Source organism: Parus major, chromosome 10 (assembly GCF_001522545.3).
Source record: "Parus major isolate Abel chromosome 10, Parus_major1.1, whole genome shotgun sequence".
NCBI lineage: Eukaryota > Metazoa > Chordata > Aves > Passeriformes > Paridae > Parus > Parus major.
This window is the reverse complement of record NC_031779.1, coordinates 17,408,579-17,476,906: the sequence shown is the minus strand read 5'-3', so window position 1 is coordinate 17,476,906 and position 68,328 is coordinate 17,408,579. Positions and strand designations below refer to the sequence as shown.

Genomic DNA, 68,328 nt, shown 5'->3' with positions numbered 1-68,328 from the left:
CGGCAGCAGCAGCAGCAGCACCGCCGGGTTTCCGGCGGCTCCGGCGCTGCCAGCGAGGAGGCGGGGATGCCCCCGCCGCCGGCCCCGGCCCCGCCGCCGCCTGGCCCGGCCCCCCCGCCTGGCCCGGCCCCGGCCCCGGCCCCGGCCCCCGCACCCGCCGTGGGGCTGGGAGCCCCCGGGATGGGGCTGAGCCCCGGGGAGGGGGATGAACGGGGTCCCTGCGGTCCGACGGCGGCTACGGGCTGGGATATGGGGTGGGCCAGGATATCCAGGGATGACAGGATAGCCGAAGAGGGACATGGATCTTGGGGTGGGAGAGATCCACCGGGGTCAGATAAGGTCACCAGGGATCAGGCAAAACCCCTGTGGTAGGACACTGTGAATTTGGAGGATCACTGAAATCAGAAAGTCCCTGGTGTCTGTCAAGGTCCCCAGGGTCCAATAGGATTCCCAGGGTCCCTGGGGTCAGATACAGTTCCTGGGGCCAGGCAGTGTCCCAGGGATCAGGCTAGACCCCGTGGTAGGAAGTCCCTGAAATCAGCAGGTCCCAAAGGTCGGGGGCTTCCTGGTGTCTCACATGGTCCCCTGGGACTAGGGAGGATCCCATTAAATCGGGCCAGACCCCTGTAATAAAACAGTGCCTGAAATCATAGATTTCTCAGGGTCAGGCTGGGTTCTGGGGGTGAGGCAGGGTCCAGGGTGGCACAGTGTCCCTGTGCTGGGGCCAGGTCAGGCCCCAGGAGCAGCAGGACAGGGCACAGGGTGTAGGGAGGCAAGGGATGCTCCATGAAGCCTGCAAGGAGCTATGCCCCGGGCTCAGGTCCATGTAGCCATGTGCCTCCCTCAGCCACAACAGTGACTTCTGGCCATGGGGTGGTCTCTGGACAGTGGATTTTGGCAGAGGGGTGATGCCACTTGTTCACCCAAGGTAAACAGCTGGGGAATGGTCTTTGGTAGCAGAACTGGTTAACACTAGTCATGCTCAGAGCTATTGTTCTCCACTGGTATTCAGCTTTACAGACTTCTGCAGCTATTTCAGGCCTGCTGGAGGGCTCGTGTACCCAACAGCCTGCCTGGTTTTTCTTCTAATTATTTCAGTCAGTCTAAAAAAAGACATTACCTCCCTCTGCAAACCTTGCCTCCATTGTTCTCAGCACAGAAAATAAGAAGGAAAGGAGAATAAAAGTCTGACACCCTCTACCTCCAGGTTAAATCCTCTTCTGCATAGGTATGGCAAGTGCTAAGAGGAAAAACAAGAGGCAGCTTCTGCTAACCAGAGGCAGAAGGGATAGTAGTGTATCCATCAGGGCAGGCTACCCCCATCCTGCAGGGCCAGGGGTTAATGGAGGAGCTGGGAATCACCCTGGGACACACCAGGACTTGAAATGAGAAATCCTGGTACTGTCAAGGCACGTTGGCAGAAGAATGATTGCCGTGTCAGCAAAAAGACATCTCACATGGGAGGGAGCAGCTAATAGCTGTGCTGTGATGAATCTGGGTTTTGACAAGAGGCTGAGGCACCAAACACACTCGGAAAAGCCAGGGGAGGACAGATGGGGTCTGACTGCTTATAACTGGTGTGAGCAGGGAGAGAACATCAAGAGGGAGGATGCATTGTGCTGACAACCATGGTCAGGGCATTGTCCAAGCACTGCACTTGCCCTCCCTCTCCTCTCACCTGCAGGATTTTGGGGTAAGACCCTCCCATTTGCTCCAGCTGCACAGGGCTGCAAGAGCAGCAGGGGCTGAGCCAGAACTGGAGCTCCTAAGAGAAACTACACACAAATAATTATTAGTGATAATTAGCAAAAACACACTGATGACATCTCCTTCCTATCAGCTTAGCTCAGTTTGGCAAAGGCTCTGGTCTCGCTGAGACAATCCCCATGTTGTATAAACACCTTCTGTGGCCTCCCCTGCTCCTCCTCCATGGCCAAGAGCCAAATCAGGCAAAGAAAATGCTGCCACAAGCATCAGTGGTGGCACAGAAGGGCCTGGCCAGTGGCCAGGGGTTTGACAACATCCTTCAGGTTCCTTCTTTACCTGGCACAACAGGCACCTCCGAAAAATATGACAAGAAAATCATGACTGGCCATCAGCATTCAGAGCTGTCACCAAGCTAGCATTAGCTCTCTGCTGCCTAACACCAGGTGGGAGCTGGTTTTAAAACGTATTTTCTTTGTTTAATTTCCTGAGCCATCAAAATGGGATTTTGGGTGGGAAGTAGGATCATCCCAGCTCACCCACAGCCTTCTCTGTGGGAGTGTGAGAGCAAGACAGGGTGCCAAGTTTGGCTCCAGAATGGTGCCAGACATCACAAAATAAACTATTGAAAAAAGATTATATTTTAGCCAGGCTTTTAAAAGAGCCAACCCCCCCCAAATTACCAGAACTGTTGTTCAGTATTGTCTGTTTTCCTGGCAGGGCTGGGGGAGGTGAGGGGAAGCCTCTGGCTGTACAGATAGGGTGGGGGCTGTGGTTCCAACTCTCCTGGAAAATTTTAATCGGTCAAAAAGTGAAGAATATTTTTAGCATGCCGTCAACGTGCATGTGAGGACGTGTGTGCTGTGAGAGCATGTGGTGCAGAGGCCACATCCCTGTGATTTATCAGCTATCCTCACCCTTGCAGGTGGACCTGGAGAGACCCACTCTGACCTGCTCCAGCACTGCAGGGAAACCTGTCGTTTGCAAGAGGATGTTCAGTTCACAACCACGGGGAGGTTGGTCTGAAAATGCTGCAGGGCGAGGTGTTTGGCACATGTCTGCAGCTGGGACAGGCTGCCCTGTTGTCTTCTGCATTGATAAGAGATGGTGAAATGCTGCTGCAGCAAAGTGAAATGGAGTCACGAGGGACACCAAGGAGGGGTGGGATGCTGAGTCATGAACTGAGGAAGCTTTTGCAAGGGGACCCATGAGTCCTCCTGCTCTGTGCCTCAATGGCCGCATCTGGGGTCTTGCAAAACTTGGGGTGCAGGATGTAGAGGAGTTTCACTGAGGCGGGTGTCAGGAGTTCTGGCTGCAGAGACATGGCTTCCCCAAAGCCACTCAGGGATGAGACAGGACTGGGATGGGTGGAGAGTCCCTCCTGCCCTCCCAAACGTGGACAAACCAGTCTCTCCAGCCACAGACACCACATTAGAGAGCTGTGGTCGCCCTCGTGTCTACCTGCCATCCTTTCCCTGCTCCAGGCAGGGAGCTCTGTCTTCTGCACCCAACCCGAGGTGCCTCGTGACCAGGGTCAGCCACTCCACCTGCTCTTGCCTTGGTTCTCCTCCACTTCAAATGGCAATAACCCATCTCCGGGGCGCTCTGAAGCCAAGTTCATTAGTGCCTAGCTTTGTTAATTGCTTTGAGCAGGGCTGGACAGACAGAGACTCATTATAGCAGTTGCCCTGTTATCTGCGCAGCATTGGGGAGGGAGGAGGTGAATATGCCTGTGAGACTGGAAGGCAGCGCTGGGCTCAGTGAGGCCACAGGGCTCCTGAGCTGGAGGAGAAATCCTCAACCTCTTCATATGCATGGCAAATTAATGGGGATGTTCTAATTTCAGCTGTTTGCTTGGGGATAAAACAAAGAGGCCCAGAGAAAGTGCTGGATCTGAATGGATGAGCAAAGGTAGGGCTCAATTCAGGCTCTTGATGCCAAGTAGAGTCTGTGGCACCTTCTCAAACTGCAGCATTGTGGGACTAAATCAGTTCTCAGGAGGACTTCAGTCCTCCAAACTACCTGTGCTAGACAAGAAATGTGGGGGTGGCCAAATCCTCAGGCAATGCACAGGGAATTAGCAGCAGAGATGGGAGACCACACATCTGGAGCTGGCATGGAAGGTTTCTCTTAACCTATCTACCAGCTTTCTGGGCTTAAATCTTGTGTTTTATGGACAAGCCATGTGAAAGGATGGTGCTTCCAGCCACATTCCCTGCTGCAGTGGGGCAGTCGAGGTTATCATACCCAGACTGAGGCTTGGCCAGTAACTCCTGACCTGCCAAAATCCTGGTTTTACCTGTTTTCCTCTTGGATGATACCAGTCCAAGCTTTTGCCCTAACCAAACCTGGGCTTTTCAGCTACTCATGCTCCCTATTTTAGATACATGTCTGGAAGAGAAGAGCCAGCTATCTGCCAAAGCCATCAGCCTGCAAGCGCTCGCAGGAACTCGTGTGCTCTCCCTGCTGATCTTGCTGGTTTAGTAAGGAAAAGCAGTCCTGGCTGCAGAGGATGTCTGGTGCTCACAGGAGGGACAAAGCAGATCCAAAACTGTAGGTAAGGAGGTCACTTGCTGGGGAAAAATGGGGGGAGGTGAGTGGTTTAAATGATCTTAAAACCAGCAGTGAGTGGAAGGAATGTGGCCAAGCCCTGTGGCACAATGGCAAGTGGGCAGAGAGGGATACTGCTTTGTGCTCTCTTCTTCCTTTCTGTTTTAACTCATCATGAGCAGTAAGCCCAGATCAAAAACAGCAAGGCTGGAAGGGGTGACTGATGATGCCAGAACATCACTGTTGGTGTCCAGGTGATGGTCATGGTTCATGCACAGACAGGAAAGGTGGGAAGGAATGAAGCACCTGGTGGGTGAGGGCTCAGATTGACACCCCTGCTCTTTTGCTACTTGAGGTGAATGGGAGCAATGTGGGGCTGGAATAGGGCTGGAATAGGTCAGTTCATGCTGCTCTTAGTCCCCAGGTGTTTTGAAGCCAGGGCTGTGCCCCACATCCTGCAGGCAAAACCCTGTCCCTATCTAAATGGCTTGGAGCAGCTTCCCACATCCCTCACCTCATCATCCTGTGCCTGGGGCAGTTGCCTCTGGGCTTTCCCAACAGCTCTGCACTGTTCCTGGCCTTCACTGACATCTCCACAAATGACAAAATATGCCAAAAATAACCCCTGCTCTCCAGCAGGAAGGTGGGATATAAACACACTGACTGTTTGTTAGTGTTAGTGCTTGCCAGGCTTTCAAACCGGACTGAGTTTGGGGGAGATCACTTCCTGCTCCACAGCCCTCACCTCCCACTGCCTCCCTACTCTGTCTAAGCTCAGGAGCTCCCAAAAACACCTCTGCTCTGTGCATGCCACTTTGAGAAGGTGAAGCTGCAGCCCCAGAGGTGCTGGGTGGATTTTTCTGGGTGAGTTTAAGGTAAGGCAGCATCTCTGGGTGCATTGCAGCCATCAGCTTTCCTGTATGCAATGCAGCATTGAGGTCCTCCTGGAGCTGCCAGGATATATAGATATATATATGATAATATCCTCAGAATATCCTGATTTTGTTTGCTGTGTTTAGAAATAACCCCTCAGAGCAGTGTTATCTGGTACCTGTAGCACTCATGACCTCTGGTAATACAATCCTGCTTCCTGTACTCTTGCTTTCAAGGGCTATCCTGATTCTGTTCCCTACCTGCCACCCTGCCTGGTTCCTGAGCACAAAGGAGTTTTGGGGACTGATGGCTTGCACAGCAAGCAACCATGGAGTTTGTCTGAAATTATGTCCTCTCTGATTTGGATGAGCATGTGAGGAACACAGAGAGGCAACAGAAGGGGTTAAATCAATAGTTACATTTAAATCAATACCCTGATTTATGCTCCTGTCCCAGTGTTGCTGACTTTCTTTGCCCCCTGATTTGAGGGTGCAGACCTCAGTGGCTCATTCTGAGCCACCATTTCTGTGGTGAACATGGATTTTGACAGACATGCTGCAGGATTGGGCTGATTTGTTGGTTTTTTTGTTGAGAAGAAGGGAAGCAAAAATTAAATAAATAAATGACCATGGCTATGGTCTATGCACCTAACCTGCTGGTGAGACCAGCTCCTCAAAACTTGGTGTAAAACTGTCTATCAAGTTGTTTCTCACCTCTGTCTTTCCCTGTGGATGCTGATAGCCAAATTCCTGCTGCTGGCGCTTGGGTCCCTGCAGGAAGAGGCTGGAAAAATCCTGTGTCCTGGATCAGGACTTCAGGGTGATGCTTTTCCTGAAGATGCCTTGAACAGTGTCTGTGGAAATGAGCTGAGTCTTAGTGTGAGCAGGGGGGGTGAGATTTACAGCTGTGCCCTGGTTTGCTGGTGACTCATGAGGTAGGATTGGATCAAGTAAATTCTGCAAAGATTTACAGCAAGTAAACCCTTTCACATGCAGGGCTTATTGCATGGGCCTGCTGTGTCTGAGACAGGTTCTGGAGCTACTGCCCATGGCCAAGCAGCCGGTGTGAAACACTTCCCTGCGATGGAGTTTTCCTCCTGACATGGATTCATTCCTCCTTAGCCTGTAGTGAGGTGGCACTGAGAGCACAAGCACTTTGCATTCCTCTCCCAGCACTGTGGCCACCTCCCAGCCTTTCCAGTGAGGCCAGGAGCTTGGTGACCGACTGCCCAGCTCTCAGCTGTGCCAGTGTCCTGCCTTAGCACAGACCCGTGGATGGAGCAAGCTGCGGGATGCAGAAGGTCTGGCTGAGAACATGCGGGAAACACTTCCTTTGTAAAATTTCAAAATGTAATGTATTTCAGTAATAACGAGCCTGTGTGGGGTGAGGAGAGAGGCTCAGATGGTCTGACAGCCACAGCCTTTGCTGTGCTTAATAACGCCCGATTCGGCAGCCTGATGCGCTCCCGGCTCCTTGCTGCCTCCAACATCCCTGCCACTCTGCCATACCGCCCGCATCCCTGCCCCATCTCTCCCCTCAGCTTTCCATCTCAGCCCATCCCGCCAGTCCCCCGCAGCCCGAGTCCCCGCTGCTCCCCGGGCAGCAGCAGCCCAGCCCAGCCCAGCCCAGCCCAGCCCAGCGCTGCCCTTCCTCCCGCGGCGTGGTGCCATCCCCACCTAGTGCCGGCCCGGCGCACCGGCCGCGGCCAGCCCTGGGGCTCCCCGGGCTCCCCGGGACCCTGGCATCTCCTGCACGCCCCCGGCTGCACCCGCACACCCGTGGCACGGCCCTGCGGGGGATTTTTGTGCCCCAGCCCGGAGGGATGCTCCGGGGTAAAGGAACGGTGGGAGGAAATGAGCTGCTGCAGCCTTTGCGCTGCTCTAGAGGATGGGGACAGGTACAGGCTACAACGGATCCCACGTCTGCTGGGGCTGTTGGCTTCCTCATGCCCCATCCTGTGGCCCGGAAAAAAGGCACTCCCCCCTTTCCAGGAGGGGAAACCCAGCTGGGGACGAGGGAAAGGGCTACATCCCATCCCCAGTCACTAAGCTTGTCCCATCCCTCTGGTAATCACTTTGGGGATGCTCCTGCACGTCACAGGTTTGGAGTTCTTAGTGTCATTTCTCAAGGACACATCACCACGGACCCCACAAATCTCAATGCCTGGAGAGCATCACCTCCCTCTCCCCCCTCCAGGCCCTGTAAGCACCAGCTGTAGATATGTAGGTCCTTGAGCAGTTCCCCCTGTACCAGGTCTGCTCTTGTTCTCCTGCCCATCACAGACTCCCAAAGCCACAATGTAGTTAGATTTTCCTTCACCCTGTTGCACCTCAGATCCACAAACAGCAGCCCTGTCCCTGTGGCCAAGGGCTGTTCTCTCTGCCCAGGTGCTGTCCAAGCCAGCCAGGGCATCCAGAAGTATCTTATCACCTGGAACAAGGAGGTGAGCAGTCATCCTCTGCTCAACCACACCAGCTTCCCTGGGCTCGCAACATCCTCCATCCAGTTTAATTTTGCTTAGATTGACCCTCTACATGTTGCTGCACTCAGTCCCTGGAAGGAATTGGTCTTTGCACTGACATTTTCTGAAGTTTTGCTCTTTTTTTTTTTGTGCTTTCCTATCCTTTGTCTGGCTCCACCCTCCCTGGCTGTTGCATAGACACTTTCCTCAGCTCTCTCTGGTGCTATGGCCTTGCTTTCCCAGCCCCACGGGAGACACCAAGGTGTCCTGGAGTTTCCCCATGGCTCAGGGGTATTCAGAGGGAGGATGCTCTGCAGGGGGATGCTCCTGCTTGCCCATGGAATCCTATGGAAATCTAGGAATATGCTCAGAAATTTCTGAAAACCACAGGAAAGCACAGGAAAGACAGACTGCAGGAGAGGAGGCAGGAAGAAATGAAGATTAAAGGGTGATGTGGCCTCCTTATTTCCTGATGAAACAAGGAAAAAGCCCAACACTGCCACTATTTTTTCTTGGAAAACCCCTTGCAGCTCAGCCCTGAAAGCAGGATTCAGCAGCTTGGCGCAACTCAAACGTTTCCTCTGCTGCTTTAAAGAAAATGTTGGAACAGAGCAGGCTTAAATCCTGCTGAAGAGGCCCATTTATCTGGGAACTGAAAGAAAATATTGGGATAATATTTAGAAAAGCCTGTGAATGGGCATGGCTCAGCATGTGCTGGGCAGCAGCAACCTGCAAGCTGCAGGGGGAGAAGTCACCCTCTGCGTGTGGTTAATTTTCCCCTTTTCCCTCATTTCCTTCCCATTTCCTTCCCAGCTCTGAAAGGTTTTGCCATGCCTAGGTGGGTCATTGACATGTGTTTCCCCCAGGAGAGTGGTAGTGCTGGAAGGAAAAGGGATTTTTCATGATCATGGTGGGCACAAACCCTGCCCAGTCTGAGTATCTTGGAGGGCTGATGGGGAGAAGGTATTTCTTTCCCCTGGTTAACAACTGAGGCTGATCTGCAGGACACACTTAATCAGATATCACTAAAAACAGGGTTGGTTCCTGACTAATTGGTCAGTAATAACCATTTAATTGACGAAGCTGCAGTGAAGCTCCAGCCCTCCCTTCCCAGAGCCATTAGCAGCATCTATTTTAACATTTGGAGCCTGGCTTGGATTCAATAAATGGGGTTTTGTTGTTTTTTTTCACATTTAAAAACATTAATGTGTGTTCAGAATTCAGCTGGACATCTCATTTAGCTTTGAAGCATAATTATGCTTGATGAGAACTAATAAGCAGCTTTCAAATCGAGACCAGGTTAGCATCTCTCCTGCTGTCTCCTGCAGGGAGGCCAATATTCCACAACAGCTGATTTTTATGGGACTAATCCAGATATGTCCAGGGCTCCATAGAACTTGTCTTTGACTGTCTTAAAAAAAAAAAAAAAAAAAAAAGAAGTTATTTATCCACTTAGGATGAGTTTATGAATTTTTATTGTTGTGGAGTTTTGCTCCATGTAGGATTTCCACCTTTTGTGGGTCTCAGGATGCAAAGGGCGATTTGCTGAAAACAGCCTTTTTTACTCCCCAGCCTCATTAGGAAAGAAAATAAATATTGGAGTGGATTTTTTTCAATATGACTAAGGGAAATTAAATTCTCAGCCCCAAATTCTGGTCCCAAGCTTTGAGACCTTGATGTTGGCTTGAAGTCTGGCTGTGGGCTGAAGTAGATGTTGCCAGTCCCTGGCTGATGGTTGAATTGGTGTCGAGGTCGGCCCTGCTCCAGCACCAGCGCCTGCCCTAAGGTGGAGCTGCTTCTCTTTCAGCATCGTGGCCACCCAGAGAACACTGGATCCAGTCTGGTCACCCAAATACCGCCTGCCTGCAGCTTCTGAGCAAGGCTCAGACAAAAGAAAACCCATCCAAACTGTGGGTTTATGTTTGTTTTCCACGCTCCCTTGTTGAAATTCCATGTCAAAGGTAAGCTCGCTTGGAGATTAGGCTTTGGAAAGTCTTGCTATGCTTCTGAAACCTTCAAAAATGCCCTTGGTGAGCCCAAGCATGCTCTGCCCCTGGGATAGGGCGTGAGTCCTGGTCCCAGCTTGCCAGGGGATGAGGGCACACAAACCCATGGGACACTCCCTTCTCCACCAAAAATTGTCCCTTCCCAATGGAAGGAACATGTCCCAAAGGACAGGGGGCCCTCCTGTCCTTTGCCAGCTGAGCCCCTCCACTGTCCCACAGGATCACTCCCACAGCTGTATCTCTGGCAAACCCCAAAGTTGCTGCTCTAAGGCCCCCCACATTCCCAGCTGAGTCAAAATACTATCAAAATCTAAAGGAGGCAAAGGAGAAAACTCCTCCTGTCCTGTTCTGTCACAGCTCTGGGGGCTGGTAGGGGGGTTAATGGCCACCAGCCAAAAGCTGTTGAGGAAAGACCTTCAGTTGTAAGCACTTGGTGCTTGGGCAGCCCTCCTGCATTTTTTTCTAAGACATTATGCAGCAATTAAAAAGCTGCAGGTAAATGCCAAACCCCAAATCCTGGCAAAGGTGCCAGCTGCTCTGCAGTCAGGACAGACCCAGCCACTGACTCCAGGCTGACCATGTTCCAGCCTTAAATAGCTGCTTTTCAGGGACAGGTGTGTCATGGCAAACTTTATTTTTCTGGAAACAGCAAGCACATTGTGCAGGGCAGGCTTTCCAAGGATGCTACCCACACCCTTTTCAGGAAATACCATGCAGCTCTCCTTCGTGCCATGCCAGTTTGGTTTTTTTTTTTTAATTGGCATAAATGATAGCCTCAGCAAGAACACACCGTGTTTTCCCTGGGCTGTCGGATTTTATTTTGAAATCACTGCTGGTTTGATCTTTGCATCTCTCCACCCCCAGGCTCATCGCTCTCCTCTTGTGTTTCTGCTCCTGGTGTTTGCTCCAGAGCAGTGGAGGTTGCTGGGAAGTGAAAATGCAGTGGGGAGGCTCATCCTGTGCCTGTCACAGCTGGGTCCTTGGCATATCACCCCACCTGGGGGTGAAATAGGAAAGTTGTGTTTGATCTGACAAAGCCACCATAGAGAGCAGACAGCAGCTGTCCCTTCCTGGTGATCCCCAGCCCCTTCTAGGAGCCCAGCTTTTGATACCAAGTCCAGCCCTGGAGCCATCATTCCAACAGCAACAGCCATGCTTCCTTTGGGGGAACCTGAAATAGCCTCCCCCTGTGTGGTGACAACACGTCTGCCACGTGGCACCGGTGTAACCGGCTCTTCCAAGACCTGCTCTTCCACGGGTGCGGTTGGGTTGGCTTGGTTTATTACCAGCACCCTCTTGGCTCTGATGCTTCTCCCTGGTACAGTGCTCTCAGATGAATTGGGATGGTGGGAACAACCAGGAGAGGTGGAAGAAGGATTCCTATTTCACATGTGGGATGGGTGCCACCAGGACACATCCCTGTGGTCCCCTCTCTGTACCAGCACCCTCTCCAGGTGAAGCATCTCCCCATTCTACCACCCTTCACTTGGACATTTCCTTCCTTGTCCTAATTTCCAACATAACAATAAACCCCAAACCTATTTGAGATGGGTGAAAAGGTTTGGGTTTCCTCCCTTTTAGTTCAAGTCCAGAACACAGTCAATTATCTTTGATTGATTTCCCCACCCTAAGATTGTGTGTGCTGGGCCCAGCAGTCCCCAGAGCAGCCTTCAGCCACCGAGCTTCAATTGATTCTAAACTTCAGGATCCACCTTTTGGATATTTTTTTCAGGCCTGAGTCCATAATGGGCCCTTTCTCTTTTATTTTTTATTACTAGCATTTTTACTAGGATGACATTTGGACTAGGCAGGGAAATCTTCTTGCCTGCTACACCGGTACCTGACAATCAAGATTTAATCTTTCTGGAGAGGAAGAACGCATCAGATGGAAAAAAAAATTCTTATATCTGTGAAATTGCAGTAAAGCACAGCAGGAGAAGCCTGTGGGAAATCTCCAGCCCAGCCTGGAGCAACACAGTGACTGCACAAGCCTTGACCATTGCTGGACAGATGTTGGTCTAATTACAGCTAAAACCTTTGGTGCTGGGGATGCTCTGCTCCCTGTACCCCGAGTGTATCATTGCAGCCAGGCAGCCTCTCTAATCCCAAATTTAAATCCCTTTGGCTGCTGACTTCAGTGCTTGGAAGAGGTGCTGGATGGTAGAAAAGCACTGGCACATCCTCCTTGGTGATCCCTGTGGTTCTGAACTCTTCCACCCTGGCAGGAGTGCTTCCTTCCCTGTAATTTTCCCCATTTCTCCCTGAGAGCTGCCAGGGATCAGAGATTTATAAAGTGGGTGTTTCAAGAATTTGGAAATTACTTTCCCTGTATCTGCAGCGTTGTGACCAGGGCTGGGCACCAACACAGAGCTGCTTGTCCACACCTCCTTGGGCCTTGCTCCACCTCATCCCCTCCTTCCTCTCCATCACATTTGATGTCACCTCTTCAGACTGAAAGCTTAATCCAGATTTAGAAAGGGAAGGAAAAAGGCAGGGACAGGATTTTTCCAGTGAGCACGGATCTCCTGGGAATTCACCCAGGGCTTTCCCAGCTGCAAAGCTGGTGGCTGCTGCACGCTGACAGCAGCAGCAGCATTGCCAGAGCCCAAGTGCTGCTGCGACACATCAGCCGTGGGGATGAAGCTCCACGGAGGCTCCAAATCTTATTTTCCACTGGCAAGTTTCACTGGCAACTCACTTGTGTGCAGGATTTTACCATTGATATCCCCAAAACCATCTGGCCACTAGTTAGTCTGGGGTTATATTAACACCTAAAAGGGAAAGCAGAGAAAAAAAAAAAAAAATAGATTGAGATGAGTGAATATAAATGTGTCGTGGTTTAACACAGTTAAAATGGAAGAACACTGATTTCTCTTGCAGATTTACAAGTCCCTGGAGGGGAGCAGGGACTGCAGCCGAGAGCCCGCTGCTTTGCCATCGCTTCTGTGTGCTGGAGTGAGCCGGGGCAGCTGCCGGAGGACGCTGGAGGCATTGTGCTGCCGGACAGGTTTGAAGGCTGGTGTTAATAAGCTGGTGTTAATGGGCTGGTGTTAATGGGCACCCTGATGGTGAGAAGTCAGCACTGGAGCCGAGCCGTGCTGGGGCTGGAGCTGGGGGTTCTTCCACGTGTCTGTCACCGGAGAGGGAAGAGTCAAGCTGCAGTAACTCCCCGGTGCAGACAAGATGCTGAACTGCATCGCTTTAATTATGCCAGCGCAAATTTCATTCATTTGGTTAAGCCTGGGAGCTACAGAAAGAGCTATTTCCAGGTGTGCTGGTTTAATTATTGGATGTCCTGGATTGCCCACCGTGCACAGCTGCATGGTCGGGGTTTGTCGGGCTCTCCTGCAGACCGGGACAAGTTCGCAGCCATCAGCACGGCGGTGGCCCCGCTCACGCCTCTGTGCAGCCCAGCGCACGGGCTCTGCTTGGGTCAGATAAATGGGTTTTAACCTGATTTGTACTGTAATCTCCATGTCGACAGGCTGTCATCACGCACAGGATAAAACCCCAGCTCCTGTGGCCGGGGGCCCGTGGGGTTTCACCGGGCAGCTCCTGCCAGCAAGGCTGGCCGATGATTCCAAGCCAAGTGCCTTTCCTGTCCTGGCATCCCAGGGACACCTCTGGACCGTGGGCGCTTGCAAAACGGCTTTTGTTTGCTTAACTCCTTGCACTGGAGCAGACAGGGGCACAGCTCCCACTGTCCTGTCCCTCCTCCACAAGCAGGAACAGGGTGACAATCCTGCTGCCCATGGTAGGCAGCTCAGTGCCAGCCCTGCCATCCCACCCCTGGCAAAAAATAGCACCTTCTGTGTGCGTTATTTGTACTTTCCTTTTCTGAACGTGCCTTAAAAAAGAAGGGTTTTGTTTTCAAAGAAACAGCATTTCAATTACATTCTTCTCTGCTCGTCCAGCTCTTCTCTGTAACCCCATTGCTGTACAGAGCATTGAGCGTGCGTGGGACGTGGTGGGATTTTAACTGTAATTCACGGACAGATATAAAATGCCAGGGTTATTATGAATTTTATTCAGGAGAGATTAAATGTTACTGGTTCAGCAGTGCCTCTTTCCATGCTTCCTGTGCAGCAGCTTCTGTTTAACCTCTCAGCTCACAAAATTTATTGTATTGTTTGTGGCTCACTGTAATTCTCCAGGTTTTCAAATAATCCCAGGAAAAGAGTTAACTGGAGCCTCTGCCTTAGTCTACATCCACTGCAAAGCATGTGGAGCCAAAAGCTGTCTTTCCTGACACCCTTGGTAAGTTCCTTGAGTTCATCTGGGAAAACTGGCATTGTGGATTACAAAATCATGTCAGTGGGAGATGGGTCAGGAGCACTGCAAGGACCAGGGAGCACCAAAACCTGTGTCCCAACATTGCAGTCAGTGCTTGGGCAAGGCTCTTACCCAGCTCTCATGGTGTTGCAGGCTAAGCTGGTGCCACTGGACTCACAGCAGGTCACAGGGCTTTACTGCTACCAGTAACTATTCCCCAGGCAGATACATGGGGTGTTGTGGTGAATGGCCTTGGGAAGGAGGGTCTGTGATGTAGCTCCTAGCTAGGTTTTGATGGCCATGATGATCACTGATGACCATTGCAGTGGAATGAAGAGCACTCCCAGACATGGATTCAGACTGATTCTCCTGGGATTTGTCCATTTTTCATCACTTAACACAGACACAATGAGGTTTTGCACACACACTCCCACAGAGGCAACCCCTTTCCTAACTTCACTCTCTTCTGAAAAGCTTCAGAAAGCTTTTCCCACTGCCATAGCCGAAACCCTCCCTGCTGCTGCCAGAGCTTATTCGCCCTTCTCTGCTCCCTGTGGAGAGACTTCACCCCTCCTTTGCATCCCCTGCCTACATCCCACAGACCTTCCCCAGCAGAGAGAGGTGGATGTTTTGAAACCAAAGGGTTTTCTTTCATCTATTCCCATTTCTCCTCTGGCTCTGCCCTGCTGCATCTCTCTGGACGTGCATTGCACATGTAGCACACCCAGCACCCGCCAGCCCTGCTCATCCATCTCACACACCTTAATCAATGGGAAACTTGAGGAAAAGCCCATAAACCAGATGGGAAGTGAGGATTGGATTTGCAATGTGCTGGTGCTAATGGAAACCATCCTTCACTGCATAATCAGAAGGAATGGCCACCCACAACCCATCATTTCTGCCCAGGGTGCTCACAGGGTAGCCCTGTGAGGACATGTGGGGTGATGAGCCCTGGAGGCTCCAGTGTCTCCGCAGTGATAACCCACAGTGATTTCCATGAGCAACATTTTATGGTGAGCTCAGAGTCACCAAACTCCCCATTGTCTGCAAACTGGGGCAGCAAATTGTCACATCCCTAATTCCAGCACGACACTGCACAGAGAAACCCTCCAAATCCCCATTTTGCTGATAATTGTAATTTCCCAGGATAAGCCTGCCTGTGGCACAGGGACTCACCTCTGTCTGGCCCCTCCATGTATTTGCTGCCTGCAAATGGGTCAAAGCCAGCCCAGTGCAGGAGCTGCCCGAGGATTTTGGCCCTGTCTGATGCAGAACACGCTCTCTATAAATTTCCCTTGGATTAATCTTGTGGCTGAGCTGGGAGTACTTCCCTATTTCCTCAGGCTGTCACGAGCTCACCTGCCCAGTGGCAGGGCTGGTACAAGTGGGTGGCACCAGACTATGATTTTCCTCTCCAGCTCCAGGTTGTACTTATTGTTCCTTGGACACCCCCTTGCACTCCTACACCCAGGTGGATTTTGCAAATCTGTTTGGGGTTCGGGAAGATGTTTGTATTCAGATGGATGTGGTGTGGGTCTTGCACCCCAAATACCAGTCAAATCTGGTCAGGGTCTGGAAAACAGATGACACCCACTCTGGGACTCACAGCCACCCTGAGACCATCTCTGCTGGAGCCTGTGGATGCAGCTGCTCATTGTCAGGGCCCTGGGAGCCCCGGGCACATTTCTGAAGCTCGGATATGATTCAGGCAAAGCTCTGGTGTGATGTGAGTGGATGCAATGCCACTGAAACATCCTTTCATTTTGGGCAGTCATCAGCTCCCTGCTGGCCTTGGCCCACAATGGCAGAGACGGCTGTGGAACAGAGCATCCCTGGCCCGCTCCTGAGCCCGGCCTTCATATGCACCACCACCTTCTCCAAACAAAGCCCAATTTCTGATATCCCACGAGGTCTCTGCTGTTCCCTGAATGGCATCCGTGGGAGGCAGACTCAGCACTCCAGCCTGTCTGCCCCAGCCTGTGGCTTATGGTGCTGTCCCTCGGGTGTCCACGGCCAGGTTTATCCCCAGAGTCCTGTCCCAAACCCCTCCCCACTGGCCAATTCCTCCTTGGCTTTCCCAAGTCCACGAGGAGCTGGCTGGGGTTTGCCTGGGGGTGCAGGGAGGATGCCAGGGGGTGCTGGGGGTGGAGTGGAGATGCCCAGGGCATGTGGGGGCAGTGCTGGAGGGATGCAGGGGGGAGGTGCAGTGGGATGTGCTTGGTGGGGCAGTACAGGGGGATGGGGGGTGAGGGAGATGCCTGGGGGGATGCAGGGGGAATGGGGTGGGGGAGATGCCGGCAGTGCCAACGCATTCCATGTAGGGAGAGGGGGAGGGGGGTTCAGACCAGCTGCCCAGGGAGATCAGGGGCTACATGGGGAGTGGAGCCGGGGAATGCATGACAGGCTGGCTGAGGGAACGCAGGGGGAACGTGGGGAGTCCCTCCGGGGGTTCAGGGGGTTCCTGGAGAGCAGATCCGGGAGGATGCATGGAGGGCTGCCCGGGGGGAATGCAGATGCACAGAAGATGCAGTGCCGGGGCATGCGGAGGGGGTTGCGGGGGCGATGCGGGGGCTCTCTCTGAAGGGTGCCATGGGTTACCTGAGGAGCAGAGCTGGGAGGATGCATGGAGGCTGTCTACGGAGGAAGGAGGGGAGGTGCCCCGGGGAAATGGGAGCACAAAGAACGATGAAGTGGGGCGCAGGGGGAAACCCGGAGAGCAGCGCTGGGGTATGCAGAGGGATGCGGAGGGATGCAGGTGGTTGTTCACGGAGCAGCACCGGGGCGCGCAGGAGAGGATGCAGTGGGTACAGGGGATTGTCCGGTCACACGCAGGGGGAGGCAGGAGAGGTTCCGAGGAGCAGCACCGCGGCACGGAAGGGGAATGTAGGAGATCTGTCCGGGGACGAGCGCCGGGACGCGTAGGGGGGATGCCGGGGGGCACAGGGAGTTGTCCGGAGATGCGCGGGGAAGAGACACAGAGCCATGCACGGAGAGGTCCGGGGAGCTGCAGAGGTGTGCGGGGGGGTTTCCGGGGAGCAGCGCCGGGCACGCAGCGGGGCTGCCCGGCGGGGGGACGCGGGGGGGCAGTGCCGGGGGCCGCCCCGTCCGCCCGCTCTCCCGGGCCCTCCCCGCCCCCCCCGAGCATCCCCCCGCCCCCGCGGGCTGCGGGGCCGGTTAAAAGGCGCAGCGCCCCGCTCCGCCCAGCCCGGCCCGGCCCCGCACCATGCCCGCCGCCGGCCCCGGCGCGGGGAGCGCGGCCGCCCCGCCGCCCGCCCGCCTCTGCCTGCTGGCCCTGGCGCTGCCGCTGGCGCTGCCCGGGCGCGGGGCCGCCGCCGAGCCCGCCCGCACCGTCTACACCAACCACTGGGCCGTGCGGGTGCGGGGGGGCCCCGCCGAGGCCGCCCGCCTCGCCGCCGCCTACGGGTACATCAGCCTGGGGCAGGTAAGGGGCGGCGGGGGGCTCCGGGAGCGGGCAGGTGCTGGGGCACCGGGGAACGCGGGGCTGGGGGGTGGCACTGGGGACCGGCGGGTGCACCGCGGAGCTGCCGGGGGTTCTGGCACTGCCAGCCTGCGGGAGATCGGGGAGCTGCCGGGGGTCTCACGCCGGGGGTCCCGCAACCGGAGAGGAGCCGAGGGCTCCGGAAAGCTACCGAGGGTCCCGGGATCGGAAAGGCGGAGCGGTCTCGGGAAACTGCCGGGGATTCCGGCGCTGGGAGCCTGCGGCAGATCCCTGGAGCGGGGAGCTCGGCGCTGGGGAGCTGCCCGGAGTCTCGCACTGGGACTCCCGGTACCGAGAAGATGACGATGGCCCCGGGACCGGGGAGGCGCGGGGGTCCCGCGGAACTGCCGGCCCTCCCGAGACCGGGGCAGGATCCCAGGAGCGGGAGAGGGACCCCGAGGTCTCCCCGCTGGCGGGGGTATCGCAGAGCTACCCGGTCTCCCGGGACCGAGGCGGTGCCGGGGGTCCCAGGAGCGGGAGATGAGTCCCCCGGGGCGGTCGGGATGGGAATGGGGATGATGCGGGGATGCTGTCGGAGCGCTTTGGCCCGGGGGCGGGCTCCCCCCGGGTGAATGCCCCTTCTCGGGGTGCCCTCGCCCCGCACCGCTGGGGGGTTGCACAAGTTCCTCCCACCCCGGAAAGTTGTATTTGTGGGTTTAACAAACTTTGGACTCTCTGGCCCGGGTTTATCGGAGATCTTGGGAACACAGAGAACTTTTGCTTTCAAACCCCCGCAGAACACTGGTGTCTTAAAAGCGATTTTCCGCACAGCAGCTCGTTTGCCTCCTCTGCAATCCCAGATGCAGGCTGGTGTCCTCGGAGTTTGTTCCAGAGTTTATTACCATGGCGCTGCCCGGCGCTTTTTTGGCTGGGTGACACTTCAGGTTGTCCTCCTGCCCAAGGTGTCTCCCGGACTACAAATTATAACCTTGCTTTATATCGCAACCCTGCTTTTAACTATAATTAAAGTCACGGGGTGCTGCATAAACAATTTTTTTGGGGGGCGGCTGAATTGGGCACATTGTGTCCTGCACCCGTGTCTGTGACCTCCCGTGGGGGATAACCCCTGACATCCCACCCTCAGTCTCCTACCAGCGTGCTCAGCTCCTGTCCCACCAAGGAGAAAATCACACGTATTGTTCAATTGCCTCTATCACAGGGCTGGGCAAAGGTGGTTGTGCAACCCAAAAGGCTTTTCAGTGTTTATCCCTCTTCAGCCAGAGAATATCTTGATTGAACTTCCCACTCTCCCAAGTTGCATCAGCCTAACGTCAGCTCCTGGTTTGGGGTTTTGCTGTGTCCCTTCCCTGCTGGAGCATCTATCACCCCTCCCTCCTTCCCCAGCATCTCGGTTATGTGAGCTCATCCCTGTGATGCTGGAGGCATTTGGCCCATGGGCACAATGTGGCTCCACTGGAGCATCCATCCTTCCCCCCTGAGCCCTTTCCCTGGGGCAGCCCTGTCCAGGCTGGAGAGCAAGAGAAATATTTCTGTGGTTGCATCAGGGTGTTCCTGGCTCCCGCCTTTCCCGTGGATACCGCGAGCTCGTGCACCACTGGGGCTTTCCCAGCTGCTCTCAACACCCTGCCTTCAGCTCTCCATCTCTCCAAGCTTTTCCCACTGGGTTTTGGGCTTTTTCCACTGGGTCCTGTCCAGGGTCAAACCTCGAGGAATAGCTTTCCCTGCACGTGTGCTCATGTGTGACATTTGCAGTGTTGTGCCCAAGGTTCACGGTGTGTTGAGCCTCACCTGGGTGTCCCCCTCTTTTCCTCCTGCACCATCAGCTTTTGGAGCTGCTGGTGATGGCAGTGTGCCCGGTGAAATGTGCTCTCCTAGGGGGCCTTATTCTGGACAAAACCTGCTGGAAAACCCTGCCAGGGATGTTATCACCCTTGGAAGACGTTTGAGTGGAGTCCAAGGTGGTGAGGGAGGAGGAGAGGTGATGGTTGCTGGAAGACCCAGCTGGATGCAAGGAGGCTCAGCCCTGCCTTGGTGTCTGGAGACCTCTTTTCCTCTGAGATGCAATCCTGGAGGCTTCTGAAATGGTTCCGCCTGGGAAAGGCACTGCTGGGGTTGGCACACACAGCTCTGAGCTTTCCCCACTCTTTCCCGTGCCCAAACCAAGAGCCAGGACACTCTAAACCCTTCTGGGTCACGACAGAGTGACATTTCCCTTGGGGAATCACTTGCGTCAACTTCTATTTAAGTGAAGCAAACAACTAAACAAAAGAAACGGCTTTTACACCCTCGAACGCCTGCTCATTCCTCGCCTGCTCATTTTTCCCCGCCGGGCTTTGTTCCCCGGCGAGCCGGGACAGGCCCTGGCCGAGGGCGTTGGGTGCCGGAGCCCCGGGCAGCGCCGCTGGCTCGGGGGTGATGGGGAGCTCCCTCCTATCCTGGTTGCAGGGTTTATATGAATTTTTCTATTTGTGGTGTCCAACACTTAAGTTCTGAAAGGGCTGGCACATCCTCGTTGGTCTCACCTGCAGTGCAGGAGAGGAATGGGATTAATTTTGGGCTGTATTTGGAGCTTTCCTGGATTCCTGTCATCTCACAGCTTTTGGCTTGATCTTACTGAGCTGAACGCATCTGCGATCCTATGAGAATTACATTCCTGAAGGCAGGAGCTCAGCGACTGGACCTCTTGTCCTTGATGGGAAAGGGTGGTGTCCCCAGGAGGGGAGTGCTCGCTGCCTTCCCAGTTGGACCCACCCTTCTGGAAGGCACCAGTGCTGGTGTAGCTGTACTTTGCCCAGATGAAATGGTTTGGGTGAGATGGGGTTGCGTTGTAGAGCCCTTACAGAGCTGACTGACCACAAGGAAGACAATAAATCCTTTTTCATTTAAAAGAAAAATGGCATTTACAAGTTTTTCTCCTTAGAATATCTTAGATGGAACAGAACATTTGGGGGTCTACCAGACTGGTCCACTGGGACCAACCTCTGCTCAGACTTTCAAGGTATTCCCAGTATGGGAAAGTTTTTCTTATTTTTCTGCCCATAAATCCCAGGAGGATAAAGAAGTGAGGCACAGAGTTCTTTTCCTGATGCTCTGGCTATGTATCCTCAGAGCCTGAGATGAGGTCATTACCTTCCCTGTGCTCTTGCTGCTTTGCATAGTGTGGTAATTTTGCATTTATTTGTGAAACTAATGGAAAAAATTCCTTACTTAGGAAGGAATTGTTTACTGTGGGCATGGTGAGGCACTGGCACAAGTTTCCCAGAGAAGCTGGGGATGCCCCATCCCTATTTCAGGCCAGGCTGGATGAAGCTTGGAGCAAGCTGATCCAGTGGAAGGTGGCCCTGCCCACGGCAGGGGGTTGGAACTGGATGTCTTTAAATCACTTCCAACCCAAACCAAATTGCAGGATTTTATGGTAAGCCCTCCAGTTTCCAGGCAAAGTGAGCAAGAGGCAAGGTGGCCTTGTCAAGGTTTCCCTTGAAAAATATGGAGAGGCTGAAGCACCCTTCTTCTCTTTTTTAAGTGCAAATGGATTTGAAGAATGGGTTTAAAAGGCAAATGCAGATTGCAATGAGCATCCTCTTTACGTGGATATTAAAGAAAATGCCCAGCTATGCTGTAATGTGAAGGGGGAAGAGGGAGGGTTTAAATGAATTTGAGTGGAAATAAATTACAAAAATCACACTAACAGCAGTAAAGTTGGTGAAATGACATCCTGGCATAAAAAGCAGAGCAAGACTAATTAAATATTTAATGCTCGTAAGAGACACTGGCAGATCTCAAGGTATCAAGTGTGATAAAGATGTAAGTAGTTGTCATCTGCTTTAGCATCTGATCCAGACAAACCTGTTTGTTCCCTGCTGTTCCACTGCAACCAGCCCTGGTCTGGCCTCAGGAATGTCATGCTGGCCCCTGGGTCACACATGGTCTTAAAGATGTTGCTGTGGGTTGGAGATGGGTGCTTGTAGGATGGCTGTTTCTGGTCCTGTGAGCAAGACACAGGGAATGTCACTGGCTCCCAACATCCAGCTCCTGACATGGGATCTATGGTTTTTTTTGGCAGGGGGGAAAAAAAGAAAACCAAACTTGGGCAAAAATGAATTTATAACAAAAATAAATCCCAATTTGCACCCAAATTATGTGATCTGGAAGCCACATACCAAGGAGTGAAGCTTTTGGGTCATTCCTGTCCCTCTGGCTGTGAATCCCTGTGGGATGTTTCACATGCGGTGTCTGGCTGAGATCCCTCGATTCATTGCATAGCCCCAGGACTTTATCCATGCTTTTGGGATGAAAAAAGAGGAGTTGTGGTGTCTCCAGATGCCAGGATGAGAGGGCCGGAGGCAGCGCAGCCACCCCGGGGCTTGGCAGGGTGGTGTGGCTGGCACCGCGTGTTTTCTTGCAAATGCTGCCATCCCTCACTCCAGGCTATGCACATTTATATCCCACGCTTCCCAGGAGCATCCCAGGGCGAGCAGGGATCACATCACCTCTCCTTATGTGCGAGACCGGAGCGTCGGGCGGAGAAGGCAGGAGGATGAGGCACAGCTCCCCTGGCTGCGCCGCAGCTGCTGAGCTCATTTTTAGCTCATTATTTCTGCTTGGGAGCTGATGAAAGGCAGTTTTCAAAGATGCATTTAATGGGTGAAAATTCATAAAAATGTTTTCCGGGCTCTGTTGTGCCAGTGTAGCGTCCGACCACCAACGCTGTTTGTCACAGCGGTGGCACCGGGGCTCGTGCCAGCATCCTGCATCCTCCCGAGCCCCGGGAGCTCTGGGAGTGAGGGATTTGGGGTGCAGGGCACGGCTGCACTGATGCTGCCAGTACAAAATGGGGGGGAAGCCATGGGAAAACAGACTTTTTAAAAAAAAAGCCAAACAACCTCTCATTTTTTGCAGATTGGAAGCTTGGAAAACTACTACCACTTTCACCACAGCAAGACATTTAAGCGCTCCACACTGAGCAGCCGGGGACCGCACAACTTCCTCCGCATGGACCCCAAGGTATGGGGTTGGGCACCCCAGCCTCTGCGGGGTGGTGGGATGGGGGTCCCCACCTGTACCTGGAGAAGGCTGTTCTGGGTGAAGCATGAGCTGGAGCATCTTGAGATGACATGTTACCCTTGAGCCACAGCCCTGCGCACACACGAGTGACTCATTGGACATGGGTACGGAGAGTGGTGGTGAAAAATACGTAAAAGTGACTAAACACTAACATCTGCTTGAAAGCCGGGAGGAAGAAAAGGGGGAAAAGCTTTCCAGGACAGAAAGGCTGTTGCATGCTCAGGGTGTTGATCCAGTTGCCACAACACTTGCTGCCTCAATGGTTGCTATGTGTGAAATCCTTGGCAATAGCTCTACATTGCTTTTTTCCTAGAGCAAGCATCCAAAGGGATTTTTGGAGCAGCTGAATTGACAAAAGTAATTGGGGGGGTGGGGGTGTGGGGAAGGAGGCAAGGAGGGACCTGGGTGAGCTGGGTTTGGGGTGGTGGGGAAAGGTTGGGGTTCTGCTTTGGCTGTCCTCCTCCCCCAGCTCCCTCTGAGCACTGTGAGATGTGACCTGTGCAGAGCAGGGGAAGGGTTAATGGTGAGGAGGTTTTTTTTGGGGGGGGGAGAATGACATAAAAGCAGTAAAAGCCAGTTTGGTGAAGGTACCTGTGCTGTAGCCAGCTGCTGGTACCTGCAGTGATGCCTGGTCATCCTTGCATGTATTTTACCCGTCCCAGAGCTCAGACATCCTTGGGATGCTCTTTCCCAAGACATCTCCAACCCACACGGCACCACATGTCCCATCCACATCTCTCCAGACACGAACAGCAGCCCTGCCCTCCACAAGCTTTCCGGAGAGATTTGCTGTTAAATATTTGGACAAGGTCTGTAGCACATTTTTGAGGAGGAGGCGTACGCGTGGCTGCGTTGCCAGCGGGGGAAACCTCTGCAAGGAGAGCCTGGTGCCCTGGAAGTGTGCTGGGCTTTAATTAAAGCTGTTTGCCCTCAGGGGGGTGCATAGGCATCCCAGCAAATTCTCTGCATTTGAAATACCCCCATTTAAATGAGTCTGGTTATAATGCAAACTAAATCAACTGGCTTTTAGTCATATTAACCTTTACCTTACCTTGCTCCATGGGCTTCAAGCTGGAACAATTAACTCCTGTTCTCTTAATCCTTCCTTATCAGTTCAAAACCTGTTGGCATGTCTTGTCTCTCCCCCTCTCCCATCTACATTTACAAATCGTTTAAGTGATGCATTTGGATGGCACCAGCTTAGAATGCATGCAGGAAAACATCACCTGGAGGCACGAGGACAGGAGCTGGAATAGGGAAGATGGAAACAAATCCTGCAGAAATCCTGCCGAACCAGCCAATCCGGTTGTTTGCAGATGTTGGGTGGTTCATGCCTTCCAGGGGCTATTGTTTCCAGTGCTGTTATTTGTTTGCTGTGGGGGTCGGTGCCATGAGCTGGGCAGGAGGACCAAAGCCAAGCTCTTCACCCTCAGGAGAAGTCTGGGAGAGGGGAGACTCCAGGACACACAGGAAAGCAGCCGGGGTCCTGATCCTTGTGTGACCATGCTGCTGCTGAGCTGCCATGCTGCCCCAAGAGACCCTGCAGCTGGCTGCTCCTTCTGGGGCTGATATGAGCCAAGAGATGTGGCAGGTGATGGAAAGAGAGGAAGGATGAAGCAAATCCAGCAATTTTGGGGACAGTTTGTGGTGGTGGGAGGCAGGGAGGGACAGTGGGATGCACAGTGGGGCCATGCTGTGCCACCCCTCTTAAGGGCTCCACTTCCAGCTCTTATTGCAGTAAACTTTCCTTGTTCACTTGAATGCTCCTGTTGGTCCATGCTGTGCTTGAGCCTCCATCCTCTGCTCCAGTCTCTTAATCCTCATCAGGGGATGCCATGGCCTTTGTCCCCGTGCCTCTGGCCATGCACCACAGCAAAATCAACCCCATCGGAATTATTTGCTGGGATTTATGGCAAACATGTGCTGGCACTATCTTGTTTATCCTGGATATCCACTTTAACACCTGCACACCCTCTGGGATAAGTCAGACTATCACTTTTCTAGAGCTGCAAAGGGAATTGCACCCTCACACATGCTGGTTTTTGTGTTTGGTGGAGCCTCCCAGGCTGGCCAGCTCTGGGCCTCAGCCACCGAAAAATCTCAAAGTGAGAGGAAACATAAAAAGCTCCTGCTCTGTTTCTAGCAAGGGTGAAGGGTCCAGCTTGGGGCTGCCTGTGCTGCCTCCTCATGGGGTCCTTTGGGGCCACACAGTCACCTCTTTATTGCTAATTGCTGTCACTACCTAAAGGAGCTCCAGGAGAGCTGGAGAGGGACTTTGGATGGGGGCCTGGATTGTCAGAGCCAGGGAGAATGGCTTCACACTGACACAGAACAGGGTAAGATGAGATACTAGAAGAAAATTCTTGGCTGCAAAGGTTATGAGGCCCTGGCACATGTTACCCAGAGAAACTGTGGCTGCCCCATCCCTGGAAGTATTCAAGGCCAGGTTGGAAGGGACTTGGAGCAGCCTGGTCTGGCAGAAGTTGTCCCTGGCCATGGCAGAAGATTTGGAATGAGAGGAGCTTTAAAGTTCCCCCCGACCCAAACCAGTCTGTGGTTTTGCAATAATTAGGGTTTGCAGGGGTAGAGCAGGGTCCCTGGGTCTCAGGACTGTAACAATTTGGGCCACTTCTAGTAGTAAAAAGCCTTTCTTTTCCTTTATTTTTTACATTCCAAGAAGCTTTTCCCCCACCCTGGATCAGCAATGGAAGTTGATCTGAGTTTCATGAGCTGCAGGAGCTGTTGCAGGAATGCCCCAGATTCCTTCCTGCTTGCCCATTTTCCCATGCCAGCCACATTGATTTATCAACTCTTCCTTGAAATCAATGTCCTTAAAACTGCTGATTTCTCTGTGTCCACACATGACATCTCCATTGACTCCTGGCTGGCAGCACTGGGGTCCATCAGGAGCCTGTTTGAGATGAAGACATCCCCATGAGGCAACTCCTCGCAAAACCCCCCAAAATCCCACACCTTACCATCATTCCTGCATCCTGCAAAGGAGCAGGGAAAGGTGATAGCTGTGGCTTGGGCAGTGAGACTCATGGAAATGCTGCCAGGGAATGGTGCTTTAAGGAAAAAAGCCTGTTATTTGGGCCATAACCTCTATTTATTGTATTTTTATTTTTTTTTAACTAGACCATGAAGTTATATTTTTGCTTCCAGTGTTTAAATCCATCACTGTGTAAGCAAAGCGGTGTGCTCTCGGCAGCCAAGGCAGCGTGGAAAATCATTTTTCTATGAAATACATTTTTTTTTTCCCCTTTCAACAGTGTTTTTTTCTTTATAATATATATGTGTTTAAAACCCAAGCTCTAGGCTGGAAGCTGTCGGGTTTCTGACATCCAACTCCAACCAAGGCACAAAGCAATAAACTGTGCAAGAGCTCAGCTCAGCTGACAGTTTTACATAAATGAGCTCAACAAAAGTTGCGCTTTGTATTTTTATTCCTTTTGTTACAAAATCTTAGTCACAACAATAGAGACATCCCCATGAGCAGCTCCCGAAAGACCCAGAGCCATCAGGAGGAATGTGTCCAGCAAGGAGGGATGTGCCACACAGCCCTCACAGTTCATTGGCTGGTGCCTCCTTTCTCCCCCAGCATGAACATCTGTAAAGATTTGGTCTATAAATTACTTTTATAACCTTTTTTCACAAAACTTGTGTTTCACCTCTATGCTGAAGGCAGGAAAGCCCTTTCTGTGACAATAAAGGGTCCGGGGGGATGGTTAATGCTTGATAGGGATGGGATGTGACTGCTTCCAAAGCAGCACCTTAGGCAGCTCCTGCCACAGCACTGTGAGCAAACACCAGCATTTCCCAATCATGGCCTTTTCCAGATCATTTCCCGTTTGATCTCTCTGCGTGTCATGCCCTGCTGGAAAGCAAACAAATGTCAGAGTGGTCAGCTCCAAGGCCACCTCACACGTAGCCACTGCCAAAAATACTTGTGTGGAGCTGGCCACGTCCCCTGAGATCTGTCACAGCCGTGTGTGGCTGTCACGTATTTTTGGGAAATGTGTGTTGTGCTTGGGTAAAGCCCCCAGTTTTTATTTTATCAGGAGGAAGGAGCTCGAAGGATGAGCAGCCCCAGAGCCAGGTGGAACAGCCTCAGGGCTGCGCTGCTGCCTCCCAGCCAGCAGGAAGGATCAGCCCAAAAACTAAGCCAAGCACCTGAGTCTTCTCCAAAACTTTGACTAAACACTGAAATATGTGGTCTGTCTCCAGCGGGACTCCAGCGTGTGCTTCTGTGCTTGGCTAAGCCGGGGGGTTCAGGCACGCGCTGTTTGTGCTCCAGGGTTTTGCTGCACCGGCAGAGGAATCTGGTCTGGCTTAGACAGCACAATGAGCTGAGCTCACCCTGTCTGTCTGTCCATCCATCCTGTCTCCTTCCAAATGGAGCTGCTGTCTCCACAGCAGATCTGTCCACAGAGATGGGGGTTTGCTGGAGCACGGGGCGATGCTGGGATGGGCTCAGGCTGAGGCTGGCATCGCTTCGGCATCCCACATCCCATTTTAGTGGGTAATGCCAGGCTCAGTGCCCATGGGTGATGCTGACCCAGCTCTCTGCTTTCAGGTGGACTGGCTGCAGCAGCAGGAGGTGAAGAGGAGGGTGAAGAGGCAGGTCCGAGGGGAGCCACACGTCCTGCCCTTCAATGACCCAGTGTGGCCCAACATGTGGTACCTGGTGGGTGTCTCCCTGTCACTGCTTTATTGGGGGTCATTTATTTCTAAGCAAATGCATCATCAATCTTTGCTCAGCCCAGCCAGTAATGAAATAATAGCATCAAATGTGCTTGGCAGCAGGATTTTAAAATAGTGAATTAATACACCTGAGAGTCTGGTTTGAAGTGTTTCACCCCTGTTAGCAGCCCCTCATCATGGTCTGCACAGCAAAGGCTTGGGAGCAGCGCCGCTGTATTTTACCCATCCCAGAGCTGCAGCCATCTATTCGTAATATAATTTTTCTCCTGCCTGCTTCATCGATCTGTATTTGACAGGGAAATTCATTGAAAATTAAGGGTGGAAAGGAAGTGAGCACTTCAAAACCCAAGAGCCCATAGTACTTGAAATGGAAGAGGAAAAGAATAATAGGGAGATAGCATTGCCTGGATTAACTGCTGCTGGATGGGTTTGATCTGTGGAGTCAAGTTATAAAAAATCTGCAAGTTATATGGCAGGGGGTGGGCTGTAAATATATTTTCTGGTTGATTAAATGGGCTCCCAGCCTTGCTGTTTGCTTAGATGGACTGGAATGGGGTTGCAGCCCTTTTGCAGCTGTGTTTGTCCCCGTAGCACTGCGGTGATAAAAACAGTCGGTGCAGGTCGGAGATGAACATCCTGGCAGCCTGGCAGAGGGGCTACACAGGCAAGAACGTGGTGGTCACCATCCTCGATGACGGCATAGAGAGAAACCACCCTGACCTCCTGCAAAACTATGTGAGCTGGGGGATGGATGGGATGGACTGGGGCTGATCCTCACCATGAACTGATTTATGGAGAATTTCAGTGTGTAAACACAGCTGAAGTCTGTGCATTGGCATATGTAGAGGAAAAGGCTTGTTTTTTTTTTTTTAAAAAAAAAAAAAAGCTTAAGATTTTTTTTAAGTAGGAAATGAGGTTTTTAGATAAGGAGGTTTGGGGGAAACTCCCTTTGCAGCTGCCTGGGAAGCAGCCTCCTCCCTCTGCTCACCAGGGCAGAGCCAAAAACCTGCATGAGCCCTAGCTCAAACCCCACATGGCCATAAGGGGAGGGAGGGGGGTGCTGAACCCTGCAGGATTTGGGGTTCAGAGGAGCAGTTCCTGAGGTAGCAGGATATTTCCCCTGGGAAACATGCAGGACTGCAGCCTAAAACTATTTATTCTGAGCAAACAGTAAGACACTAAGAGGAAAATATAATTTTCTGCCCTGCTTGCCTGCACTGGCCATCACTGCAGCTACTGGCCACCACAACCATTTAATAAGTTGAATCTAATGGTGAATCTAATATTTTCAGGACCCTCTTGCAAGCTATGATGTTAATGGGAATGACCACGACCCAACTCCACGCTACGATGCCAGCAATGAGAACAAGTATGTGATGTTAATTGTAATGGAGCAAGGAGTCTGGGGGTGTCCATGAGGCTGGCTGTCCCCTCTGGGGTGTCTTCCAGACCCCTTTCCCCATTCCCAGTTCTGTGGAGGAGGCTGTGTTAAGGGCTTTGCACAGAGTCCTTGTGTTTAATGCAAATTCAGCTGGTGCCAACCACATTAATTAACAAATCCTCCAGCCACCCAATACAGCACCAGGGGGTTCCTTGCCCTGACTGGGAATTGAACCACGTGAGTCAGGATGGGTGACTGAGATAGCAAAGCCTGGATGCATTTTTGGGGCTTCAGTTAAAGAGGGATGGTTACAGGTGGAAAGGAAACAGAAATGCCAACAGCAGTCTGCATAGAGGTGCAAGATGCAAAGAGGAAGTTGCATTTAGGTGCAAGATGCAAAGAGGAAGTTGCATTTAGGTGCAAAATGCAAAGAGGAAGTTGCATCAAGGTGTAAAATGCAAACAGCAGATTGGATTTAGGTGCAAAATACAAACAGCAAATTGCTTTCAGCATTCATTTCCTCCACCCGCTTGGTGGGGGTTTTGGGCAAGGGCAGTTTCTTCCTCTGCTCCAGCCCTGGGGTGGGTGTTGGGTGCTGGGTGGGGTGTGGCTGGAGGGATTCTTTGCCATGGCCATCAGCTGATGGGGGGTTTCTCCTTGCAGGCACGGCACTCGCTGCGCAGGGGAGGTGGCGGCGGCAGCGAACAACTCCTACTGCATCGTGGGCATCGCCTACAACGCCCGCATCGGAGGTGAGGCTGGCACCTCTGTGGCTCCCCTGCCCCTCACCATCCCCATGAGGGACTGTGACCACCCTGGTCACACCAACAGGCTCCTGGGGGAGAGGTGGGATGCTGCTCCCCCAGGAGAGAGTCTCCTTCTTGGTGCCTTGGCTGCAGGGAGCCCCAGGGGTGTTGGGGAGGATGGGTGAGATGGCATGCAGGGGACTCTGGCTCCATGTATTTAGGGTGGAAACTTTCTGCTTGGGCTGTATCCTTGCTGTGAGGGTGCATGTGGATTGAGGAGGTGATGTTTTCACCCCAAAACTCCATAGCTGCTCTTGAGGGGGTCTGTCCTTGGGGTGGCTGTGTTTGTTATGCTCAGTGGTGCTGGCTGAGGGTCAGAGCACTCGTTTGTGGGGTCAAAGGGTGCTGAGGAGCTGCTCAAAGCAGGGGGCCTAGGGAGAACCCCAAAAATAACTTCAGGGAAAAAACCCCAAGAAGATGCGGGGCCAGAGATGCATCTATGGGGGATCTTCTGTGCAGGCCCTCAAATAACACAATGTGTGGAAAGCAAATGAATCCCTATCACCAGATTGGACCCTAGTGTTAATTAATATTGCTGAGTTCATTTGCATTAGCCCAGCTGGTTTGAGCTGGGGCAGTTCTGGCTAACCCAGGCAACCCTGGGGAGATGAGGGTTGTAGTGGGGGTGGGAGTGTAGTGTACCCTGGCTGGTGGAAGTGTGTAGGGGACAAATGCCTGGAGCTGGGCTCTTTCAGCCTTCAGCCCCATCCCTGACATGATTAGAACAGGAGAGGGGCTTTTCCTGCAGCCCCCCACCACCACCCAAGTGCAGGGAGAAGTGACCATCAGTAGCATGGACCCAAGTGCCCACAGGTGAATTTGGAGTTTAATTCCTTCTTTTGTCTTATTCATCCTGGCTGTGCAGGGAACAGCTTTTGTTAGGGTTGTGTCTGAGCAGTGTCCACAGGATCTTGCTCTTGGCCTACTATCTCCCATGGTTGCCTGTGCTGGGAAAATCCCCAGGGGGAAGAAATAAATAGCCCCAGGGAGGGTGAAGAGTGGACTGGCAGGACTGTAAGGGCTATGGCACCTCATCCCATCCCATCTCCTACATGTGTGATGGCTTCTTGCTTCTTAGAGGCTTCTTGCCTCTAAAAGCCCATCTCCAAGCACACAGCAAGCAGCAGCAGAGCAAGACAAAGCTGATGGTGGGATTTATTGGATCCTGCAGGATCAGACCATTCCCTTCATGCTCCTTTCCCTACAGCAGCTGTGGAGACGAGCGTTCCTTGTTGACTTTATGACGACCTCTGGGTCTCATTTTAATTTGCTCCCTTTAACGAGTGCCTTGCCTCAGGGGTGTGCTGGGGAGGTGTTGAGTGAGACAAGGCACCTGGCAGAGGGCTGGGGGCCGGGGGCTTCCCACAACGTGAGCAGGCAAAGGGGAAAAATAGAGTCTGAGCCGTATCAAGTTTGGGATCATGGAGGAAAATACGCTATAGCTGCAGCGAGAGTGATTTTAGATGGATTACACAAATAAAGCAGCGATTAATGAGCACAACTTGTTGGGGAAGCCTATTTGTCACACTCGGAGAGCTCCCATCTAATTTTACTGGCTGCTCTTCAGTGCTCTTGCATTGCTTTTCATATGCCCTGGGCAAAACACATCACTGCTCAAGGAAAGGGCTCCTGCCATTCCTCCTCCTGCCTTTCCTCTCCTCGAATGCTCGCTTTGGAGGTCGGTGTTGTTCCCTGTGTGACACAAAGCTCATTTATTTTGCAGCACCCACCCCTGCTCCCTCCTGCTCCCCATTATTTGACCAGTTCCTCATTGTGGGTGGCTGTCTCTGGGCAGGCTTTGGGTTGACTTTAGGCAGACTTTGGGCTTGCTGATGAAAACAGCCACATAAAGCAAGCACAAACCTCGTCTGGTTTTCCTTGCCGTGTGCAGCTCAGACACTGGCCTTGGCTCCTCGCCCCTTCTCCTTGTGTTTTCTTGTTGACAAAGATGAATTTTTTGGGAACAGCTCTGCTCCCTGATTTTACATTCCTAAGCTTGGTTTTGGCTGGTCAGGGACAGCGTCAGAAGGAGATATTTGAGTTGACTGGTGTCCAGAGCACAGCTGCAGCTGGAATGACATCTGCCTGCATTTGTTTGCTTTAAGACAAAATACATGTGGAAGGGGAAATGCGTTTTTATAAACCAGACTCTCCCTGGCTGACAAAATACGATGCTGAAATTTCCAGCATCGCTTTTCCTGCAAGGGCTGTTTCTGGGCAGCCCATTGGGGTGCCTGGCACCCTCTGCCCACTGTGTGGAGAGGAAATCCAGCAGGGAAAGGGTGATGGAGAGCAGCAGGAGTTGTGCTGTCGTGTTGCAGCAGTTGGAGTTTGGGGGTGTGCAGCAATCCCACTATGGCTGGTGGGCTCTGCCTGTGAGCATCCTGGCTGGTACCTGCTGGCATTCCCAGCTGGAAGTGAGAGTTATCCTGGGTGGCATTGTTCTCCCTTCATGTGTTGGGGTCCTGGCTCAGACTTTGGTCATACAAACCACAGCCTGGATTTTTTCCTGGGTCTTCTCCCTCTCCAGGGAACCACTGGCATCAGTTGGGCAGTGACGGGGTTTGGGGACAGTCTCAGTCATCCATCCCCACTCGAGGGGGGAGGCTTTATCCCACCAGTGTGCCTGAAGCTGGGGGGGCATGAGTGTTCAGGAAACACCAAAATCTTCCAGGTGGATAAATATGCTAGCTAAGGAATCAAAAGGGGATGAAAAACTATTTTAGTGGGGGGATTTTGTCTCTGGGGAGTGCAGTACTACTACCACAACCCATTCCCCGCCAGTGGAGGGGAAGTGAATTTTAACACCCCCTTCTCCATCACTTGCCATGAAGCCAGCAACACAGAAAACTTCCCCCGTAGCTCCCCAGCATCCTGCTGCCAGGCTCGTTGGCATGCGGGGCCATGGGCTGAAGCTATTCCAGGCGCGCCTGAGCCATGTGGTTTCCGCCGCCGTTAACAAAGCCCTTTGATTGCAATCCTCACGCTGTCATCCACGCCATGAAGCCCTAATGTCTGATGTTTTTGTGCTTTTAGGCATTCGTATGTTAGATGGAGATGTAACAGATGTTGTTGAAGCGAAGTCGCTTGGCATCAGACCCGATTACATTGACATTTACAGCGCGAGCTGGGGGCCAGATGATGATGGGAAGACAGTTGATGGACCTGGTCTATTGGCCAAACAGGCTTTTGAGCAAGGCATTAAAAAGGTGTGGATCCCACAGCGCCCAGACGCGCTCGCCCTCCTCCTCCTGTCCCGTGGGAAGGGCCACGGCCGGCCCGGGGTCTGGCGCGGGGTTGGGCAGCTCAGCCCCCTGAGGCACTGCCAGCACTAGGGCTGGGGCGGGGGGGAGCCAACCATCTCTAATTTTTCCTTGTTTCCCCGGCGTCCCTAAGAGCTCCGGTGGATTTGGCGGCTGAGGGTGGTGATGGCGGGAGGTGCCCGGTGATGGTGGGACAGCCCTGGCAGAGCGGGGAGGCCCCAGGTTGTGTTGTGAAGCTCTGCCGGGATGAGAAACCCAAAGCAGTTCTTGGGGGGTGTAACTTTGCACCCCAAAATGTCCCCCCGGATGCTGATGTGGATGGAACCAGCAGTACCCAAACCCCAGCGTGTCCAACCCTCTCCTCCACGCTCCTTGGGCTCCTGGTATCCTCTCCCAGGGCCCTCTGTCATGTTAAGCATTCCCTTGGTTTTCTACCCAGAAAAAGTGGCTGTGTCATGGCTGGGAAGGGACATGGGTGTTGCCACAGGATCTAACAATGGATTGTTGTCCTCGAGATCCTTCAGTAAGAAAGTTCAGCCAACATCACATATGGTTGACAGCTGTCAATCACTGCTGGGGATGCTCTGGCCTTCCTGTGGCCCTTCCCTTTTTGGGTACTTTTAAAAAATGCTCAATATTGGCTAAAAGCTTTGGGAAACAGCCCTCTCTGGCAGCTCGGTGGGTGCCATGGGTAAGTGTCACAGTGGATCAGGGTTCCACAGTGGCTGTTCCCTGGGTGCTCCAGAGAATCTGGGGTTGGGGTTTCATTGCCAGCAGCCCCAGGCTGGGCTGAAGCCCCCACTTCAACCTCTGCCACCACTCCTTCCTCTGCTGCCTCTTCCCGCAGCGTGCCGGGAGTTGGGGTGGCCTCTTATCTAAAAATAGGGTGGAGCGTTTTTCCCACTGTTTACTTGATTTCCTGCTGGGGCGGTGAGCCTGCCGAGGAATCCACTGAAGTGCCGGGGAGTTCACGCCGTGTAAATACGGGGGAACAAGCTGCTTTTTAGACCTTATTTTTCCATGCAGGAGCAAACGGGCAGCAGCACTTGCATAGCACAGCCCCACTGTCTTAGGATGTTGTTTTTGCCTCTCAGGGGGCACCCCAGTCTCCCCATTGCCACCCCGTGTTTGCAGCACCCACTATCACACATGCACAGCTCGTAATTGCCAACTCCATCTCCTTAAATAACGAGGAAAGCTGCAAGCAGATAGTTAACTGCCACCTTTAGCCCGAGCAAACAGCTGTAACCGAGTTATAAATCCTTAAAATTGAGTTTTTAATGGAAACATTAAAATAACCTTTATCTATTAGCGATAGGACTGCGCTGGGGTAATTTATCATCTTGTTTCTTGTTCCTCCAGCCACACTTTATTAGTTCCCAAACTAACGAGGGGATATTTATCCTGGTCATTCGTGGAGTGCTGTTGGGCAGACACCCAGGCCCCGCAGTGCTGCGGAAGCAGGAGATGCTGTGCATCCCACAGACAACCCATGAGCTGCTGGGGTGAGCTGGATCAGCCCCAGCTTGGCCAGGGAGGGATTCCCTGCTTTAAATGATGCCCAGATTCAGGTTTTATAGCAGCCAGGAGCCCCTCTCTGGCATTGCATTGGCTTAGGAGGATGACAAGAAACTGGATGTTTGGGGTCTGCTTACAGAAATCTTGAGTGTGCCTTGTTTGAGAGCAAAGGGGAAGAATGGATTTTTCCAATCCGAGGGAGCTGCAATATGTGGTGAGCTCTTGCTCTGCCAGGAATGCTGTCAGGTGTTAGCTGTGCATTGTTGCAGTGTCATTCATGTGCCTGTTCATGTCCTCATGTGACCGTGCTGTCTCCAAACCCACCTTCCCCCAGTGCAGCCCTGCCTGGGCATCGCAGGGATGTGGGTTTGGAGCAGGGCTGAGCCTTTCTTGGTCCCGTGGGTGCGACACTCAGGGCGAGGGATGAAAGGGAGGTCTGGGCTCCCAATCATCTGATCCCAATCAAAATCGTTGCTACATCTCCAGATGCTTGGCCAATTGTGTCTGGTTTTATTCCTCTGATTAGTGATTTGGGAAAGCTTGGGTTGCATGCAGCGGGACCCATCCTTGGAGGAGTTTTGACTTTGGTGTGGGGAGCTGGATGGTTGCTGTCTGTGCCAAGTGTGTGGGCTGGGATGCTGCCTCCTTGGAGATCCAGGAAACCCTGGAAAGTGGGATGGGAGATGCCAGCAGCAGGCTTGGTGGGCTGGCAAGCTGGGTCGAGCTCTCGGTGATGTGGAGCAGGCCAGTAATTCCCTTGGCAATTGCACTTTTTCTTGCAGAGCTCCAGACAGCTCTATTAATCTTTGCTAGGGAAATACCCACCCAGTTTGGCTGGGAGGCAGCCCAGATAATGAAAACTTTCATAAAGTAAGGAAAGAGGCTGACTTAGACTGTGTATCCAGAGGCAGGGTCAGCTCAGAGAGCCTCTGCCCCAGGAGGGGGGCGAGACAGGTAATAAACCATCCTGCTCCCCCCGGCGCCTAAAGCCCACAATAAATCCTGGTGAATTCCTCCAGAGCAAAGCTGCTTTATTATTATTATTATTGTTATTATTATTTTTTGTGGAGGAAGCTGCTATAGAGCAGTGGGAGGGATGTAAACACCAGATCTGCCCAGGCAAGTGCCAAAATCTCTCCGTGGCAGGAGCAGCCGCGGGGAGGATGGGGCTGCTCCGCTGCTTCCATCGCCTGCCAAGCCCGGCAGCTCTCCATCCTCCCCGGAGAACCCTGTCTTACAGGGCAGGGAAGAGAACCAGCCACTTCATTTCCTGCCCCTAACCCTTTTGGATCACCAAAAATCCTCCTGTTTGGGATGTTGTCGGCACCTTACTTGTGTCTCCCCCGCAGGGCTGGGTTATTCCTGGGTGTCCTGGCAGTGGGTTGGATGCAGGGATGAATGGGGCTCATTCCCATGGTATTGGCTTCTTTAGGGGCTCCTCGTTGGCACCATGGTTGCTGCTGCCAGGTGGGATTTTCCCCTGGATCTGGGGATGTCTGAGCAGCAGGCACACCCCTCCCAGTCCCCAATTTCCAGTGGGGTCCCAGAGCTGTACCCAGTGAGGATGGCCCCATCAGATGTTCCAGCCAACTGATGGGGAGGGGAGAAAAGGATGGGATTTAAAAGACAAAAGACAAGCAAAAGAAACCTAAAGAATAGGCTGGGAGAAGGCTTCTGGTGGTTTGGGTGGTTCATGAGGGGCTTTGTGGGCTTGGGAGATTTGGGGTTTGGGGGTTTCCTGCCAGTTCTTCCTGCAGGGCCATCCCTAGAAGCACCATGCTGTGTGTTAGTGCCTGGTCCAGGGACTTTGAGTACCCAAGATGTTTTCCCCCATGGAAAATGCCAAAATCCTGTTGCTGGAGGCTCTCCCATACTTTTGGGGGAACCACTGCCTGTAAACTGTGACTGACTGAGCCGAGGGACACATGAGGGGACTGATGCACGGGGCTGAGTGCTGGGCAGGGTGAGACCCATCCTTCCACCCTAACCAAGCACCCAAAAATCAGACTTACCCCCTCCTCCCCATGCCAAGATAGCCTCTCATCCTGGGCAAACACCTCCTCTAACCCTCCTCACCCTCTGTGCCTGCAGGGTCGCAGGGGACTGGGGTCCATTTTCGTCTGGGCATCAGGGAACGGTGGCAGAGAGGGCGATTACTGCTCCTGTGATGGCTACACCAACAGCATCTACACCATCTCCATCAGCAGCACCACTGAGAATGGCTACAAGCCCTGGTACCTGGAGGAGTGTGCCTCCACCCTCGCCACCACCTACAGCAGCGGGGCGTTCTATGAGCGGAAAATTGTGAGTTTTACCCCAACATCAAGTGGGGCAGCACCCCCTGGGTGTTTTCTGTACAGCTGGGCTGTGGGTGATGGCTTAGTTGGAAGAGCTAGGCTTTGTCCTTAGCTCTGCAGTGGGTTTTGCTCTGGTTTTTGCTCAGGGATGTTGTGTTTTCCATGGTAAATGGGTGAAAGGGCTGGAGGTTTGCAAAAATACCCACGTAAATATTTGCCTGTTCCCCAAAGTACTTGCTCACTGTATCTTGTTTTGTTTGTTTTTTTAAAAAAGTGAATTTTGAGGATTTTTAGCCTGAGAGAGAAAAAAGGTTGAGGATGGAGACATTTAACAGGGGTGTGGCAGCCCCAAACTGGGAGCTGAGACTTTCTGGAGCCAAGGAACTCCCTGAAAATGCTTGCACATGTGGATCAGTGCAGTTTTCCCTGTCACCCAGGCTATATTTGCCCTGTCCCAACAGCTGCAGTGGCCTGGTCACACCATGGCTGATTGTTACTGACACCTCTGTGCATCATCTGAACCTTGGGAAGTAAAGCATCTCCCACCAACACAGCACCTTACCCAGCCTGGGGAGGGAGTTTTCCACCCAAGTGAGGCTTTCTGACCAAAAATTGTGTGGGGTTTTGTTTTTTTTTTTTCTTTAACAAGTAAATATTTTTTTTGGTATTGAGGAGTAATTTATTTGACCTCCAAAAGATGAATTTCCAGCCAGAAAACAAAATGTAAGTGCCATTTTCATGGCATTGCAGAAGTGTTTGCATGGCTGAGGCCAGCCCCAGTCCAGTGCTACTGGAGCACTGTTGGGCAAAAGCCCAAACCAGCTTCCCATCCAGAAATCACCAGATTAACTCAAAACTTAGGAGCCTTTTAAAATGAGAAAAAGCATCTTTTGGCCTTCTACCTCCTCCCCAAATTTCTGGTACCCAGACATTGTGCTCTGTCTTCAAACAAAAAAGCTGGAAATGGAGCTTTTTTCCCCCTATGCAAATGGAAATTCTTGTCCAAGGCCAGGAGCTGGAGGCTTTAAAGAAAGTGTTTAATATGTCCCAACTTATTATGCATCCCTTGATGTGTACCCACACCAGCTCACACCGCTCCATCCACCTTTTCCTCCAGCTGATCCACAGCCAAATGGATTTTTTTTCCCTTTCAAATAGTTTTTGCACCTTTGAGCAAAGATGTACAAAGTAGAGGGGTGTTTCCTCATGCACCATAAGTATCTGCAGCCCATTTTTGGGGCTCTGTGCCCCCAATGGCATTGGAATCTTGGCAGGGCTTGGGTACCAGCAGGCTCATCTCCTCTCTGGCAGCATCCCGAGCAAATCTGGGGTTCAAATGGGGTAGGGCCCATGCTGGGAGCACTCTGAGTGCTGCAGCTCCTCTCTCCACAGGTCACCACAGATCTCCGGCACCGCTGCACCGACGGCCACACCGGCACCTCCGTGTCCGCCCCGATGGTCGCGGGCATCATCGCCTTGGCTTTGGAGGCAAAGTAAGTGTAACCTCATCAGGAGAAATATTCCCACATTTAGCACCTGGTGAGCAAAACCTGAAAGAAACAAGGTGGTTTTGCTTCCTCTGGAGTGACCAAAATGACACAAAGTTATTTTAAATCGCTCCTTTCTGGCAGTGTTGTTGTTTTGAATGTGATCTTTCCCACAGGTGTTTTATTGATCTAATTCTTCACTTGTTGCCATCTGTTGAAAAGTTTGGGGCTGGTGACATCAGTCAGGCTTTTCAGTAGGTGCATTGAAAGCACTGACAGCCAGCTCCAATGGGTGTTTTATAAATACTTCCTGGAAAAAAAAAAAAGTCAGAAAACATCACAGACATTGGGAAATGTCAGCAGAAGTGATGGTTTTCAGCAAGTGTTGCATTTCTGGGGGAAAAGGATTACTTTTTCACAATGTCAAAAACTCACAGAACTTGTCAGTGACACACACACCCCTGGTTCAAACGAGCTGCTCTTTTCCTCTTGTCCCCATCCCAATCCTGGTTCCATCATGGTCCCCCAGCCCAGGAACAGCCTTTGGGCATCCCTGTGTTGCTTCATGGAGTGGCTTCTCATGAGCTTATTATTATTTTTATGGAGTGGAAATAAAATGAAGGCTGGGAATAAGAATAAGCCTCAGGGCAGCACTGCACTCTCATCCAGGGATGGTGATTGCGGCTCCATTCCTCCTCCTCTGGTTTAATCCCAACACCCAGGTCGGGTGAGAGCATTTCCGGAGATGCCATTTTCATTATAAATATATTAAAAGCTTTAGATGTAATTTTTGAATTGTTTAGCTGAGGCACAAACCGCAACATTAACTACCAGAGCTTGGTGCTCAGGCATTCCATTATGGCAAGCGAGAATAAATTGAATTTCTTTCTTTAAATGTTGCTCAAGAGCAATATAAATCCCTGCTCGAGATGCTGAGCAACTGACTGTAAGTAAAGCAGGGAAAATTCTCCAGCAATATCCCCGAGCTGGGGTCATGAGGGGGCTCAGAAGCACAGAGCAGTGTCCAGCACTCTGAACACACAAACCCAGTCTGGGGAGTTCGACACAATTTAGGTTTAATTTTTCTGTTTAATGAACAACCCAGGTTTTATTTCTAGCAATTTTTTGCTGTTTTTCCTACAAAGGGAATGTTTGCTCAGCATTGTGGATCAGCAAGCTGCCGAGCCCACTATCCTGCCTCAGGATGTGCTTTGCTCTCTGTCTCCTACAAAAAAATCGGGAATACCTTCCTGATTTGCTTCATTTCTACTCTAGAGCCTGAGAGCTAAATTGCCTTATCCAGGAGCAAATCCTGCAATTCCCATGAGCATGTGGCATCCTTTCCTGGGGCACAACATCCTGCTGGGACACCTTAAGTGCTGGCAGGGTGTCAGCATTTAAATCATCAATTTCTGCTTTTTTTTAGGCAGGAAAGAGGGGTGTTTGGTGTGGTTTTTGTTTGTTTTCTTTTCCTGTGGGGTACCTGCTGCTGCTGGGAGGACAGGGAACAGCAGAGCCACCCCATGAGCCACGTGTCATTGCAGCCCCCTGCTCACCTGGAGGGATGTCCAGCATCTGCTGGTCAAAACCTCGCGGCCGGGGCACCTGCGAGCGCCTGACTGGAAAACCAACGGAGCAGGGCATAAAGGTGAGAGGCTGTGGGGATGGCAGGGCAAGAACAGCCAAACAAGGGAAAATAAAGGTCTCCAGAGCTTCACTTATGGGGACAATACACCATGGGTGGCCACTCAGGTTCACTGAGGGTTCCTACCTTCAGGCTGTTAAGTGAAGGGAGGAGAGGGTAGTAATTAATGGGGTGAGATGCTTGGAACTCTTACTTGGTGGGGATTTGGAAAACCTGTTTGCGGGAGACTCTCTTTTGAGCTTCAGAATTTCTTGATACTTTCCTTGGACTGCTCCCAGCAATGGGTTTTCAGGGTGCCAGTGTGGATTTGGGGTGTAACTTGGCCACAGTGGTGAGCTCCATGTGACAAAACTCTTCATATCCCAACGGGGTCAACTCCACACCTTCCCTGATTGTTGGAGGATGCTCCACCAAGCACTGAGGAGGAGCTCCTGATCCCTTCTGGGAAAGCTGAGGGTTTCTGAGTCTTCTCTCTTTCCAGTTAGCCATCTATATGGCTTTGGGCTGGTGGATGCTGATGCTATTGTGGTGGAAGCCAAGAAGTGGAAGATGGTTCCTCCCCAGCACATCTGTGTGGGAAGTCTGGACAGGGTGCCCAAGTGAGTGTTGTGGGGTCTGTGTCTATGGCTCGGTGATGTTCAGCTCCCATTAGGGCTCTCCAGGGCCAGGTTTGAGAGTGGGTGATTTTTTTTCCCTTTTGCAAGATTTCACTTCCCGGACAAGTGATTAATGGGGAGTTTTTGAGAGCTGACAGTGAGAGACTAAACTCACCTTGCCTGCTGGGTCCTACGTGAGCAGTGATGTGTTGGTGTCTCCACCCTTACACTGAACACGTTGTCTTGATGGAAGACACCAAAAACTAGTGATTTGTTGCAAAGTTTACCAAATTTCCAGTGTCTTGGTTCTTTTTGAATTTGGCTTCAGGTTCAATCCAGCTCAGATGCACATCTCACCCTTGGTAGGTCAATCCCTCCTAGGTGAAAAGTGGGATCACTGACCCAAGTGGACACTCCTCATTTACCAACTCCTGGCTGTAGAGCAAGAGAGTTGTTAATCAGCAAAGTCTTTTAGAGACTTGCATATGCAAAACAGGAATGAGTGCAGAGCCAAGTGTGTTCATGAAGCTATTTATCTGATACAGACACTAATTACAGCCCAAAGAGGAGCGCTGCACTCGTAATTATAATAAAGCAGCGCCCTTGGAGCCCATAAGGCATAGATCTTCGAAGCACTTCAAACTCATCTTGTTACCATCCAGCAATTCAGCAAATTCCCCTGCTAGGACACTGGGAATTGCAGTGGCAGATAAGATAATTTTTGCTGTGAAGCAGCAGGAGACCAGGTTCAGATCTAACAGGGTGTCCATGCCTGGGAGCCCGGGGCACTCTGTCCCCATCCTGACGCCGTGCCCTGTCCCTGGCAGGTACATCCGAGCTGACCACGTGCTGCGTGCCAGCACCCTGAGCAGCGCCTGTGCCGAGCAGCGGGACCAGCACGTGCTGTACCTGGAGCACGTCGTGGTGCGGCTCAGCATCGCCCACCCACGCCGGGGGGACCTCCAGATCAGCCTCATCTCCCCCGCCGGGACACGGTCACAGCTCCTCGCCAGGAGGTGAGAGCAGCCAGAGCCAGGGCACATCTGGGCTGGGCAGCATCCTCCTTTAGGGGGTTGCTGTAAGTTTCCTTGGGTTTTAGGGGGAAGTGGGAGGCACATGCAGGTTTCAGCTGCAGGAGAGCTTGGTGCATGCAAGGATCCCTAAAATCCTCAGTTGCCTATCTACCTTTTCTGATAAAATACGACATTCCAAGTCACATCTCTTGGTGCATGGCAATACCGTTGCAGGGTGTTTGACCACTCCAATGAAGGCTTCAAGGGCTGGGAGTTCATGACTGTCCACTGCTGGGGGGAGCGGGCGGCGGGGGAGTGGACTCTGGAGATCCATGACACACCATCCCAAGTGCGCAACCCCGCTGTGCAAGGTAAGGATCCCCCAGAGCCCACCAGTCTCTCTCGCTCCCAAAACCCTTTGTAGGCTGCTTTGCTTGGCTATAAATTTATATAAATTGTATAAATTATATAAATTATAAATTTGGAATTTAACGGACTCCAACAAAATCTGTATTGCCCAGATTTTCAAAAATGGGAATGAAATGTCAGCTCTGAATGCAGGAGGCTGCAGGTCTGGCTGAGCTGGAAGTTGGTTTTCTCGCAGCAGCAACAGTAAACTGGCTGCACCCAAGAGCCAGGTTTCCAAAATTAAACTGTAATGAGTCAAAATGAGGAAACCCAAGAGCTGTAATTGTTGTTTGTTTGTTTTGCTTCACTGCTGGGACATCTGGCCTGTGGGCTGGTTGTGCAACGACGCAAGGGGACGATGCCCCTCGGGCTGCAGACGGATGGACATCCTCCCTAGACTTCCACCATGCTGGTGGGGGGTGGCCAGGCTCAGCCTGACCCCCTGCATGTCCTAAACTCTGCTGTGTCCCCTCCTCCCCAGCTTGGCTCCCTGACCCCCTCCCAGCACAGGAGCCGTGTGGGCAGGATCCGGCCCCGCCGGGAAACGGCAGCCGCCTCGCTGGCTGGGGGCAGCGGGATGTGAAGCATCCTGCCTGGGGCTGGCGTGTGTTGTGGGGGTGTTAAATCCACACAATCACTGATAGGAAGCCAGGAGTATATTAAAAATTTCTCCCACGCTACTTTCTGGCGGGAGGTGCACGTGGGGGTGCGTTGCACAGAAAGTGTTTCTGTTTGCTGCCTTCACCCCAAATCTTTTGAACTCGGAGAGCAGCAGCAAAGCGCCCACAGAGCTGCTTTTGCCCCCTGGTATTTACAGTTTGTGGCGGGCGTTTCTGAGCCCCTCACAGGCATCAGGGCTTGGCAAAACAAAATGAGAATGAGTGCATTAAGTCATCCCCTCAAAAAGTCTGTGCTGGGTTTGAAGCAGAGAGGACACAGCAAGAGAAAAAAGAGGGAACACGCTCCCAGCTCATAGCAGAAATGGGAATTAAATGTTGATTTAATATCACTAAATTGGTTAATTTAATATCAATTAAATACTATGAGTGTCATGTTGCTGCTACTGCTGCACCCCCAGATCAGGCCAGTGCAGCCTGGGCTTTCCTCACGCAGGATATTTTAGATTTAAAGCAAATTCAATTCTTTTGACAAAGGCGCTTCCCCAGCTGATACTTCCAGAGCTTGACCCTTCTCAGGCTCCACACCAGCACTGCTCTGTGCAGCAGGTGTGTCCTCTCATGCCTTTGGGAGAGCCAGGGGATTTGGGTATTGCAAATTTTAAGCCCTTCCTGGAAACACAGGGATTAGTAGTTAAAGCCGAGCACGCTGCAGGCATGAAGTGACTCGCATTGATGGGGAATTGGATGAAAAACAGTGTTTGGAAAGAAGCAGCAGCATTTTTGGACTCTCTCCCCAAAGCCATGTGGCTCGTGGAGGGTCTTGGTGTGGGTGTGATGCCTTGGGAGGGGGGGGATCTCACCAGGTCCACTACAGTGTTTTGGGGGATGCTGAGCTCAGACCTCTGTTGTGTCAGGCAAAGAGATGGCTGGAGCAACAGCAGCAAGAAATAATCCAGTGTGTGCCGGGTGGCTTTTGTCAGACAGAAATAATCCTCTATTGTGGAGCTTTTAAAATTACTGGTTCTCTGCAGTGTTGGGCTCAGAGACTGTGGTGATGCTGCGGTTCCTCAAATGAGTTATGGAATTAAAAATCCCTTGTAAGTGGCTTAAACAGCTGCATTTGTGTGGGCTGGAAGCTCAGGGGCTCATGAACATTTCTGGGTGTTCACTGTTTGCTTCTGCATTGCTGTGCCAGCGGTGACACCCTGATGGTCCAGTCCATCCTCCTCCCCTATCCTCCTCCCCCATCCATTCCCCCAAAGCTGGATCTCCCAGAGACGGGCAGGACAGGGAGCGGGATGGCTGAGGTTGTGTCTGCCCCATAGGGAAGCTGAAGGAGTGGAGCCTCATCTTCTATGGGACAGGCGAGCACCCCTACAGTGCACTGAGTGTGCCCCAATCCCGGGGGAGGTCACTGGAAGTGCCAGCATCGGAGATGGAGCCATCGAGAGCCGCCTTCCTGCAGAGCCAGGTGGAGGTGGCGGAGGAGGAGGAGGAGTACGCGGGTAAGCGCTGCCTGAGCTGCCACGCTGCTCCCCCCAGGAAAATGAAATCCTGATAAAAACTGGGGGAGCCACGAGGTCTGATCCTGCCTGGGGCTGAGGCAGGCTGGGAGGAGCAGTGCCTGTGGCCAGCACGGGGCAGCAGGATGGTGAAATTAGAAGGTAGGAAATGCCCCGTCCCAGCCACAAATTGGTGGTGCAGCTGTCTGAGGGGTAAAAAAAGCTCCACCTTCCCTCCTCCAGCATGGGCAGGGGTGGGTGTCTCTGCTGCTCCCTGAGGAGCAAGTCCCTCTTTCAAAGCTGCTGCTGCACTGGTGCTCAGCCAGAGGATGGCTGGGTGGGATTCATTCTGGGAAGGATGAGCTGCAGGAAAGGCAAGCACTCAAAGCCATGCAGCTCCATAGGAGAGATAGGATAAAATTTAAAATATAATAGATACAGGATATAGAATAAGATGGGGGAAGAGTCCAGGTGTCCATCGGTCCAGGGAGGGGTGTATTCAGGGCATCCTGGCAGTGGTGCCTGGAGGGTGCTCAGCTTCTCCCACACTGAGCTGGTCTCTCCCTCCTCAGGTCCGTGCCACCCTGAGTGTGGTGACCAGGGCTGCGATGGCCCCAACGCTGACCAGTGCTTGAACTGCATCCACTACAGCCTGGGCAGCGTGAAAACTGGCAGGTGAGGGGTGGTGGGGTGTCCCCATGGGGTCCCTGGGTGACAGCAACACCTTTCCTCAGGTCTCACAGCTTGTGTGGGTGACAGATGTTTACATAAAAAAGAAGTGTATGAGAAATTACATGGGTGGAACAGGAGGTGTGAGGATCTCTGTCCTGAGTTAGGGTACAGTGGGGTGGAGAACATGGAGCTGGAGAGCCCTCGAGGATCTTGGCCACATAATTATGTTGGGGAGGAAGCTTTGGCTTCACCGGCTGGGGTCACCCACGCCCAAGGGACAGCCAGCTGAGCTGCCAAGTCACTTCAGGAATTGGGATTTCCACTCCTCAGTCTCTTGGGATGGCACAGGGAAACTTTACCTACAGCTGGGACGAGAGAGTTCCCATCTCCAAATTAGACCTGTGACTTCCAAGATTCTGTAAATCACAAGAATAAGAAGTAAACAAGATCAAATTGCTGCCAAGGCTGGGGGACGCTGGGGTGAGGGGACAGTGGCGGGTGTCCGAGGCGGGAGGTGACCGGTGCTGGCACCAAAGCCGGTTCCCTCCCCAGGATGTGCGTGAGCTCGTGCCCTGCTGGGTTTTTCGGTGACAACGGCGCCCGGAGGTGCCGGCGGTGCCACAAGGGCTGCGAGCGCTGCGTCGGGAGGGGACCGAGCCAGTGCACGGCCTGCAAGAGGAACCTCTACCACCAGCCCGAGATGGGCACCTGCGTGCTGCTGTGCCCGCCCGGGTTCTACGCCGAGGAACGTAAGGATGGTTATCACTTGCAAGTTGCAGCACGTGGGTGTGCAGGGGTTGCTTCTATTTTAAGTGCTATGGGTGGAGAACACACCTTGATTCTTGAGTATTGGCTTTGAATTTCCCTCTTGACACACTTTGAACGGTGAAGGGAGGAGGGAAACCTCTGGGTGTTCAGAGGGTGGTGCAGAGCAGAGGTGCTCAACTCAAAGCTCTTAATTAGAAGACTGTAATTAATGACCCTGGCTGCTTACAAAGCATATTTTTTTTTAGCAAGCAGTGACAGATAAGGTCACCTGCAATAGCAAGGATCTTTTGGGAGGGACGTGCCTTTCCACCCTGGGGAGCTGGTGCTGGGGTGCAGTGGGGCTTTGCGGCTCTGACTGCTGCTTGCAAATCACCGTCCGGATTTTATTCTCCCTGCATTGCTTTGTTTTTTGAAAGGTCAGAAACGCTGTCTGAAATGTCATCAAAGCTGTAAAAAATGTGTTGGCGAAGCAGACAAATGTACAGCATGCAAAGAGGGATTCAGGTAAAACACCAGCACGGGAGGAGTTGATACTTGCAGCACTCATACCTGTGGTTTAAATTTGGGGAAACCGATGGGAAATTAGAGTGAATTAAGTTCAAGACTAGAGATTCTGCTTCCACAGTGCTATAGCTGTGGTGCAGTGTGCCTAGACCTAGGAGGTCTAGGGATTTAAAGGTGGTGATTAGTGTCCCTTTCTTAGCTGAAAATCGTGATTTAAATTTAATTTCTTTTTTTCCCAGCTCTTTCCAGGGTGGTGGGTAAGTGCTGTGTAGAGCTGGTACCAGCCTGAGCTGTTCCAGGCAGGCTAATAATCCCCACTGCAAAGGCAGAAACCCTTCCCTCAGAGTCTCCATGCTGAAAATTTTATTTGGTGTACCTGTTGAGTGGGGCTAGTACAGGACTGATTTTATGGCACTGCAGGTGCAGGCAGAGCCCTCTGAGGACCACTGGGTGCCACTGCTGCTGGCCCCACAACATCTGCAGGACACAGAGCCCAGTGTCAGCTCTAGGGAGAAGCTGTTTTCCATCCCCAATTGCTCAGGGAAGTACAATTCCACAGCAGCCTGCAGTGTTCAGGCGCTGTAAGTGAGTCAGAGCCACGGTGTAGCAGTGGGGCTCTCTCAGACAAAGAAATTCCCGCTGCCAAAAGATTATCTACTCCCTCAGAAAAGCACAAGTGGAGGCACTTGTCAGACATAATCCACACAGCGCTTGTTTTTTATTGTCCAATATCCTTTTAAGCCGGGACTTCAAATCATCCCTGCCACGGCGAAGCAGCACCGACCTGGCCGCGGCGCTGAACCAATTTCCTTTTATTCTGGGGAGCCTCAGTGGTGCAAAAGGTCTTCAGGAGAGCCTGGCTGGCTGCCCATGGGAAAAAAAATAATTTTATTTCCTCCTGGATACTTAATTAAGGAGTCTGCAGCTGTCCCTTGGGTTCAGGCAGGATTTTAACTTCTCCTAAGACGCTGGCTGATTTTCCAACACCTTCTGTGCTACAGGCTGAGGGTGCCGTAGGACACTGGGAGATGAGGAGATGGGAATGGGCTGTGTTGAGTCCTCATATCCCACAGCTTTGGGTGCAAATGTTCTCTGCTTTCCTGGCAGCCTGGCAGGGGAGAGCTGTGTGCCGGAGTGCCAGCCTGCCATGTACCTGAGCCGGGAGCCGCGGCGGTGCGAGACCTGCCCTGCCAGCACAGGTATGGCCTTGGCCCCACAGCATCCCATGCAAAACCCCAAACCCCTCCTGCACCAGATGCCACTCCCCACTGTACCCACCCTGAGCCGAGGCAGAGCGTGCTGGGGGAATGCAATCCCAAGTCTCCAGCACGTCCTGTGAGGTATATGTTCATGCTGGAAAGGTTTTTAGGGGAGTTTTTACATTTTTATTAGAGCCATTTTTTATTTCTCGATCTCCCCGAAGCCAGGTGCTTTAGTTTAATAAGGTTGCGGGGGAGGCTGTAAAACCCTCTTGGAGTGATGGAAGGTGGCTTTGCAGCGGATAAAAATGTCAGGCAGCTGAGGTGTGTTATCCCGTGTTATCCCAGCCGCCCCACAGTGCTGGGCTGGCCACTCTTGCTTCCCCCAGCTGCATCAAGTTGCTCAGCATTCCCTTTAAATCCTGCCTTCCTCGCTTCCTGCAAGTCTAATTATTTTCCATTGTTAATGTTTGTGCCTGCCCTCAAAATCATCATAGATCTGATGATAATATGATCTCTAGACAATCCATGTTCAGTGGCATGAACCTCTTCTATCATACATGGGCAATTGCCTCGGACTAAATCCAAAATATTTATTGATCTTGTTGGCAAGCCTGGAAGGGAATGGGCTCTTATTCCCTGAAGAAAATTATTTCCCTTCTAATTCTTATTCCAGTCAGTGTGAACGTACTCCACCACAATTATTTTTCCAGCCTTTTCTCGTCTCCTTTTCCTGTATAACCATTTCTCAGGCTTGGTGTGTGGAAGCCCTTTAATGATACCACCTCCATCACTGAGCTTTGCTGTCCAGCCACAACACACAGACATCTGAGTGGGGCTCTCTGCTTTCCCAGCTCCTCTCTGGAGCACTTTCCTCCTTCAGTTCCTCCTTGGCCCAGTTCAGCGCCTTCTTTTCCATCCTGGGGAAATCCAAACCCCGGTGCATGCTTTGGAGTGGTGGCTGATGGCCCAGGGGGAATGTGCTGGTCCTCACTGAGCCCTGGTAGCCAGCTTTTGGGTCTGCAGAAGAACAGACACTGGGTCCCAGCTGAAGTTTTTGGGATGGAAGCTGAGTTTTTGGGGTGGGAGCCAAGCACATGCACGGGACCCTGTGGTACAACAAGCATCCTGTTCACGAGCAAGACAAAGCCAAGCTGGTGTCCCCATCCCATGAAGGGCTGTGGCCATGCTTGCACTGACTCCAGAACCATCCATTTTTACCCTTGTCCCTGTCCCCACAGGGCCAGGTGAGGACGACTGCACCCCCTGCACCCCCGAGGGCTCTGCACCCCACTGGCGCTGTGTCCCTGCCTGCCGTGAGGGTTTCTACCCCGCCAACAGCCATGGGCTGCCCAACAAAGTCTGCAAGAGGTACAGAACCACCAGAGCAAAGCCAGGGCTGGTGGGGAGCACTGCCAGCCATGACAGGATAATGCTGGAAACAGCTCACAGCTTGATGAAAATGAAAATAGGGATGAGGGAGCCAGGGCAGCTGTGGGGCTGGACCCCACACGGCCCTACCCTGTGGATTTCAGAACAGTGAAGCCACAGGAACCCCACCAGAGCCAGCCAAAGTGTCTTAGGGCTACAGTGGAAGGGGCTTAGCCTCAGCCCCAGGCTCTCAGGAGGAGGTGTGGGAGGAACAGCAATGTTTAGGTAAATAGCCCAGCTTTCAATTAAACCTGCTCTGTTTGCCCCGTGGCCATGTTGGAGGAGTGCTCCCCTCTCCTCAGCCCAGCAGGGGCTGGGTGTGGGAGACACGGAGATGCCGGGAGGCAACGATTTGCTCCCACTCTCTCCGGAGCTCTGCACTTTAAGTGGGGAGTGGGAGTGGATTCAGCCTCATGAAAGCAAACACGAAAGGCAAGGATTAAAGCTGATTTGGGAACACACAACGCCATCCCTGACTGCTGGGGTTTCACTCACCTGCACTGTTTCTTCGGCAGGGAGGAACAAGGGACCAGCATCCCTTCCCAGGGATTTCAGGCACAGTCCCCAGGCAGGAAGCACAGTGCTGGGCTCTGTACTCTGAGCAAATGGATGGGACCAGCACAGATTCCCTTTGCAGCTCTTTTTCTAGCTGCAAAGGGAAGCTCTTTTTTCTAGCTGGAATGGCTGGGAGGTGAGATGCATGTCCCACTGAATCTTCCCAGAAGGAAGACCTTTTGGGACGTCACCAGCTGTCATTGGCCATTGAGTTGGCCTCACCAAACCCAGGGCTTCAATAATGTTTCAGCTTCAAATTTGCCATTTTCAGCATCCTCTGGTTTGGTCTGGCTGTCACAGTGCCAGCAGATGTCTTTTGGCTGATGGCCCACTGAGGGTGGCCTGACCAGGGTGTTGGTGCTGGCTCAGGCCACAGCAAGGTCTCTGTCCCCAGGTGTGATGACCACTGCTCAGCCTGTGAGGGCTCCAGTGGAAACTGCCTCAGGTGTAAGGATGGCTACAGCCTCCTCGGTGGCTCCTGTGTGACAAATGAAACCTGTACCAACGGTAAGTGGCAGAACTGCTGGCACAGTAGTGCTCTCCTGGTAGCAAAAATGAGAGGTTTGGGGGATTCCCTTAACCATTTAAAGCTAAAAGTGCTGGAGCTCCTGGGCTTGCTGGGGCATGGCTGCAGTGGGCTGGGCTCGGGCTGTGGGGGGCAGGTGGTTCACCTGGCATTGCTTCTGGATATCTGCCTGTTGCTCAAACACATCCAAGCATTTGTATTTTGTTATAGTTTAGTCTTGGGGCTAATTCTCCCACTCACTGCAAAGCTCTTTTATTCCTTCATTAAAACCATGTGAAAGATGCCCTTAAAAAGTGACTCCTTTTCAATTCTGTCTCCCCCAACACTGGCACAGTTGCAGCGCCTGTTACATGCAATGTTTGTTTATTTAAAATGTTAATCTGCTCTCATTTTCTCTTGTTCCTCACCCCGGCCTCCCAGCTGACAAGACTTTCTGTGAGATGGTGAAATCAAACAAGCTCTGTGAAAAGAAGCTGTTTGTGCAGTTCTGCTGTCAGACGTGTCTTATGGCCGGGTAAAGTTCAGCGGCTGCATCCATCCAGGACTTCCACTGACTGCCAGCCCAGTTTTGCCAAATGTTTAGGACAAAAGTTTATTTTTTCAGCTTTGGGAGAGTTTACATGGTGCTGTCAAGCATTTGCTCGTAAGTTTGATAGCTTTAATATCACTGTCGGCGCGTTTCTATAGCAATATGTTAAGCAGAGATTGGAGCGTACCCTGAGTGATCAAGGCCTGGAAGCAGCAGACAAGTGGTGATATTAACACTCTCAAACACTCCTGGTGAGCAGGGACCAATGCATGATCCATGTACACACGCTTGGTTCTTCGCAGAAATCCTACTGATCCGCCCGCTCCGAGCGGCCGGCGGGAGCCCTCACCACAAGGGATGCAGGACTTCACACACCTGCGAGGAAAGAGCCAATTCTGGCTCATTTTTGGTACCCTTTTGTGCCAGGTGCCAGCTGATCTAAACCTGCATTGCCAGCGCCGTGCTCTGTACATAGGTCAAACGATGAACCAGGCGGCTCCGGAGCGGGGCCCCACAGCCCACTCCGGCACTCCTGTTCGGATTCGCTCGGTCACTGCTTCCCTCTGGCCGTGGCAATAACTGGAGGTTTGAGGACCAAAGCCAGAGCTGCCCCCCGTGGCTCTGCAGGTGTGTCAGCCCAGCAGGGCTTTGCCCTGCAGGTAACTGCAGCCAGGCAAAACCCGTGTGCCTACAAGGAGTTGTAGGGTTTGGGGGGGGCGGGGGGGTTTGTCCACACAGACCAGCCTTACCACGAAATGTATTTCCCTCCTGGAACTGCTTGTACATTGCTGATTAAGTCAGTTCTGGAACAAGCTAAATTCTTCCTGTAAACGAGATGTTGTCCCAATTAATCTTTCTTGGCATTTTGCGTTACGATCCTCCCCCTGTTTTGCTGGGTACACCCCTCTCTCTCTCACAAAATCCTCCTGTTCATGGCAGTGATTTTTCTTGGGCATCTATTTCCCAAATGAGACATTCCAGGGATCCAGCCAGGAAACATAATTCTACAAAACCCTTCCCCAAACAAACCTTTTCATGCTCTATCTTAATAGTAAGTCATGTGGTGTTTATATAATTGTGTTTAAAATATCCTTGGCTATGTTGTTTTACAGATTTTTAAAAAATAACTTATACAATCCTTGGGTTTTTTCTCCGTGGACTATTTTTTATATGGGAGTGGGTTATCTTTTTGTGTTTTATTCCTTCTCCTTTTCTCCTCTCTGACCCTGCAAAGCCACTCTTTGCACCAGACGTATGTAAACACTCTTTCCTACGCTGCATGTTCTGATTTTCATTGTTAATAGTTTTAATGAGTTAAACCTTTTGCCACTGAAATTCCCAGTACAAATTGTCACCAGCTCCACACGGAGCTGGGATAATCCCTGCTTGGTTTCGGCTGCAACGACACCTGCCCTGCCTGGGCTTGCCCACAAGAGCTCACCTCAGCCAGGTGAGGAGGTGAAAGCCACACTGTCTCCAGCCCTAACCTGCCTGGACCAAATCCAAGGAAAGATGAAGCTTTGGTGAACTGATCTTTAAGTTAATAAACTATTGATCTCCCCTGACAAATGGATCTGTGCTTTTTCCAAATTCATGCAGCACTGACTGGAGACACTGCACATCCTTATTTTGCTGGACAAAGCAGCTCCTCCTGCTCAGCTCAGAGCACTTGTGGGAGAAATGCTCAGGAACAGATGAGCTGCATCTGCAAAAACCTCACTATTGTTGTTGTAAAGGTCTTTTTACCTCCAGACAAAACTCAGATTCTAAATACTTGCCGTGTGCCAGGCTGGGCTGGTGCACCCAGGACCATCTTACTGTGGTTTGGGGCTGTGCTGGGGCATGGGTGGGTGTATTCTCCAGTGTGGGGGATCCTGGCTGGCAGAAGGGCTTGCTCCCCTTTCCCACTCACACAAGGAGTGTCCTGAGCTCTCCAGTTCCCGACTGTTCCCAGCAGCTGGGAACCACAGGGCCACTGTTCCTTGTTGGCTGTCTGTGAAGGAGAGGAGCCTCTGGTGTGGTTGGGGAAGGGAGGGAACTGTGGAACCCTTTGTTTGTCATGTTGGTTTTGCAACAACCATGGGCCAAGTGCCCAGGGTAGTGCCTGGATATCTGGAACTGAGCTTTTTAAGTGCGGAAAAAAAGAAAAGAATGGAGCCTTCCCACAAGGGAAGATGCTTTCTCAGAGATGTGCAGCTGTGGATTCCTGCATTTTGTTGGTCTTCACAATCATCAGATGATGAATATGAATTAATCACATACAATGATTCCTTCTCTTGCTGCAGGATTTCCCTTTCAGTCTCAGGCCAAAACAGAGGTCAGAACTGGGGTAACACACTCCTGGCTTCTGCCCCTTTGGTTGGAAAATACCAAACTTCATTTCTCCTGCTGTGTTAGTGAAAAAACAGGAGCTGTGGATCAGGAGTACTGTGCCAGCCTTTCAGTTCTCTGGCTCACAGCAGCCTGCCTCTAAATACTGCTCCCTGGTATATTTAGATGTACTGAAATGCTACAAAGAAAGGAAAATGCTTACTCTTACATCTTGAAATAACTTAAAATACACACTGGGGAAGGCAATGCAATTTAAGATGACCAGTCCCTAGCAGTCCCAGCTCTATCTTGCTTTCTGCTGCCTTCCAGCCTGCTAGGGAAAGAAAAACAAATTCTGCACATTGAATTCATGCAACAACATCAGCTTCCAGCATTTCCCTCAGAAATCATTCTTGTAAAGTAATAAAATTCAGATTATTTCTCCAAGCTGTTGCAATACTTGCTTGGAGCTATTAAAGTCTGACTGGTATGCTCAGAGGATCAAAGTGGCTGTGTCTTCAAGATAAATGCATATTTAGGCAATTTATTAAAGCTCATTTCTCTGTTGTCTCTTGGCACCAAAGCCAAATCTATAATAGCTGTTTTCTGGAAAATCTTAGCGCAGCCTGACTCCTCGTTTGCAGCTTGGCCGTGGGGTTGCAGCCACGGCCATCTGCCATTGTGCAGTTGGCAGGTGGGGAACACAGATCTTAAAAAATCATTGCTTTGAGTTTCCATTGCAAAGAAAGGATTGTCGAGAGCTTGTGTGCAGCGTCTGAAACCCAGAATCCATCTGCTCGCAATTACTATTCTATTGTGGCTGTAGAGCTGAGGCAAACAGATGTATTGTGCTAAGGGAGACAGGTCCATGTTTTATTTGGCCTTCTCAGAGGCAGGACCTGCTTTCCAGGAGGCTGGAAAGAGTCTCCTTATAAGAACTGCCTGAAATGACTAAAGTCTCTGTTGTCTTTAACGCTGCATGATGCCTGAGTCATGTACAACAGTGCTGCTAATTCTTGGGTTTTTCCTTGTGACAGCTCCCTCTTGTTCTTGCTGCCTCCTGTGTTATAAAACAAATGCAGCTGTTATAAAAACCTGACTCTGTGCTTTCCCATACAGTTCTGGTGAAGGAGTTTTCACAGCAGGGAGCACAGGAGCTGCCTGAGCCCAGCTGAACCCTGGCAGGGCCAGCTCTAGACGCTGCAGTCCTGGGGACTGGGCCAGGCGTCCTGCCCACAGTGATGCCCTGAGAAGCTCCCAAAAGAAAAGCATGAGCCATCCCTGTGAAGTGCCAAGTGTGGCTGCAGCGTTTGGCCTGCTATAACATGCTCTGGGTTCACAGAAATGTCATGTCTCACAAAAAATAGCCTTCCCTCGATGGCAGTGGAGACAGAAATCCTTCCTCATCGTGCTCCGCAGGCCTTCAAGGCTGGGGAAGGACTTCCCCAGAAGTAGTGGCTTGGTGACATTCAGCAGGTTTTGGGGGTCTGGGGGTGTCACTTTCAGTCCAGTCCCCTGCACTGTTGTTCAGCCATCAGCTGAGCCCTTCCCAGCAGTGCCAGGCAGTGCCCCAGCCTCAGACCCAGGGGCCTGGGTGGGAGCTCCTAGCCAAGCACAGCAGCCAGAGCCACCCCAGCTCCCCCAGCACAACTCCTAGCTCTTCCTTGCTGTTCCCCAAATCCCTAAAGCCAGTTAGGGGGATGTAGTGACATTTGCAGGCAGGTTTTATCTCACAGATAAAGAGTGTGTGTCGTGCTGCAGCCTGTGGGGTGTTCTCAGCCCATCATAGCAACTCTGAGACCAGGAATGCACACGGCAGGGACGGAGAAACTGTCCCAAATGCTGCAGGGGGAAAGCACTTATGGGCAGCACAATGTCCGGGAGCAAAGGCTGAGCTGCTGCTGGGATGGACGGAAAGCACTGAGAGCTGTGGTTGTAGAAGGTGCCCTGGATCTGCAGCAGGAGGGAAGCAGCAAGTGCTTGAACACGGTTCTGTCCGAAGGGAAGCACCAGCCATGGCAGGACGTGTGTTCCCGCTCTGCCCGCATTTCTGCAGATAAATCTGTGCCTGGAAACACCAGAAGGTGGGAGGGAACCTCTGGTGGCACCTGTGCTTCTCTAGGGCACTGCTGACGGCAAAGCCAAGTCCCTTCTGAGCTTGTAGGGGCTGAGGCGTGGGGCTGGGAGCTGGCCCGGGGAGGAGCGGGATGAAGGGATGGGTGTTGGGGGCTGTACCGGCCCGGGAGGCGGGGAATGAAGGGATGGATGTTCGGAGCTGTACCGGCCCCTGAGGCGGGGAATGCGGGGATGGGGCGGTCCCTGCCGTTCGCTGTCTCGGCGCTCGGCTGCGCGGCTGCGCGTGCTCGGCGCTCGGCGCGGTGTCCTGCGGCGGCCTGGCGCGCTGTGGTGTGGCGGTGTCGCTGCTTGTCGCGGTGTGTCGCGGTTTGTGGCGATGGTGAAGCTCACGGCGGAGCTGATCGAGCAGGCGGCACAGTACACCAACGCCGTCCGCGACCGGGAGCTCGACCTGCGCGGTGCGCGCCCCCCGCGGGGCGAGAGGGGCTGTGCTGGGAAGGCGGCGGGCGAGGGCGGAGGGCTGAGGCCCGGCTGTGTGTGTGGTGGAGTCTGAGGGAGGACTGTGTTGAATCCCGGAGGAGTGGCTGTGCTGGGGTTTGGAGGGTCCCTGATGGATCTTGAAATGAGGCCTGGCGCCTTCCGTGGCCGGAGGTGCCGAAGCAGGACGGGGAAGCCGCGGGGAGGATGCTGGAGGGGCTGCAGTGGCCGGGGGTGGTTAAAGAGGCTCCAGTGGCTCCGGAACCTGCGGGGGATGTGAGGGAGCGAATTACAGAGGGGTAGAATGGTTTTGGTTGGAAGAGAACCTAAAGATCATCTCTTCCCAACCACTAAGACGGGGAGATGTAGGAGGCATGTGCTGTGGTGGGGGTGGGATGTGCTCCCAGCACGAGGGATGTCCCAGAAAGGTGGTTTTGCTGAGAGGGAGGAAGAAGGATTGAAAAAGCCATGATCACTGTTTGGTTTGAAGGGGAGAGTCGATCCCGAGGTGTTTTGTCTGAGGCTTATCGTCATCCTCAGTCTATCCAGATTTGCCCCCACACACTCTGCTTTGCTTTGGTCTGCTCTGCTGTGGGCACCATCTGATCCCTGCCTTGCACTCTCCCTCCAGGCTATAAAATCCCTGTTATTGAGAACTTGGGTGCCACTCTAGACCAGTTTGATGCCATTGATTTCTCTGACAATGAGATCCGCAAACTGGACGGATTCCCTTTGCTGCGGAGGCTGAAAACTCTCCTCATGAATAACAACAGGATTTGGTAAGGGGCTGTGTTTTAGCCTGATGGGACCCTGGGGCAGAGGAAAATGCTTTTGGGAGAGAGGTGTGTGTCTCTGTCAGTGTTGGGTAGGTGCAGGAGTGTTTGTTTCAGGCAATAAAAACAGCGTGGAACACTGTGTGGGCCCTCTTTCAGTTTCTTTCCTCATACAGTGCAAAAGTCGGTGTTTGTTTCTCAGCCAGCACAAGGAGATGCAGTTTGGGATTTGGCCAGATCTTTGGACTTCAATAATCAGCTCTATAAAGACACAAAAGAAGGGATACCTGCAAGGGAATGTATTTAAATCTCATATTGCATCTAATGTTTTTGCAGTGACATATTGCTAGCTTTGTTAGAAAAGTGTTTTGGATGCTCAGCCAAACTTCTGCTCGTGTCACAGTAGGTTTTTCACAGAGAGATCCTCTGTGTTATTGTGTTTCTCTGTGTATTTTCACCATTGCTAATTCCTGCCCTAAATGAAACCTTTGGTTTTTGTTGTTCTTCAGTCGGATTGGTGAGAACCTGGAACAGGCTCTGCCCAGCCTCACAGAGCTCATTCTTACCAACAACAACATTGCTGAACTGGTAAGCTGTGATGCAGGATAAAGCTAAACAAGCTTAAAATTTGTGGTTTTCATCTCCCTAATTAACCATTTGCCTGAGAGTAGTGCCATGTGCTTTTGGTAATAGTTGGTTCTTGCTCTGTAGAGCAATATCCTGTAGTTTTGGCAGTAGTTAATGGTGTACATGATTTAATGAACGTGATTTGCTTCATGCAGTGGAACAGCAGTCACAAAGCTTAGTGGTTTTCCTATTAAAATAATTACAGTAATTTAATTAATCTCTAAAAGAGATACAAGTTCAGCAACTTCGTTTTCAATTATTTGATTTTTTTGCTAAAAGGGCTTAAAATTTCTTCTTGTCTTCCCTTTACCCAGGGTGAACTGGATCCATTGGCAACTATTAAATCATTGACTTACCTGAGGTATGTAACCCCAGAAAGAAAAGCTGTTCTTTCTCTGGTGTCTGAGCTCTGCTGCTGGCCTGGCCCTTTGCTTTGGTCTGGAGTGCACTGCTTTTTATGAGCTGTGACAGATCCTTTAAGTCTGAAAATTAAATTGATAAACAGTGTTTCCTCTACTCTTCATAAACATCTGGTAATTATTGTCTGAGGTTTTACATACTGTTTTATATATATATAATACTGGTTTTATAGACTGTTGGGATAATGAGATTAACATCTTTATAAACCAGTACACAAGTGCTGAAGTGAACTTAACCTTTATAAACCTAAAACCGAAAGGTTTAATTGGTTGATTAAAAAAATAGTTTAAAATACATGCAAACAAGGACTTTTCAATAGTATCACATTTGGTGTGAGGGACAGAGAGGAACACAGCTTGCCCTGTGATTTTTCAGTTGTTCAGTGTCCAGATAGGAAAAGTGATGTTTCAATTATTTTTGGGGGAAGTATTATGATTATTTTGAGGTTGTTCTTTATGTTGTCCTTCAGTTAAATCTACTGAATTGCTAAAGTGCAAGTTTTTACTACAGTTTCCATAGTATCAAAAAACTGTCAGTAGGCTTATTTCATGATGTTATTTGTTATCTGTTGCAGCAGGAAGTACATGAATTCATTTAAGTATATTAACATATTTCAATACAAGTGTATTTTAAAATATTTTGTATTGAGAGCCTCTTTATAACCTTTATTTATTTCACAGCGTTCTAAGGAATCCTGTAACAAATAAGAAACATTACAGATTATATCTAATTCATAAAGTTCCCCAGGTCAGAGTGCTGGATTTTCAAAAAGTGAAGCTCAAAGTAAGTCTGCTTGCTTTTGATTTAGGGGTTTTTGTTTGTTTGTTTGGGTTTTTGTTTTTATTTTGTTTGTTTGTTTCATTCTTGAAAATTCACCATGAACAGTGGTTTTGTTGCCACAGTTGTAAATTTTATTGAAACTCTGTAAGTGGGTCTACAACACTCTCATTGTTTTCTTTCATGGTTTCATTCTGTTAAGGATAGAATCTGTTTAATTACGTTTAATTAAGTTTTAGTGCCTTTGTTTAGTGTTACTCTTTTCTGTGTCTCTGGTGTTGGTAGGAGACACCTTTAGAGAAAGAAATGAGCAAAACCACCACAACCCTCAGCTCTGGGTGGGGGGTGAGTGTGGGAAAGAGCTCTTAATTCTAAGAGCACGAGGTTGATACATCTTTGAGTGTTTGGGCAATGTTTATCTGCTTGTTCTTGCATCTGGTCTCCATGTACCAATTTCACTGATGAAGATGAGCCAAAGTGTCTTTCTTGGCCAAGACAGAAGCTTTGCAAACTGTGATGTTCTCAAATTAACTTTGTGTGTGTGTGTGGTATCGCTGTAGGAGCGACAGGAGGCAGAGAAAATGTTCAAGGGCAAACGGGGTGCACAGCTTGCAAAGGATATTGCCAGGAGAGCAAAAACGTAAGATAAAACAAATTTACACTGGCATCCTCCTTCAGAAACACCACTTTCTTTGTGTGCAGTATCAGGCAGAAAACTGAAATATCAGCTGCTGGCAGGATGCCTCAAAAGCTTTGGGATCCAGAAGTGCCTTGTCCAAGCACCCCGAGTTTTGGATGGTGGTGAATACATCTCAGAAATATTTCTGAAAGAGAGAACTTGTTCAAGGTGGATTCACTGAAGTCAACAAGCAGGAAACCTTAATTTTATTTTTGTTATTTAGCTGCAGAGAGGTGGCCATTATTTAATTTGTGTTTGGTGGGGTTTTTCTCCTAGATGATTGGTAACTTAATTGTTTTGCCAGGGAATAAACTGCAAAATCTGCTGTAGTTAGGAGATGAAATACAAATTAAAATCTTTAATTAAGCTATTAGAGTGTATGTTTAATTAGTTTAATTGTTAAGTGGTACATCTTATGTTTTGATTAACCTATTTGGTAATAAGAATTCAGATCATGTGTGGCAACAGCATTTCCAAATTCATGGTTAAATAGAAAAATGTCTTGAACTTATTTAGCATTTAAAGCTATAATAGATGGATTTGAGCTCGAGTTTGTGAGTGGAAAGGGATTCAGGTCTGTGACAGTTCTAGAGTAAGCAGGTGATTTTCCTTAAAGCAGCAGCAGCAGATAACCTTTTTCTTTTGACCATTTTAGTGCAGGCTTTACTTTAGGCTGTTGTAATATCATATTCAACACATGGGAACAGAAAACCCACTTTCAGTTAGTCTTTATTTATCCACCCTGCTTTTGTAATGGCAACAGACCAGCTGAGTGTTCAACAACATCCAAACCAAAGAGCTTTTGTCAGCTGCCTGATTAATAAAGTTCTGCCTCTGAGCAGATGAAAAGGTGGGGGGGAGTAATGGAACAGTGAGGACAAGTTGCTGGTGTTTCTGAAGGAGGCAATTCTTCACTGTATCAGTTTGTTAACAGAGATAAGATACTACACTTGATGGAATGAAATGCTTTCAAACCTAGTTTGGAAGCATTTCAAGTTAAGAGAAGCAGCTACTCTTCAAAGAGTGTTAACAGGTCTTTTTTTATTCCTTTTGAAGCTTCAATCCAGGAGCTGGTCTGCCAACAGACAAAAAGAAAACTGGGCCCTCCCCAGGGGATGTGGAGGCAATTAAGGTAAACATGGCAGGAGAAAAGTGGAGGAGAAGAGCTGCCATGGATCCAAATTGAACAAACATTTCCTTTGTGCTGTTCAGACATAGATCAGCATGTCCTGTCTCTGGTTTAGGTTCTTTTTCTGTAACTTTTCTTCTGACCTACCCGTATTTTGAAAACTTAAGTGAAATGTTAACCTGAGTTCTTCTAAGGGAGGGGGAGGTAATGATTTGTAATTTGTAGAATTTTCTAGAACTAGAACTTAGTAGAACTTCCATAGGTGTTCAGCATCACTTAACTGGTAGAAATCTGGGTTTTGTGTTTATTCTGAGCAGTCTGACACAGGGTGTGTGAGGTTTCACTGAGTTCTCTGTTTCTCAGACTGCCATAGCAAATGCCTCGACCTTGGCGGAGGTGGAGCGGCTGAAGGGATTGCTGCAGGCAGGACAGATCCCCGGCAGGGAGCGGAAATCAGGTCACTCTCTATTTCTGCTACTCTTCTTTAAACAGAATCCACCTCTCTTCCTTGATTCCTGATGCTTTATGTGATCTCTGGAGGGAGTTGGGTAGAAGAAGTGGGAGTTTGTAATGTGTGGAGCACATCCCTGGCTCTGTGTGATCTGCCTGGCCTTGAGTGCAGCTCAGGGCTGTCACCTGCACTCCCTCCAGAGCAAGGTGCCAAACAAGGTGCTTTGCTGCATTGGATGACTCCAAAGTTCATCCCAGTTATTTAACAACATGAGATGAATTACAGAGTCTCTCTGGATTTGTGCTGAGCATCAGTGCCTCGGGTGTGGGTACAGCAGTGAGTCTGGGAGCCCTGCAGAGATGGGTCTCAGCTGCAGGCTGGCCATAGCACCAGTTTTCTGTACATCGGGGCTACCTGGATTTCCCGTTCTGTAGAGTTCTTAAACGTTCCCTTTATAACTCTTCTGCAGAGGGGTGGGAAAAGAACAGCAACGACTGCAGCAGCTGCCCTAAAACTCTGACGTGTCCTTTCAGGCCCATCGGAGGACGGCGAAGAAGAAATGGAAGAGGACACAGTGCCAAACGGATCGTAGCCCGGGCCGTGCCGCGCTCCGGCCCTCCCCAGGAGCCCATTCCTGTCCCATTCCTGTCCCCGGCAGGGCCCCATCGCTCCCGTCCTCGCGCATTTCGCTGTTCAATAAACGAACGGTCCCTTTTTCTCCCGGTGGTGCCGCATCCGCTTCCCGCCCGGGGGCGGCCCGGGGGCGGGCTCGTGCGCACCCTGATTGGCCGCCTTGCGCCTGCCTCCCTTCTCTCATTGGCCGGCGCGGCCGCGCGTCACCCCGGGCGCTCGGCCAGCGGCGGCGCGGCGCTTCCTGGCGGCGGCGGACGGGGCGGTGATTGGCGGAGCGGGGCGGGCCCGGATGTGAGGTGGCGGCGGACGGGGCGGTGATTGGAGGAGCGGGGCGGGCCCGGACGTGAGGCGGCGGCGGGTGATGGAGCCCGGGGGTGACGGTCCCGCGCCGGGGCCGGCGCTGGGCCGGGGCGGCCTGGAGGCCCTGCAGCACACGGGTGAGGGACCGGGGGCCGGGAGTGAGGGCGGGGGGCGGCGGGGCCGAGCCGCGGAGCCGGGACCGCTCTCCCGCCCGGGTGGGCCCCTTGCCGCGAGGCCCGCGCTCACCTCCGGCCTGTCCCCATCGCAGCGGGCTCGGTGCTGTCGAGCTATGGCTGGTACATGCTCCTGGCCGTCGTCGCCGTGTATCTCCTCGTGCAGAAGGTGTCCCGCAGCCTGGCGGCGCGGTCGAGCGGCCGGCACGGAGCAGCTGAGGCGGCCGAGGGTGAGTACGGAACGCGCTTGTGGCCGCCGGGCTCCTGCTGGCCCTCCGCGGCCTGGCCGGGTGCCTGGGAGCCGCTCGGATCCGCACGGGGCTCTGGAGCTGGTAACAGCCTGAAGGAGATCCGGTTGTGAGGAGAGTGATGCTCGGGGTAACGGCTCAGCCCCCTGAGCCTGAGGGGATCACCGGGAAAAGTTGGGCCAAGGGAAGTGTTTTTAAAAGAAAAAGGAAAAGCCGTGTCCCAAAGTAAGGTGTTTGGGAATGAAGGAGCGGGACATCACAGCACAGGGGATATCTGCTCTTTGGTGGTGCAGGAGCTGAGGGGATGGAGGCTAAAAGCACCCGTGGTCAGTTACCAAATAACTTCTAGACTTACCAAGCAAAACCAAAACTCCCAAATCTAAATCTTTGGGAAGATACTTCTATAAATACTCACTTTTTATTAATATTCATCATCCCCTTCCAGTTATTCTTTCCCAGTTCCTGCTGTGGCAGGACTGTGTGCAGTTGGGGTGTGACGCTGTTATCTTTGGGAGTGTGGCACAGGTTGTAAATCTCACAGTCAGGATCCTGCTGAGAAGCACAGGCTGTGCTCGTGGCTCTGCCAAATCCATCAGTGCTTGGCACTGATCCCTTGGGCACATTGGCACGACAGGACATGGGGCCCCAGTAAAATCTTACTTGCATGCCCTTATCTTTCTGCTGTTCTTTTGTGATGATAATTAAATGATGATTTAATTGCCCAAATTGCCTGTAAAAATGAAATTACTGAAAGTACTGACATTTCTTTTTCATATTCATCACTGGATCATAGCAAAAAATGAAGCAAACAAATGAGGTGGAAGAAAACAGAGCAACATTTGCCTTTTTGGGGGGTATAATTTAATTTTCCTATTGACCTTCAAAGGCCACTCATGAAGAGCAGTGGTGCCTCAGTGTGGTTTTTCTGAGACCTCCAGGTGTCTCTTGAGATCTGTGTCATGTTTGTAAGTGATTTGTCTGCTGATGGAGGGTGTTAAATCCACTGCTGCACTGACACCAGCAGGACCCATTGCCAGAAGGAGTAGGAGTGAATGTGGGCTGGTTGCCTCATCCTTCTGCGTAAAATAAGTTCTCTGGGTAAAAATGGTCCCTGTGAAGCCTGGGTGATGTTTCTGAATTAATTTGTATCTAACAAAATCCTTCAGATATAGAAGGAAGTGTCCTTGAAGTGTGAAGTTTAAACTTTATGGTTAGTTACACTTGTGTCCTTACTAAAATCCTGTTAAAGCAATTGCTTTAAAACAGTAAAACATGATGAAGTTTAATTCAGCATATAAATTACTATAAAAAATTAGCTGGAAACTGAACTTGAGCTGTGATTTTTAGAAAAACAGCTGCAGGGAGAGATATGAAGCTTTCCTTATTACAATTATTTGAGGAGACCATCTAGAATTTACTTTGAGTAGCTTTGCAAACTCTTTCCTGATTTCCTAGAACCTGATGCAGTGGTGAGAAGGCAGGAAGCTTTGGCAGCAGCTCGCCTCAGGATGCAAGAGGAATTGAATGCACAAGCAGAAAGATACAAGGAAAAGCAAAGACAGGTAACCAGAGAGCATTTCTTCCTTTAACTCATAAATTTCTCATCATGAACTTTGCTGCTGTAAAAGAAAGCAGCAAATTGTAATTGTGGGTCTGGTGTTCATTTGTTCCCAGGTAAATCTGTACCTGCAGGAACTTAGTTGTGTGTGCAGTGAACAGCTGGAGGGGTTTTGCTGGCATTTAAATTAACTGTACCACTGCATATGTGTGTTTTCTGCTCTTAAAGGCAAATATAAGTGTTAGCAATGTTGCTTAGCATTGCTGCAATTGAAGGATCTGAATTATAGCTTGAGATCATGAGGAATAGTGAACTGCTGAGTGGGGCAGTGCAGAAAATAGGTGTGATCAGCATAGCAATAACACTGGTCATCATCCCACCTCTTCTGGTTTTGCTTTTGCAGTCAGACACTCAGACCTCAGTTTATAGCTCATGCTTCAAGTAATATTGGCAGTTAAAAACAAAGGAAAAGTCCTTTCTTTCCTCTGTAGAACCCCACATTGTGCATTGAATTACTGTCACATGCAATATTCTTTACTTAGTACTTTTTATGGATTCAGGGTTTAAACTTGTCACTGGTTCTGTTTTGCTTTCAAAATGTTTTAAATCATCAAGTGGCCAAAAGAAGGCGCAGACTCAGTCAGGACATCCTGAGGAGGGGCAGAGATGTGGGTGTATAAAAAGAGTAAATTCTTCCATAATCTCAGGGATACTGCATCAGATAGATACATTTTGTTGAGTCTTTTGTTTCTGGGGATTCTGTTAGCTCTGAAATCTTAGTTCTAAGATTAAAGCTTTATCCTGGCTTTGTTCTGTAGCTGGAGGAGGAGAGGCGAAGGCAGAAGATCGCAATGTGGGAGAGTATGCAAGAAGGAAAAAGCTACAAAGGAAACCTGAAACTGAATCAGGTAACAGCCATATTAATCATGTCACAGTTGTGTTTGTGTGATTGAGGGAGCTGAAATTTGTGCTGAGTAACTTTTTTGCTTTTCTGAACAGCAAGAAGTAGAATCTGGTGCCTCTGCCTCAGCAGTCCCAAAATCTAAACCAAACAAAAAGCCTTTGAGAGGAGGTGGTGAGTATGGAATCCTTCAGACACTCTGAGCATGGAACAGGTCATTTATCCAGCTGTATCTATGGACTCTGTACATACTTTTTGTCTTTTTAAAGGAAGAAACAAAATGTTCCTTACAAATGAGCTCTTTATCTCTGATCAGCTGGTCTGCTCTGTCCTTTGTGCAGAAAGCTGGCAGGGAGTTTTGGGAGTGCTTTTCCCTGGGAAAAGAATGTATCAGGTTTTTGTTTTTTCTAAATATGCATTGGCATAATTTACTGAGATTTTTGCCTCTCAGAATTACAGATTCTTACAGTATTTCTGGGATCCCTCCCCCATTATTGTATAAGGTCAATAATTTAGTATCTGGTCTGTCTTTCAAGCACCTGAGGTACTGAGTAAATGCAGGAAGAGGGTATTTTACTTTGTATTCGGGATAGTCAGAAGATGAAAGGAAATTATTATGCAAAATGTGACCTTACTTTTCAAATACCACAGTGCTGACCTATTGAATGTATAAATCCTGTAGCTGTATAAACTCTTACCAACTCTCAAAGTGCATCTCACTGTTAAACTCAGTCACCTGCTGGAATCGTCTTGATGGATGAAGTGCTTTCTATGGCCTCACATTGCCCATGTCAGGCTCACTGGCCATGCAGGCAGTCTGCTTCCTCTCCTCTCAGCCCAGCAGCCCTTGCCCATACCTGCAGGTGCTAATTTGGGTGTATTTTAAAGACAGTTTTCCACAGTGGAGTGGATCATCCAGACAGCCTCAATCAGGCTGAAAAAGAGGCCCACTTAGGGTGCAATGCTGAGTGAGTGACCTGATTAAGTGTATGAAACCTGTGGATTCTTGATTAAACATCCTAAACCTCAATAACAATGCAGTGCTGGGATTTCTGCTTTGAGTATTTCTCCTGACATTTGAAGGAATCAAGCCAATGATTCATCTTAGATTGTTAAATGAGGGTGTGATGTCTGATGCTGTCAGGTATCTTTGATAGCTCTGTCATAAGATATTTACCTCCCTGGGGATGAGAAATGCAGGGGTCAGTTGTGCTGAGAACCAGGATCAGGGCAGCTGGGTTTGGGCACCCTTCCAGCTGCTACCTGTCCTATTTTAATCCACAGCAAAGTCCTTACTTAAGTAAATTACAGAATTAGAGGTCTCAGATCTTCCCCTGAGGTGGATCAGTGTGAAGTGAAAGAACCATCTGTGCTGCTCAGCTGCTCAGTTGAGCTAGAAAGCAAAACTTGGCTGGTATGAGAGAAACAAATTTCAAAGATTAAGGTGATGCTGGGAGTTTCAGTAGAACAGGTTGCTTTGTAAACCCCCCTGGTTACTAGGATTTGGGTTCTTAGGTTTGTGCAGAACAAATTGAAGATGTTTGCCAAGTTCTGAGTGGGTTCTTCTGACATGAAGTTTCCCATGGTTACAGCATTAGGATGTTCAACGAAAGTGCATTTGCCTTTTCTACCTATGCTTGCCTTTTCAAATGCTCTAAAAAAATACTTTGCAGTATTAATGAGTGGATTTACATTTTCACCTTCAGACTACTCCTTGCAGGACTGGAATAAGGGATTATTTTAAGTCCCTGGCTGTTGGGGCTCTTGGAGAACAGATACACTCTACAGAGTTTACTGTAAGAGCTGCTGTTGCTGCTCTATTTATCCTGCAGCTTTAGAGCAGACTTAGAAAAATTAAATGGTGATTCATTTCAATTTCATTTAATCCAAACTGATCAAATTAAAACACAAATGTTTTGCAATGGTTTTTAAAAGAGAGAAACCGTCTCAAGTCTGGATATTTTCTGTGCTTTCATTCTCCCTAAAATGCTGTGTGCATAAAGGATGAGCAAGGTGTAAATATTATGAGATCTATTTTTGGTGTTCCTTGTGCCTTGGTGAAGAGCTGTGGAGGATGAATATTAACAGAGTGGGTTTCTCCTCTGTGTTCCAGGCTATAACCCACTGTCTGGAGAAGGAGGAGGGACGTGCTCCTGGAGACCCGGCCGGCGGGGCCCGTCAGCAGGTGGATGAGGCTAACATCCCTAGTGTCCTCTGGCACTATCAGGCTTGATCTTACCCCCTGTCTAGCTGCCTGCAGCTGGCCTGTCACAAGGACTCCTTTGGGACTGGTTTAGTGCACTTGTTAACTTGAAACAGATTTTGTTTCATTTACACCCTTTCCAAATTGTAACGCATTGGCTGATGTTACACCAGAAAAATACCTGATCCTCTTAGAGAGGGCAAAGAGAGAAGCAATTTCAGTATAATCAGTTTTCACTCTTCTGTAGAGAGGGAGTGTAGTCTCCAGCCAGGGTGAATCACCTGTGATTGTGAGATCTGGGCTCTCTGACAAATTTAGTTATCTATGCTCACTTTACCTCTGTGAGATGAGGATATTTACCATCCTCAGATATGTTACCAGATTTACCTTCCAACTAAACACAGTCTTTTAGAGAGGAAGGATATTATCATTGGCAGACACCTTGAATTTAGGGAGGGGGACTTTCAGAAGAAGCACAGGTGATCTGACAAATGCCACGGATTTGCACCAAAGGCCAGTTATGGCAGAAGATTCTCTGTGACAAGCCAGCTTGAATGATGTTTTCCTTATAAATGGTAAACAAACCAGTGAGGATTACTGATGATAGACAGCAGACAGGGGGATTCTTGCTATTCCTTTTTTTTTTCTTTTTTTTTATTGCAACTGCTTTGTAAAAACAAGACACTATTAATATTAAATATAATTGCAGACATCGTAAATTTGGTATTTACAATCTTGTGGTTTTCTACAGCATCTTTTTTTTATAGAAAGCATTTGTTCTAGTGCAATAAATGTGTATAAAGCAAGGTGGGAGATGAAGGAACTGCTGCAGCTTGGGCAGCACCAAAGCTGAGGGTGGTGTGTGCTGAGGAGGGCTCTGGCCAGTGAAAGTGCCACACTGGCAAGTGAGGGGTGCAAGGAGTGTGTGGTGTTCATCCTGCTGGTGTATGTCAGCACCAAGGACAAAAAACTACTGGTCGTCATAACCAAACTTTCCAAGCATCCCATCCCCTTGATTTTCTCTCTAAAATGCAACAGACAAATAAAATCCAGGTTGTTTTTGGAAAGGAGTGAAATAATTCCTGTTGGCATAGGACAAGTGTCCCTGTGTCCAGTTGCTGTTCCTGAGCTGGTCTGTGGGCACTGGGGAGGGAGCAGTGGCTCCTTAGAGCTTAGGGCTGCCAGAGCACTTGTTTCTGAATATTTACTCTTGGAATACTTGTGCTTATCAATAGCTACAAGTGTCAATTTTGAATACATGTTCATATGCTTGTTGATATTTCTCTTGACTAGAAACACAACAGGAGTGTGTTATTAGAGAGTTTAAAAGTTGGTAATGAAATTGAAAGGCCAAGGAGCTTTTGTTTTAGACACAGCAAAGTGTTTGGCCAAGTGTGTGTGGAAGGTGAAGTGAGGCTGTTGATGTTCCTATGGAAATTCATTCAGAGGTCAGTGTATGCAACTTCAGGTTTTAATCCTGAATAAGACAAAAAGAAATAGAGGTGGGGAAGATATTTTCAACATCTGAAGAGTGTTCCTCAGGAAGCAGGACTAAGTTGTAACGCCGTAGGGAACATCTCCCTTGTGTTAGGAAAGCAGGCAACAGACTGAGATGTCTTCAGAAAAACAACTGGGGGAGGTTGTTGTCTTAAAGAAGCAGAAATCCTTGTGCTGATAAGATGGTCAGGGATGGGTTTATTTAATTCAGTGAAAACATTTGCAAAATAAATAAGCAGGTCTTAACTGAGCATATGCTAATCTTTCTCAGTGTCTCAAGACTTGCTTCTGGCTAGGACTAAGGATATGGCTTTTTGCCCAATTCTAAGGTTTAAAAAGACATGTCAAGTGAAAGTGAAATGATGTACATATTTCTGGAAGTTTCAACCTGATTTTTCATTTTTAATTTTTTTTTAATCCTCAAGTTCCTGAATTTTCTTAGTCAGATACTTCTAAGCTATTGAACAGGATGGGAGGACGAACCTCAGCTCATAAAAGTTTTCTTTTGGCTCACAATGTGCACAAGAGGGAAGAGTTTTTCCTCTGACTTCAAATGGAAAGCTCTCCCCTGACCACAACCATTATGGAAAGGTGGTTTCTTGCTGCTTTATAACTCAGGAGTGAAGCATGTAGAAAGCATTAGGTGAAAGTGAACTATGTAATGAATCCATTGTTCCTGGTTTGGTATGAATTCCCAAGAACTTGAATTATGAAAGATCATATTAAAAAGCCTTCAGGAAATTTTTTTTTCCCCCCACTAGAGCAGTTATGCAAGAAGCCTCTTGCTTTACTCATGCAGATGTTCTGGAAATACCTCTATCTGGAAGAAGCTGGGTAATAAACTATTTAACTGCTGGATAATGGTATTTAACCACTGAAGAATAATCTGGTTTGGGTATTAAGAAATCAAAAAATCAAGCAACTGTTCAGAGGCACAAAAAATTCCTGAAAATGTTACTTGCTTAAGAAGTGCAGCTAAGTATTTTTTGTTGCTTTTAGATGATTTATATGCTGGAGGAGCAGAGTTTTTTTGTTTTCTTTAAATTGCAGATGAGATCTGGTTTGTGCATAGTTCTCTTAACTATTCATCAGGAGATACTGAGCACTGGAGTTAAAACTGAACAAAACAACCCACGTTGTCAGACTCATAAAAATTATTTGGCTTTGTTTATGCCTTTAAAAAACATTGTGAAATGAGAGAAAGATTTTAAGAGTGATATTGCATACTTGGGCGTTTAAAAAATATCTTTCTTATGCTGGAAATTTTTAATAACAAACAGAA

At 50.5% G+C, this 68,328-nt stretch overlaps 4 protein-coding genes and 1 long non-coding RNA gene across 7 annotated transcripts in view; 4 read left to right on the top strand and 1 right to left on the bottom strand.

Moving 5' to 3' along the window:
- Window positions 1–39, bottom strand: part of PLEKHO2 (pleckstrin homology domain containing O2) — a 26,756-nt gene extending 26,717 nt beyond the window's left edge. The window contains exon 1 of the mRNA XM_015638835.3: window positions 1–39. This exon is cut by the window's left edge and continues 156 nt beyond it. The gene's annotated coding sequence lies outside the window, so the exon portion shown is untranslated.
- The window catches only part of LOC117244914, a 15,833-nt gene extending 2,180 nt beyond the window's left edge, over window positions 1–13,653 (top strand). The window contains exons 1-5 of one of the 2 annotated variants that reach the window (XR_004498869.1): window positions 267–2,150; window positions 2,630–2,720; window positions 4,088–4,261; window positions 9,396–9,549; window positions 12,475–13,653. This is a non-coding gene — a long non-coding RNA (uncharacterized LOC117244914). Of the gene's footprint in view, window positions 1–266; window positions 2,151–2,629; window positions 2,721–4,087; window positions 4,262–9,395; window positions 9,550–12,474 lie in introns of those variants that run through there. The other variant, XR_004498870.1, reaches the window with a different exon arrangement.
- A 3,532-nt stretch (window positions 13,654–17,185) lies between these two features.
- Window positions 17,186–51,383, top strand: PCSK6 (proprotein convertase subtilisin/kexin type 6). Of its 2 annotated transcripts, XM_033517008.1 has the most exons (21): window positions 17,186–17,308; window positions 22,226–22,330; window positions 26,967–27,077; window positions 27,686–27,829; window positions 28,387–28,463; window positions 29,139–29,227; window positions 32,318–32,490; window positions 36,154–36,366; window positions 37,752–37,852; window positions 39,391–39,494; window positions 39,973–40,090; window positions 40,915–41,103; window positions 41,335–41,471; window positions 43,454–43,633; window positions 44,203–44,305; window positions 44,855–45,051; window positions 45,487–45,574; window positions 46,682–46,773; window positions 48,015–48,144; window positions 49,154–49,266; window positions 49,706–51,383. In XM_033517008.1, exons 2-21 carry the CDS (start codon window positions 22,319–22,321, stop codon window positions 49,801–49,803), a joined length of 2,469 nt encoding a protein of 822 aa, XP_033372899.1. In that variant the 5' UTR covers window positions 17,186–17,308; window positions 22,226–22,318; the 3' UTR covers window positions 49,804–51,383. The 2 variants fall into 2 exon arrangements, with proteins under 2 accessions (XP_033372899.1, XP_015494319.1); XM_015638833.1 differs by lacking the exons at window positions 17,186–17,308; window positions 22,226–22,330 and having other exon boundaries at window positions 26,934–27,077.
- A 3,096-nt stretch (window positions 51,384–54,479) lies between these two features.
- On the top strand, window positions 54,480–60,252 carry SNRPA1 (small nuclear ribonucleoprotein polypeptide A'). The gene is made up of 9 exons (XM_015639168.3): window positions 54,480–54,658; window positions 55,309–55,456; window positions 55,960–56,038; window positions 56,392–56,438; window positions 57,178–57,280; window positions 57,835–57,914; window positions 59,010–59,085; window positions 59,446–59,539; window positions 60,067–60,252. Exons 1-9 carry the CDS (start codon window positions 54,577–54,579, stop codon window positions 60,123–60,125), a joined length of 768 nt encoding a protein of 255 aa, XP_015494654.1. The 5' UTR covers window positions 54,480–54,576; the 3' UTR covers window positions 60,126–60,252.
- Window positions 60,253–60,477: 225 nt separating this feature from the next.
- Window positions 60,478–66,275, top strand: SELENOS (selenoprotein S). Its single transcript, XM_015639167.3, has 6 exons — window positions 60,478–60,603; window positions 60,735–60,869; window positions 62,343–62,449; window positions 63,264–63,353; window positions 63,445–63,520; window positions 65,460–66,275. The coding sequence occupies exons 1-6, from the start codon at window positions 60,528–60,530 to the stop codon at window positions 65,537–65,539; spliced, it is 564 nt and encodes a 187-aa protein (XP_015494653.1). The 5' UTR covers window positions 60,478–60,527; the 3' UTR covers window positions 65,540–66,275.
- Window positions 66,276–68,328: the final 2,053 nt, after the last annotated feature.

Excerpts from the sequence above, each read along its gene's own strand:
- PCSK6 (XM_015638833.1), top strand. The coding sequence starts at position 26,934 with ATGGGTGATGCTGACCCAGCTCTCTGCTTTCAGGTGGACTGGCTGCAG. Across the intron at positions 29,228-32,317 it reads CTACAACGCCCGCATCGGAG|GCATTCGTATGTTAGATGGA; the intron begins GTGAGGCTGGCA and ends TTGTGCTTTTAG. Across the intron at positions 37,853-39,390 it reads GCCTTGGCTTTGGAGGCAAA|CCCCCTGCTCACCTGGAGGG; the intron begins GTAAGTGTAACC and ends GTGTCATTGCAG.
- SNRPA1 (XM_015639168.3), top strand. The coding sequence starts at position 54,577 with ATGGTGAAGCTCACGGCGGAGCTGATCGAGCAGGCGGCACAGTACACC. Across the intron at positions 56,039-56,391 it reads ACAACAACATTGCTGAACTG|GGTGAACTGGATCCATTGGC; the intron begins GTAAGCTGTGAT and ends CCCTTTACCCAG. Across the intron at positions 56,439-57,177 it reads AAATCATTGACTTACCTGAG|CGTTCTAAGGAATCCTGTAA; the intron begins GTATGTAACCCC and ends TTTATTTCACAG.
- SELENOS (XM_015639167.3), top strand. The coding sequence starts at position 60,528 with ATGGAGCCCGGGGGTGACGGTCCCGCGCCGGGGCCGGCGCTGGGCCGG. Across the intron at positions 62,450-63,263 it reads ACAAGGAAAAGCAAAGACAG|CTGGAGGAGGAGAGGCGAAG; the intron begins GTAACCAGAGAG and ends TTTGTTCTGTAG. Across the intron at positions 63,521-65,459 it reads AAAGCCTTTGAGAGGAGGTG|GCTATAACCCACTGTCTGGA; the intron begins GTGAGTATGGAA and ends TCTGTGTTCCAG.